The sequence below is a fragment of the Vipera berus genome, assembly GCF_964194415.1.
Source record: "Vipera berus genome assembly, chromosome: 7".
Taxonomy (NCBI): domain Eukaryota; kingdom Metazoa; phylum Chordata; class Lepidosauria; order Squamata; family Viperidae; genus Vipera; species Vipera berus.
Window position 1 is genome coordinate 61,500,480 of NC_138209.1, and position 58,290 is coordinate 61,558,769.

A 58,290-nucleotide genomic window follows, 5' to 3' on the forward strand; every position below is an offset into this window, starting at 1 on the left:
GCAAATGTTCTGTTAATGATTAGATGAAATTGAGTAACAATGTGCAATAAGTACAACTAGGATTTGGAAAACTAATGAAAAATTCAAAATCTCTTGAAGAATATTGGGACATGTTTCACTCAGAAAGAATTAACAAATGTTCAAAATGTTTTATTAAATTTGGAAGTGTGAACATTTGATTGTTTGAAAATATTCTGTTTTCAAAACTGTCTTTATGTTTTGAACCTAGGATTTATAAATAATTTATAATTTGTACACATTTAAGTATACCTGACTTTTATGCAGAGTTTGTATCACTTATATGTTATTTCCTTCATCTCTCTAGATGTCTGAAAATGTGAAATTTGCAATAATTGAAGACTTTGAAATTTTATTAAAAGTGCTCCTGTTATGCTTGTGAGCATTTTTTTAAAGTTTGTGTTTGGATTGAATGAGGGAATTGTTCAGTCAACAAGACAAATATTTCATGAAGTTATTTTCTAGATATCCACTGAATCTGAATGGTAGCAAGGGTGGGCATTTCAAAAGGGGGGTGGCCTAAATTATTGATCAGATTACATAAAAGAATGCACTAGGAAATGTAATTTATTTTATCTCAGGATATTGGAACAGGTAATATTTAATACTAGAGTCATGACTGGATGTCCCTTTTGGAAGAACAAATACCAGTAAGTACATTTCTCTTTTTTTGTTAATAAGAGAAATCAAAAGAGATATTTTGATAAACAAAATGAATGCAATGGATATATAAGTAACTATAATAATAATTTTAAATAACCCTAGAAGTAGCTGGTTTTTGGAACCCTACTTTTATTTTTATTTTTTGGTAGTGCCTTTATCTGAAAAAAAACCAGAATCAGTCTTGTTGTCTTATTACAAATTCAAATTATCAGTATATTGATGTAGCCTGTTATATAGTTCTCTTCTGTTGGCAATACTTAGCTCTGTTATCATTTCTTTATTCATAGATTTAATTTTGCTAAATTAGCTTTGGAAGACGAGACAGATGACAAATCACAGGAAGGCTTAAACAAGGCTAGCAAAAGTGGTCTTATCTATGGAGACTATCTGCACGTAAGTATGAGATGGGGGTACTGTTTAAAAACTGACTAATCTACAACTGAATATTTCAGCAGTAGCTCTTTAAGTATGTTTTATGATTGTGAAATTCTTGATTATTGTAATGAATCTTCAAAAGACATTCATGTTTTAGCTACAGATACTTAATCTGTCTCAGTAAACCCAATAGGAAATAAGCACTTGTTCCCCCCGCCCCCCCTTGCAACCCCAAAGTGGTTCACCCAAGCAGCTGTGTGGTTATGGGTCCTACTTTATAAAGGCCAGTGTTCCATTTGAAGACTTGTTTCCAATTAACTGCAGGGTTTTGATTTTTTGATGATTCTCCATTCTAAGTCTAGTGTATAATAGCACCTAGATTGCAGCATGTATAGTTCCAGTAAGTTATGATGAGATATATTGTATATGATTTGTGATAATGTATTTTTTTTCTTAAAATGGTGCAAAAGCTAATTTATCTACTGGAAGCATATTGTTCACAAAATTTTTAAAAATCAGGAATAATCAGTCTTTGTAACTACCAATTTTTTTCTTTTCCCCCCAGCAAAATATCTTCTGAATATTAGCATATTGGATTTGTAACAGAAGAATATGTTAGGCTCTGCCAGTTGTACTATAGATAAGTCATGGATTATTATTTTTTTTAAAAAAGTAAGATGGCAGTGAAGTCTTCATGGGGCAGGAGAAAAACACCATGTTATGCTTTTATTTTTAAATTGTTCATCTTTTCCAGCAGGGTTTCCCTGCCAGACAAAGTCAATAGTAAAATTATTGAAAAAGCTCTACCGGTAGAAATGCAGCTTGAACAAACATGTTCTTATCCAAATCCATAGTCCCCTACATTACTTTTAGGCTGAGAGTCACTTTTATTGGCTTTTGGGTTCTCCTCTCTCTCCAATCCCCCAAATTATTCTTGTACTGCTGCTGCTGTGGTGGCGGCGGTATTTTTCAGCAGAAAATGAGGTCTATTTGATACCTAATTACATTAACGAGGGGGGGGGCCTGCAATAATTTTGCCACGTTAAACATTAGTGCTGGCTCAAAAATACATGGTATTCCTAGGCCACATTGACTATGGCACCATCTTCTTCCAATGTGATCATTTGCATTTTTAGAATGATTCAGAGAAAGGATTGGTGCTTCCCAAACTTTGCTGTCCTTGTCACCCTTAATCTAAGGGCAGACCTATTAAATATACATGTTTAAAAAACTTTAAAGCCGTTGTTTTCAAAATATAAAAGACTGATTATCAAAACTGAAATGTGAATATTTAATAAAGCTATTCATTATGTGGTTCAGAATTAAATGACATTATCTGTAGAATTATTGCAAGGTCACCTTAATCTTCTTTCTTATAAAGCTGGATAAAATATTGAATGCACAGGAACTTCAGAGTGAAAACAAGGGAAACAAAATCCATGATGAACATCTTTTTATTGTGACCCATCAAGGTAAAATCCTAAATAATCCAGTTCATCTTATTATCTGGTGATTACAAATACATGTTTGCCTGTTAATAAAAATGATTTGTTCTACATACTATTTAGGATAAGTAAAAGCATGTATAAAAACAGCTAATGTAACTCTTTAATTTCCATAACTATATCCTCGCTGAAAATGCTGATGAATAGTATTTGAATTGTCTTCAGACTTTCAACAATTCCTAGATTTCTTAAAACCAAAAAGGTTAAGATGTGTACTATAGGCAATATTTCTAACTTATGCCAAAACTGCTAGGTTTGCAGAATGCAGAATATCTATGCAATACAAAAAATGCAAATAAACTGAAGTTCACTAATTAATTACCATTATTAATTCAGTTGACCACTGACCTCGAGCCAGACATCCTAGAATGTGAAGTGAAGTGGGCCTTAGAAAAGCTGAGCAACAACAAAGCTAGTGGAGGTGACAGTATTTCAGCTGAGCTATTCAAAATCTTAAAAGACGATGCAGTAAAAGTGCTACACTCAATTTGCCAGCAAATTTGGAAAACTCAACAGTGGCCACAGGATTGGAAAAGATCAGTTTACATTCCAATTCCAAAGAAAGGCAGTGCCAAAGAATGTTCAAACTATCGCACCATTGCACTCATTTCTCATGCTAGTAAAGTTATGCTTAAAATTCTACAAGCTAGACTCCAGCAGTATGTGGATCGAGAACTACCAGAAGTACAAGCAGGATTTCGAAGAGGCAGAGGAACTAGAGATCAAATTGCTAACATACACTGGATCATCGAGAAAGCTAGAGAGTTCCAGAAAAACATCTACTTCTGCTTCATTGACTATGCTAAAGGCTTTGATTGTGTGGATCATAACAAACTGTGGCAAGTCCTTAAAGAGATGGGCATACCAGACCATCTTATTTGTCTCTTGAGAAACCTATATGCAGGCCAAGAAGCAACAGTGAGAACTGGACACAGAACCACTGATTGGTTCAAAATTGGGAAAGGAGTCCGGCAAGGCTGTATACTGTCGCCTTGCCTATTTAACTTATATGCAGAGCACATCATGAGAAAGGCAGGGCTAGATGAATCAAAAGTTGGAATTAAGATTGCCGGAAGAAACATCAACAACCTAAGATATGCAGATGATACCACTCTAATGGCAGAAAGTGAAGAGGAACTAAAGAGCCTCTTGTTGCGAGTGAAGAAGGAGAGTGCAAAACTTGGGTTGAGACTAAACATTAAGAAAACCAAGATCATGGCATCTGGCCCTCTCAATTCCTGGCAAATAGATGGGGAAGAAATGGAGGTAGTGACAGATTTTATTTTCCTGGGCTCCAAGATCACTGCAGATGTGGACTGTAGCCAAGAAATTAAAAGACGCTTGCTCCTTGGGAGGAAAGCCATGGCAAATCTAGACAGCACACTAAAAAGCAGAGACATCACCCTGTCAACAAAAGTGCGTATAGTCAAGGCTATGGTCTTCCCAGTTGCAATGTATGGCAGTGAAAGCTGGACCATAAGAAAGACTGAGCACCAAAGAATTGAAACCTTTGAACTATGGTGCTGGAGAAGACTCCTGCGAGTCCCTTGGACTGCAAGGAGATCAAACCGGTCAGTCCTAGAGGAGATCAACCCTGACTGCTCTTTAGAAGGCCAGATCCTGAAGCTAAAACTCAAATACTTTGGCCACCTAATGAGAAGGAAGGACTCACTGGAGAAGAGCCTAATGCTGGGAAAGATTGAGGGCAATAGAAGAAGGGGACAACAGAGAATGAGGTGTCTGGATGGAGTCACTGGAGCAGTAGGTGTGAGCTTAAATGGACTCCAGAAGATGGTAGAGGACAGGAAGGCCTGGTGCTGGAGAAGACTCCTGCGAGTCCCTTGGACTGCAAGGCGATCAAACCGGTCAGTCCTAGAGGAGATCAACCCTGACTGCTCTTTAGAAGGCCAGATCCTGAAGCTAAAACTCAAATACTTTGGCCACCTAATGAGAAGGAAGGACTCACTGGAGAAGAGCCTAATGCTGGGAAAGATTGAGGGCAATAGAAGAAGGGGACAACAGAGAATGAGGTGTCTGGATGGAGTCACTGGAGCAGTAGGTGTGAGCTTAAATGGACTCCAGAAGATGGTAGAGGACAGGAAGGCCTGGAGGAACATTGTCCATAGGGTTGCGATGGGTCAGACACGACTTCGCAACTAACAACAACAACAATTAATTCAGTTATTAAATTGTAGTTCAGGTATTTATTGTGCTTATTCTATTTTATGATTTTAAAGCAAGTACATGGACACATATCTGATTCTGTTACATGTAAAATTATTTTGTATTTATGTTCTATACATGCTTTCAGATTTCATTTTGTTTCATTCCTAAATTTCCCTGGCTAGGTTTACACTGGAACGTAGGTGTTCCTAGTTTTGTTTTGCTAGTAAAACCCAATATATGTATTTTGCATTATGGTATCATGATGCAAAGTTTGTACTTTTTATATTTGTGTTGTGATGTCACATGCAAGTACGTAAGGGGAGGAGCTTTCATTGTGAATCACAAAATACGTTGCAAAATTTTGATGAAAACATTGTTGCTGATGCTCCTGCCTTAATATTCTAAATGTCATTCTGGAATGGAGATGTTACTTGCAGAACCTGTAAACTCTAAAAGAAAACAATTGGGTTTTTTTTTTTACAAATGCAACAGTACTAGAAAGTCTAGGGTTCAAATCCTCAGTCATCTACAAAACCATCAGAAAAATCTTCAATTAAGCTATTTCACTGAGCCATTGTTGAGTAAAAGAAGGCTGAGGGGAAACATTGTGCACACTGATTTGGTATAATGGTGACATAAAGATAACCATTGATCCTTTTTCTATTAATGTTTATAATTAATAAAGAAAGAAAGGACATCTGTGAGAGCACCTTAGGCATTAAATAGTCTCCAGATTTTGGAGACTGGAATATCTGGCCAAAATTATAGTCATGAAATGCATTATTTGACTAGTAACAGCAATCATATAAAATTAGTCATTTATATACAAAGTGGCAGCATCTTGAATTATCCGTCTGTTGTCATCTTTCTTGTGCTAAATTATTTTTTTAATAAGGGAGCAGGCAACTTTCACAAACTTTAAATGACAGATACATTATTTATAACTAGGGGCAAATTTCTCAGCTATATGCTTCTCGTAGTGACAAACTTTTTCATACTATAATTTTCCTAAATAGAAATATTATCTGTATAGGGGACTGCAATTCAAATTATGGGTGGTGATTACAGAATGTAAACCTGCTGGAGAGCTGATGATTGCAAGTTTATGTACTGTTTAAATATTCAGATATGATTATTATGTTGTTTTCTCTGGCGTGGTTGATTTGCTCTTTATTATTATTGCAAAAGTGCAACCTGGGACCATTTTCTGCACTGTGAGAGTAGATTCTTCAGATGTACATCTAAATGCCACTTCAGGGACAAATGGGGTTGTGTTTCTTTATAACATCATGCTTTACTATAACGATTGTGCCCACATACTGTAATTTTTATGTAGTTAGACTTTTTCAAAGAAGACGTTTATTTGGCATAAACATTAAGATTAGGATTTTTGAGAAATGATGTGATTCTGATTTAAACCTTTGTAGTCAGAGTGATGAATGTATGAAGAATAGTAGAGTGGACATCTACAGAACTTTTGCTCTCTATACTGAAACCATCAAATCTCTGAATTGGGCAGGAAAAGCAATTGGGGAAAAAATCAGGACAGAAAAGTATATCTACTTACAGCATTTTTGGCTTATTAAATATATTATAAATATAGAGATGAGTCTGTTCATTCACTTTTATTTATTGCTTGAAAACTGAACTAATGTTCCTTTCAATTCAGCTTATGAATTATGGTTCAAGCAGATCCTATGGGAACTGGATTCTGTGCGAGTGATATTTCAGAATGGTCATGTAAGTAGAATAGAACTGTTTTATTTAAATTCCTCTTTGGATTCTTATTCTTATAAAATACAAATTAGATGTTTGAAATTTGGATATTCTGAACATCTATAATAATCACTATTTTTGGATATCAGTTAGATTAAATCTCTAACTCTCTTATGACTGAAGAGCACAATTAAAATCCTTCTGACTGCAGTCCTATACACTCTTACCAGAAAAAAGTCTTATTACTTGGAGGGAAATCCCACCATACTCACTGATGTATTCTGAAAAAGAAAGAAGGACATGTCCTCATCAGGGAACAATAGATGAAAATATAGAAATATCAAAATTGTGCCTGGAGGCAGTGAGGGACTAAAGGATGGTGGATAGGGCAAAACAAGCCTAGATTAAACCCTAGTAAGGTGGAATATTTGTAAATGTTATTAAATGACTGTTCTAATTCAAGCCGTCTATTATGGGTTGTGATTTTGTTGTTATTGTTCTGCCTTATCAGCCAAGTCATAATATTTATATATATACATTCAAACTAAGGTGAGAGATGAAAGGAATATGCTGAAGATGGTTACTCGAATGCAGAGAATTTCAATAATTCTTAAATTGCTTGTGGAACAATTTACTGTCCTAGAAACAATGACAGCTCTGGATTTCTTTGACTTCAGGTACAAGCATTCCAGGTCTTTGATTCATTTATATGTACAGTTACTGTATTTGCAAAGATCTTAAAATGAATTTATAAGAAACAAAATATGATAAAGAATTATTTCAATCCTGGCTCATTGAAATGAGGAATGCTTGGTGCTCTCTGAGCTTGGTTGTTTTCTTGCAGACATTTTATTACCCAAACTAGGTAACATCATTAGTGCTAATGAAGAGTAGGGTTTGCTCTCAGTTTATATTATAGCGACTTACCCTGTCAGTGTTGGTGGGGGTGGTCTTGGAAGTTCTTTGCTTGGGCTGGTTACTGTTAGCTTGTTTGGCAGTTCCTTGATTGGGGTATTGTATATTTCTTGATTGTTAATCTTGCAGTTAATCTATACTCATCTGGATGTTGATTGCTAGTGGGGAGGTGTTTTGGTCTTTTTGTTCCCCTTTTCACTTGTTGATTGTTTTTTTTGCACAGTATATATTGTTTATGTGTCTATTTGTGGCTAATTTGTCAGAGTGCCAGGCTTCTAGAAATGAACTCCAAACAAGCTAACAATAAACAGTACAGCCCTAAATTACTTGGGTCCAGGATATCTGAGGGAACACCTGCTGCCGGCATCAAGCTCCCTTCGTCCTGTGCGCTCCCACAGGGAGGGCCTTCTCAGGGTGCCGCCGGCAAAAGATTGCCAGCGGGTAACACCCAGGGGGAGGGCCTTCTCTGTGGGTGCGCCTGCCCTCTGGAACCAGCTGCCCGTAGAGCTCAGAACTGCCCCTGACCTTCGTTCATTCCGCCGGGACCTGAAGACCTGGCTCTTTGAGCTTTCCGGCCAGGATTGAGAATTTTAATTTTAATTTTATTTTAATTGGGTTTTAATTGGAGTTTAACAGGGGTTTTATACTTTATTCAAGGACTAAATTTAATTATTTAATTGTTCTTAACTTTTGTAATTTGTATTGTTATTTTAAATACCTTGTGAACTACGGGAGAAGGGCGGTATATAAGTCCAATAAACATAAACATAAACATACAACCAAAGTAGCTCTAAGACCACTCCCATCAACGATGACAGGGCAACCAGTAGACCAGGGGTCTTCAAACTTGGCCCTTTTATGACTTGTGGACTTCAACTCCCAGAATTATTCAGCCAGGCACGCTGGCTGAGGAATTCTGGAAGTTGAAAGTCCACAAGTCATAAAAGGGCCAAGTTTGAAGACCCCTGCAATAGACTATAAAACAAGAGCCAACTCCACTCCCTGCTAGAAATGATGATATTACCTAGTTTGGGTAATGAAACATCTGCAAGGGAACTACCAAGCTCAGAGAGCATCAAGGGCCCCTCACAAAATACTCAGTATATTTCTATCAGAATTTGTAGTGATGATAACAGTAATGTATGAGCATTTCACAGAATTGAAGAATAGAGGTCTTTATACTGACAGGATTAGAAATCTAGAATACAAAAAAGGAGAAATTACAAAGGAGAGAACAATGAATACAGGGGGAAACAGGAAAGAAGGTAGGCAAGTTCAAACCACATATAGTTAGGCTTATGCAAGTTTAACTGGCAGGTCTGTGGTAAACAAAATAGATGCAGCATTACTGGATGGCATCTAAGGTACACATCACCATATTTTAAAAATGGCCAAATCTTACATGATCACCAACTCACATGAGATTTTAATGTTCCTGCATGGAATCACTGAAATCTCACAAATTTGCTAATGTAAGATTTCAGAAATCTTAAAAAATGGTGAGCTTTTTTGTGGGGACATTTTTCCTCTTGTACAATTATGTTCAAAACCTTCTGAAGAGAAGTCATTCTGTTGGTTAATTGTTCTCACTGTTAGGAAGTTTCTCCTTAATTCTAGGTTGCTTCTCTCCTTAATTAGTTTATGTTTATGTCTATGGTCAACCTGAAATGGTCAATCTGAAGCGGTCAACTTCTGTAATACATTCTGCTACTTAGGAATTAGGCTAGAAACTTCACATGAAATGTGAATGACTTAACTTTATTCAAATCCTTTAGGAAAAATATGCATGCAGTATGAGTATTTCTATTCATAATCAGATGTTTTGTATTAAACCAAATATAAAGTAGTGAGTTTCAACTTAATTCCAGTTTAACTGGGCAGATATATTTAGAATAAGCCTTACAATGTGTGAGTCACAGCTGATTAAGCATACAAAGTGTCAAGAGACTGGGAGAAAGGCACTAAAATTGACCTGATTAAAATCAATGAGATAAATTATCCAGGATTAACATAAATCTAATTTATTTCCAAGGATATGATTCTATGCCACACTGGAATTCTATCCAGATTGATGATTCAATAATTTCACCATTACCTGATATAATAGAATAAGGCAAGAAAATCAAATGTGCTTTTTTATGTAGAATAATAAGTTACTGCTTTTTCTCCTATCTTTAAAGAGATTATCTGAGTCCAGCTTCAGGATTTCAGAGCTTACAGTTTCGATTATTGGAAAATAAGATTGGTGTTCCTCAGAATTTGAGAGTTCCATATAACAGAAGGCACTACCGAGATATCTTCAAGGGAAAGGAATATGAATTATTGCTTAAATCAGAACAAGAGCCAACACTACTGCAGCTAGTTGAAGTATGAATTTTCTTGTTTACTACTTGGCTGGTCATGCAGTCTTGGGTTATGATTTGTTCAAAACTTTTTCTTTTTAAAAAATCAGGTCAGTTGAATTTAGCCACACTGGAATAGAATAGAATGGAGCTGGAAGGGACCTTGGAGGTCTTCTAGTCCAGCCCCCTGCTTGAGTAGCAGAAGCTATACCATAAGTACCTAATCTGAACTTATGTCTTTGATTTTTCCTGCCTAAATGTAAAAATTTGTTTTTCTCCACATTAAAAATCATTTTGTTGGATAGGGCCTATTGTTCCAGTTTGTCAAGATCTTTTTGAATCCTGGGCTTGTCTTCTTGGATGTTGGCTATTCCTGCCAGTTTAGTGTCATCTGCAAATTTGATGAGTTCCCTTTCTATTCCCTCATCTAAGTCATTGATGAAGATATTGAAGAGTACTGGGCCAAAGATGGAGCATTGTGGTACCCCACTGCTTACTTCTCTCCATGTGGATGTAGTACCATTGAGGACTACTCCTTGAGTATGATTTGTCAGCCAGCTACAAATCCATCTGGTGGTGATGTTGTCTATTCCACCTTTTTCTAGCTTACCAAGCAGTAGTTAATAGGTATTGGTAATGTAAAATATTAAAAACTGGATGGGTGTTTTGGTGGGATAAGGGAAAAAAGTCTGCCTAGTATTCTATCTTGTCTGTCTGTTGATGCTATGCTTTGCTATTGGCTAGTCACTAAGCATTAGCTTGCTAATTCACACATTGCAACTAATGCAGTCAACTGACGTTCACTTCATTTTGTTTTATAAGGCATGGCTGGCAAGAACACCAGGACTTGAACCAGAAGGATTTAATTTCTGGGGAAAATTTGAAGCAAATGTACTTAATGGATTAGAACAAGAATATGCAACAGTACAGGTATATATTCCAATTTATCATGTTGTCTTTAGATTAAAAAGTAACTTTCCAGAGGTGGCCACCATTTGTAGCAAAACATCATGGTTGTAGTTTTAATAAGAGAGCATATTCATATGAATTGTATCTCCATATATGTGTGAATTTCCATATGGGTTAGTTTAAACTTGCTGATGCATTTATTTATGCATTGGCATCAATGGGCTCTGATTATTTTTGTTGAAATACTGAAAGCAGAATTACAGTGAAGTTTTGGCCTTTTAGATATGCATGCAATGTTGCAACATGTATATAAGAAGGATAAGTCTTAAATCATAATTGCACAATCATGGCACTGCTTTTATCATTTTGCCTTGACTATCCTCAGATGCTACTGGGGAGAACATTTATCTTATGGCAACATTGCATAAATGTCTTCTCAAAATAGTTCAGGTCTCAAATGTTGGTGCACTGTTGATAAGGATTTTAACAAGTTCAGACACTGAACCAGATAATCTGACAAAATCTACAATCCTTATTTGGACATTAAATGCTCAAAATAAATTAATTTAGGAATGATTATATAGTTACAAGCAAACTGAGTTTTTAAGTGTGTATAAGGGAATGCATTATTAATGTGATTATCTTCATGTTATAGTATAGACTGGTTATTCATTTCTGTGCCCAAGTTTGTTTTTAGGAAAACAGCTGTGCAGTATCAATAACTTCCATCCATATTTAGGATATTCCATACTCTTCCTAGTTGGTGCCTTCCAGATGTGTTGAAGGCTGCAGTCTTGGCAAAACTAGAGGGCACATTAGAGAAAGCTCGTGAACTATCAAATGATCTATAAGCAGAGGCAGCCAAGTCTGCAATAGTTTCCATCTCAAGCTGACATTTTTGTGTTTTATTTTAATCATACATACACAAAAGAAGAACTGTGATTGTCATGAGTTAAACAGAGTACTTGTGGAAAAAGGTTCTGGATATATGAAATGCAAAGGGAAAATATTCCCCATAAATGCAAGTATAGCTAAGTAAAATGTTTTTTTAAAAAAAAGAATAATTGTCTTTGAAAGGCTAAAGAAAAATCTGAGGAAAAAGAAGATCAATTGGCAGAACTTAAGAAGCAAAAAGAAGTACTTATGTCATTATTTGATGAAAAACTCCATGAACATCTTCTTAGTAAAGGTAAGCATAGTAAAGGTAGACACAGGTAGTCCTTGACTTACAACAATTCATTTAGTGATCATTCAAACTTACAAAGGCACTGAATACAGTGTCTTATGACCATTTTCACCCTTACAACCATTGCAGCAATCTCCATGGCCAATTGATCATCAATTCAGACAGTTGGCAGCTGACTATGACAGTTGCAGTGTCCTGGGGTCACATGCTCACCTTTTATGACCTTCTGACAAGCAAAGTCAATGGGGAAGTCAGATTCACTTATCAACTGTATTACTATAACTGCAGTAATTCATTTAACAACTGTGGCATGAATAGTCATAAAATGGGGCAAATTTCACTTAACAATTATTTCATTTAGCAACAGAAATTTTGGGCTCAATTGTGGTCGTACATTGAGGACTATCTGTATACATATTAGTATGAGCAGAAGTGGATTTTCAGTTCTTGATAGATAACATAAAACTTTCTGCATTAGAATTTCTGTATTATTTTCCACTTTTTAATTTTTGCAGGTGACAGAAGATTGTCCTATAAAGCAATGAAAGGAGCTTTAATGATATACTTCTATAGGTATGCAAAAGGTGTAATTGCCTCTGTAAATGGGTTTCCTAGTGTTGTTTCTTTACTGAAGTTTCATTTTTGTTCTAACTTCCTTAACAAGCAGGATTAGCATTATTGAGAATAAGAAAATGAGTCCTTGCTTACCAACCATTTGTCCAGCAACCATTTGAAGTTACAACACTGAAAAAAATATCTTTCCGGGTCATTTACAACTATTTACAAACTTTGCTGCATCCCTTAGTCACCTGATTTGTAGTTTTTAATCCCCCGCCTGCCTTGCAGAGCAGAGACATTGCAAAGGAAAAGAGAGTAAGCTGTTTGCTGTTCTACACATGAAAAGCAGTGTCATTGTGCCAGCAACCCACAGAATGGGCTGTTTAGGCACTGACCGTTGGCCACGCCCACTTCACCTCCAGCCACCCACCTCAGCTGATACAAAACCAGTTTTACTCCTGTGCTGGCCTTCCCCAGCCACTGTCCACCTCCAGTGGCCCCCTAGCTCTCTGCCCCCACACCCTTCATTCCTGCTCATTCTCCTAGGCACCATTTGACCTGGGCACTTTGTGGCATGGGACAAATAGTCCCCAACCAATCAGGTGGTGGGAAGAAGCAGTGGTGCTTTGGGAGGGCAGTATGTGATTGGCAGTGGATGAAGTGGGGTCTGTGTGGGGGAAGCCTGCAATGCAAGATTTTTGTTTTTGTTGCTCCACAAGATTTTTTTTTAAAGGGGCTAACTTTCGGATCGATTGGGAGCTGTGGTTTTGATAGGTCATCCAAACCTACATCATACTCTATTCACACTTTCACATACAGGTAATGCTATATAAACATACACACACCTCCCATGGACAATTTCCATTCTTCTCTCTATCCAGGATGCTCTTTCTTCTCCCAACTCTGGATGCCTCCCAGGCAGTCTGTACTACAATTCCCATCCTCTCCCACTTCCTTCCACTGATACCTACTTCTCGTCTCCCTGGAATGCAACTGGCCACAACACCCTTCCTCCCTAAAGGCTGCACCGCCTGGCTCCTCCTTCCCCCTTTCATTTCCTGGCCTCATTGCAGCTGGCTGAGTAGCGAGCCAAGCTGTCTGTCAGAACCCACTCCAATCCACATCTTAAGAAAGAAAGATTCTTGGAGACAAAATTATCAAAGCAGGAACTTTTACTAAGACATAGATGATAGAGGGTATAATAGACAGGATCTGAGAAATCCCCTCACAGATCAATATTTTTAAAGTGTCCCCAAGCAAACTCCACCCATCAGTTCATTTGGTCAGTTCCAGATCAGTCGAGTTCCAGGTGGCAAGCCCCTCGTGGGAAAAGGAGAAACATCAGTCCATTTGTAGCAGAATCAATCCCACCCCTTCACATTCCATCCGGAGAAACAAACCAGATTCCCCCCACCCCCGTTCTGATGGGTAACAGGCAGGCTAAATAAACAAAAAGTTACATCTAAGGAAAGGAAGTGGAAGCAATAAACTCCCATGTTATTCCCTTTTCCTCCTTGGGAATGGCAGAATCCAAGGGGGGGTGAGATTTGGGTTTGCACAGAAAAGAGAGTTAGAAATGAAATATAAATAGATTCTGACACTGTCCCTCCCTTCCTGGTCCTCACCCCAACACACTGTCTGCCTTTCCAATGGCCCCGGTTTCTGCTACTCCCACCGCCAGTCCCCCTCCCCTCCAATCCTGGTGACAGATCTATGTGGCCCTGATCCAAACAACTTAGTTCTCTAGAACTCTCTCTCCAGGTGATTTCTATAGGCAATCTCTCCTTTGAGTCACCCTGGATTCCACCTTCTAATTAGTCAAGTCTTTTCCAAAGTGATCTCACACCCCACCCCATGCAGAGCATAGGAAAACAAATGGGGAAAGCTGCACTAAGTATTACTTTGATGCTAAACTTCATTTATCTAGTGCCTGTTTATGTTTATTTCAAAAGAATATAAATAAGAGTAGCAAATTCTGAGAAGCAAACTTGAAGTCTATTTTCTGTTTTCTCCTGGTTATTTTTAGCTATTAAACTGTAGCAAGGTTTGCAATTGCTTTAACAATTATGTTTATTCATTTGGATCTTCTTCTTTTGCCTTAACACAAACTGATAAATGAATTCAATCAACCTTCTTCAACTGTTTAAGAGAGGAACCTCGCTTCCAAGTTCCTTTTCAGCTTCTTACTTCTCTTATGGATATCGATGTGCTAATGACTAAATGGAGATGTAAGTTCTCCTTTAAACATTTCTTTGATGCAAATAACCTTAATTTTCATTTCACATAGCCACTATAGTCAAAATGAAAGATATTTTCAAGGTAGATAGTCTAGGATTTTGTAATTGACTAAATATTTATTGCATCCTGGAGTGCCCTAGATTGTGAAAAGTTATAGGAGATGAATACAATTGGCTTATAACTTCAGGCATCTAATGGTTTAAGTGATAGATACATTTGAAAAACTCAAATATTGCTTCTATCATGAAGTTATTCCCATTTAGCAAATCATTTTATTTTAACCTTACTTCTGCTCATCTAGAATGGGGGATGATATCACAAAACTACCTTAGTTTTTTTTTTAAAATACAGCAAAATACTGTATGTGATAATATGTTGTGTAATAAATATATCCCAAAGTTGTAATCTTATACTCATTTTGGTAAATCTAGGCTGTATTAAATCCTGTAGAACATACTTATTAGACTTTTATAGGTATCCACTTTGAAATAAAATAGGTTTGTGTCTATTTAATTATAAAGAAAGTAGAATATAAAAGTTAAATTTGCGGAACTGATGAAACAATTCTCATTTATAACAGTCTTACATAATCTTTTTCTATCTTAAAATGAAAAATGAACTAAAAGAGTTTCTATATACTTAGATAACCATGTGTGTATGGTGCACAGAATGATTGGCAGCAAGGCTGGGACTGGAGGTTCATCAGGCTACCAGTATCTACGCTCAACTGTGAGGTAAGTTTAGGAAGCCAACTTCACATTTTGTTATCATTTATGAATGGCAAGACACATACCATATGCATATCAAAAATGGATAAAAACATGAAGCAAGAATTATCTGACATCTACATAGAGCAGTGATGGCAAACCTTTTACAGACTGAGTACCCAAACTGCAGCCCCAAACCCACTTATGTATCGTCGGGTGCCGGGGGCATGGCCCATTGGGTGGGTGTGGCCAATTGGCTGGGCGTGGCTGTGATGGTAACGGCAGACTGGGTGGGTCTAAAAAGTTCAGACAATCAATTCCAAATTTGCGAGATCTTTTTTTTCCCCGCAAGAAGTTGAAATTGATTGATTGATTGAACCTTTTTTTTTCACACGGCGGCGGAGACCTAAAGTGAAAAAGTTTTATAAAACCCAGCTGAAGGCCTAGGACTGGGGCAGCGGCGCGTGTGCTCAAAGAGAGGGCTCTGCGTGCCACTTGTGGCACGCGTGCCATAGGTTCACCACCACGGACATAGAGTCTTCTTAGCAATATTTCCAGAGCAGAACTCATAATTTTAAGTTTACAAGGGAGTTCGTATTGATCTTTTTGTAGGAAACCACCATAATATGCTGTGGATAAAGTTTAAACATTTGGCTACGTAATTACTCTTTCTCCTTGTGAATTTAATTTCCTTTTTTTAAATATATACAGGTAGTCCTCAACTTATGATCATTTGTTTAACAATGGTTCAAAGTTCCAAAGTTGAAAAAAGTGACTATGACCTGTGGTTGCACTTACAATTGTCACACCACCCCCACAGTTATGTGATCACAATTTGGACACTTGGCAACCAGCTCACATTTATGAATGTTTGCAGTGTCCAGCAGTCATGGAATGATTATGAACTTTTTTGCCAATTTCCTGCAAAAAAGTCCAGTGGGGAATCTCGGTTCGCTTAATGACTATGTGATTCACTTAATGATTGTCATAAAAATTGTCACAAAATTGCATCCGACTCAACTTAGGACTGCAACAATTTATAACAGAAAGTCTGGTTAAAATTATGGTAATAAGCTGAGGACTACATACAGACATATTCATTTCTCAAATATTTTCTTCATACATCTGATTAGGAAGCGTACCTACAGGGTACATAGGAAGAAAAAAAACCATTTTTAACTTTCTCTTGAACATTAGTAAAATTACTTAAAACACCAACAGGATTAATGAAGGATTTCATAATTAATACAGCAAATGTATTGCCATAACTGCTGATATGGCCATTTCGAACTTATTTTGTTCTCATCAGTCAGTCATACCCTTTATCTGAGATTCGAACCTGGGCTAAGTATATATTAGGCAGTTGTTTTAACCCCTAGGCCACAGGCTCTTTCTCTCTTTATTAGCTAGGAAGCAAGGGAGATATATGTGTTAAGTATTTATCAAGTCTTTTGAATACCTTGCTGGTTAAATCTTCTTTCCTGTTTCAGCCTATATATATCTCAAATGGCTGTCCAGTCTCTTCTTAAAAACTTCCATTGTTGGAGCATTCACAGCTTCTGGAGGCAGGTTGTTCCACTGGTTAATTGTTCTAACTGTCAGGAAGTTTCTCCTTAGTTCTAGGTTGCTTCTCTCCTTGATTAGTTTCCATCCATTGCTTCTTATCCTGCCTTCAGGCGCTTTGGGGAATAGCTTGACTCCTTCTTTGTGGAAGCCCCTGAATGACTGTAAAAGGTCTCTTTTTGCACATAAACTGTATTTCTTATTATGGGAACCAAAAGGAGTCATTTTTGCTTATAGCCTTTGATTATGCAAATCAATTCATAATTGTATGGAGTTGTACAACTGTCCAATATAACTATATTAATTATGCCAAAATTAATACTAATTATACCCAGTCATAATAACAATTAGCCATTTATATAAAATGCCCCTTAATCAAAGAAACAATTTTTGATAAATTATGACTAATAAGAGATCATCATTATCCCCGTAGCACAATTATCATCTGCATGGTGAATAGCTGCTGCAGAGAATGCAAAATGCTTCCCTAGAAAATTCAATCTAATCCAGCAAGTTGATTCCAACTAACATTTTTAATTGTTAATGCTCACCATAAAGGGACAAAAAAAGTTGAAATCTTCTGACAATAGGAGGTTCTTCCCAGAAGAAAAAAATTAAAGATGTCTGCCCTCACAGTGTCCCCTCACTGCAAGCAGTCTCTTTCTGCTCTATTGATATTAGTGAGCATTAGATGAAAGGCTTTCCACACTTGTTTGTACCTAAGGATATAATTTTTATATCCTTTTAAAGCTATTATGGGACGCTGTGGCTCAGTGGGTTAGGACGCTGAGCTTGTCGATCAGAAGGTCAGCAGTTTGGCGGGTCGAATCCCGAGTGCCGTGTAACAGAGTGAGCACCTGTTACTCGTCCCAGCTTCTGCCAACCTAGCAGTTCAAAAGCACATAAAAATGAAAGTAGAAAAATAGGGACCACTACGGTGGGAAGGTAACAGCGTTTCGTGCGCCTTTGGCGTCTAGTCATGCCAGCCACATGACCACGGAGACGTCCTCGGACAAGTGCTGGCTCTTTGGCTTTGAAATCGAGATGAGCACCGGCCCCTAGAGTTGGAAACGACTAGCACGCATGTGCGGGGGAATCTTTACCTTTACCTTTAAAGCTATTATAAGAAACATTGGGATCACTAGAAAGCTCATCATATTTTAGCTGCATTTTTCTTGAAGTGACCTTTTCCAACTCTTAAACATTAGAACTAGATGCTTGGATCGAGTCTAGTGTTATAGGTTCTGCTTACTATTATCTATAAAATACTATGGAAATCCATTTCCATTAATATTTTTCATTTTTTTCAGTGACAGATATAAAGTATTCGTTGATTTGTTCAATCTTCCAACTTACTTGGTGCCAAGAAGCTGGATCCCAAAACTGAATCCAACAGTTCATAAATTCCTTTACACAGCAGAATATTGTGACAGCTCATACTTCAGCAGTGATGATTCAGATTAACAGCTTTCCTTAGACAATATATAATATATTTTTATATATTGAGCTCCACTTTGATAATGATGGCATAAAAACCTGGAAGTTGTGAAGTCAACACACCAAGAGGTGCAGATTTCAAAAAAAGTATATTCTGTAGATTAATAATTTATATATATGTTTATGTATTTATGCACAATATATAGTAACATAGACTTTAATATATAACTATTTCAATTAAGTAATTATAAAATAAAATATAGAGATAACCAGCTCAATTTTAGGCTTCACTTTTATCAGTTTTAGTTGATTTATTAGGCTGACCCAAGATGCTTCTGATTGCTCCATTAAGTTTGTAATAAAGATATGATTTTAGGTTTATTACATTTTACATTATGCCTTCAAATTTCCTTATGAAAACTTGCTCCTGAAAACAAAATGTTTATAAGGAAGTAAAGGAAGAAAATTGTATTATATATTAAAAAAAACCTGAAGAAACTAGAGATTTATATAGAATTGGCAACATTATGCTAGAGTGGATTGCAGGAACATGATGGTATTGAATTGAATATACAAAAAGAGTTTCATATGTACTTTTGAGACATTTATTTAAAACTTACTAAACCATGAAAGGGACGCGGTGGCTCAGTGGGTTAGGACGCTGAGCTTGTCAGTCAGAAGGTCGACAGTTTGGCGGGTCGAATCCCGAGTGCCGCGTAACAGAGTGAGCGCCTGTTACTCGTCCCAGCTTCTGCCAACCTAGCCGTTCTAAAGCATGTAAAAATGCATGTAGAAAAATAGGGACCACTATGGTGGGAAGGTAACAGCGTTCCATGCGCCTTTGGCGTCTAGTCATGCCGACCACATGACCACGGAGATGTCCTTGGACAAGCGCTGGCTCTTCGGCTTTGAAACGGAGATGAGCACCAGCCCCTAGAGTTGGAAACGACTAGCAAGCATGTGCAGGGGAATATTTACCTTTACCTTTAAACCATTAGAAATATTTCAACTGTGATCAATTATTAATTGAAACACTTCAAAATTATATATGTATAAAAGGTTTCCATCCCCTACCATTATCCCAACTGAGAATTCCAATTATTGTAGGCTTATATTCAATTTAAATCAAATTCATAAATGGAGAAGCAAAAACTACACAGAAATATGCTTCTAATCCTCAAATGGTTTTCCAGTAGAATAAAAAAGATTACAAACCAGAGTGGAAATACTGTAAATCTCAGTAGTAGCAGAGTATGAAAGAAAATATGAAGTTGGTTCATACATTCTGCAGCACAGCCAATATTGCAATAGTATTTGACGTATATACCGCTTCATAGTGCTTTACAGCAGTTTACAGAGTCAGCATATTGCCCCAACAGTCTAGATCCTTATTTTACTGACTTTGGAAGAATGGAAGGCCAAGTCAACTTTGAGCCTGGCAGTGGACAGAGTTAACCTGTAATACTGCATTCTAAGCACTGCATGTCATGGTTCCAACAGACAGAGATGAATAAAGCAGAACTCTGAAGCTTGCAAATTCCTCAAAAAACATGTTTATTAGTTACAAAGCATTGGCACGGTCACGAGTGAAACCAAGTCTGGATACACAAGTAACAATTTTCCAATACAAAGTTAAATGTCCCACCCATAAAAGCTATACAAGCAACTACATTCCCCAATATGATTATTTGGTGGGCTTTTTATGCAATGCCCAGTCCCTAGTCTCAGGAGCAGCCAATGACCTTGGTTCCCAAGGGACAAAAGATGAGCTTGGTTCCCAAGGGACAAAAGACAAAAAAACCCTCCCTCTGTTCTATGTGGCAACCTAGAATAAGAAGGAAAATGGCTGCAGCCATTCTCATTTGTAGAGTTGACAGTTGGCCCCTTGTTTCCTGTAGGGGAAACAAAAAGCAGGTTAAGTGTTCTCTCGAGGCTTGTGAGGATATCGTAGAACTTTTTTTTATTAATCTATCTCCTTTCACATTGGTACATTTCATCCATGTAGCTTCTGACAGGGGGTAGCCTTTCCATTGAACGAGGTACGGTAACTTTCCCTCATGCAGCCTAGAATCAAGAATTCATTTTATTTCATAATGTGTCTCCCCCTATACCACTACTGGACATGGCGGCTTCTTTGGGATAGAGCTTAAAGAAGATTCTGACACAGGTTTCAATAGACTACAATGAAACACAGGGTGAACTTTTCCCAACAATCACGGAAGTTTCAATTCCACTGTAACAGAGTTTATGATCTTAAGGTAAAGGTAAAGGTTCCCCCGCACGTGCGTGCTAGTCGTTTCCGACTCTAGGGGCCGGTGCTCATCTCCGTTTCAAAGCCAAAGAGCCAGCGCTTGTCCGAGGACGTCTCCGTGGTCATGTGGCCGGCATGACTAGACGCCAAAGGCGCACGGAACGCTGTTACCTTCCCACCGTAGTGGTCCCTATTTTTCTACTTGCATTTTTACGTGCTTTCGAACTGCTAGGTTGGCAGAAGCTGGGACGAGTAACAGGCGCTCACTCTGTTACGCGGCACTCGGGATTCGACCCGTCAAACTGCCGACCTTCTGATCGACAAGCTCAGCGTCCTAACCCACTGAGCCACCGCGTCCCTCGTTTATGATCTTAGTGATGGGAAAAGGACCAAGGAACTTTGGCCCCAATTTTCTGCTGGGTAACTTTAACCTTAAATATTTTGTTGAAAGATAAACCAATTGCTTAACACGAAAAACTTTCTGAGGGGAGCGTCATTTATGTGCTTGCTCCTTGAAAACCTTGGTGGCCTTGGTCAAAGCTTTCTTCACATTCACCCAACCCCCCTGGAAGGATGTCACCCATTGATCCAAAGTCTGGGAAGTAGGAGGCTCCTGGGGGTACTCAAGGATAGGCACAAAATCTTGCCCTGTTACTTTTTTATATGGGGTGAGTCCAGTGCTACTGTGCACAGTGTTGTTGTAGGCTACCTCTGTGAAAGGCAGGAGGTCAGGCCAATTAGCCTGCTGGTAATTTACATAGCATCTGAGGTACTGTTCCACCATTGCGATTTTTTCCCCCAACAACTCCATTAGTACTCGGATGAAAAGCTGATAAAAGGCCCTGGGTGTACCCATTCAGTTTAACAAACTCCCTCCAGAACTTTGCAGTAAACTGGACCCCTCTGTCAGAAATAATCTGCTTCAGGGCACCATGGAGTCGATATACATGTTTCAAAAACATCTTGGTTAGCTTCTTGGCAGAAGGAAGTCCTGAGCAAGTGATGAAATGCACTTGTTTGGAAAATAGATCAACCACAGTCCATAATATAGTGTTTCCCTTGCTTTCAGGCAACTCCACTATAAAATCCATGGCTATTTCCTCTGCAGCAATCCTGAGGTTTTGTCAGGATGTCTCTTCATGGCAGCAGAGGTGGCACAACTCTTAACATAACTCTCAATGTCTTTTTTCATTCCTGGCCACCAGAATTGCCTCCGCACCAGATGCAATGTCTTCAAAAATCCAAAGTGACCCACCTGCTTAGTATCATGACTCCGCTGAAGTGCTTGGAGTCTGAGGCCATCTGGGAGGTATAATTTAGAGTCCTTCTAGTCCTCAGAGTTAAAATAGATTTGTTATCTTTGAACCAGGCATCAGTCTCTAACTTCTCCTTTAGTTCCTTGAGGACTGGCAGGTGGTCTCTGTATTTACGATCTGGTTGTTATTTGAGAAGCAGATTGTGGCAGAGGAATAATGGAGTTAATTACTTCCTCTCGGTGGCTCTTGAACTGGGGCATTCTGGCATCAGCCAAAAAATTCTTACCTCCTGGAAAATATTTTAAGATGAAATTAAAACTGTAGAAGTACTGAGCCCACCAAAATTGTTTCAGGGATAATTTGTGGGGGAGTTTCAAAGCTTCCAAATTTTTATGATCAGTCCATACCTCAAAAGGTATTTCCCCCCCTTCCAAGAAATGATGCCGTTAGCGATGGCCAACAAACTGCAAAAGCCTCTTTCTCCCAAACAGCCCACCTCCTCTCGGTGTCAGTTAATTTTCAGGAAGTATAAGCACAGGGTTGTAATTCCCCCCTGGGGTTTTTCTGTAAGAGAATGGCACCCACAGCCACATCACTCACATCGGCTTGAATGATGAATTATTGTTCAGGGTCAGGGTGCTTAAGGACTGCTTCAGCTGCAAAGAGTCTCTTTAGTTTCTCAAATGCAGCTTGGCATTCTAACGACCATCACAAAGATTGACAAGGTCAGGGTTCGCTCCCTTTTCCCATTTTGAGTAAATCAGTGATTGGCATGGCTATCTTTGCAAAAGAGGGAATAAATTGATGGTAAAAGTTGGTAAAACTCAGAAAGCTTTGAAGATGCTTACAGGTGCATGGGGGTTGCCATTGTAGCACTGCTTTTACTTTGATGGGGTCCATCTCTATCCCCTCATCTGAAATCCAATACCCCAGATAATTAAGATGTGTCTGGTGAAATTCACACTTTGACAGTTTGCATACAGTTTGGCTTTTAACAGTCTCTTTAGCACCTCACGGACCAATTTGACGTGTTCTTCCTTGGTTTTGGTGTAAATAAGGATGTCATCAAGATAAACCCAAACCCCTTTGTATAAGTGATCACAGAGCACATGATTTATCAATTGCATAAACACATCCGGAGGCCCCTGCAGTCCAAAAGGCATCACTTTAAGTTGGAAGCTCCCCAAAGGGTAAGTGAAGGCGGTTTTCCACTGATCCCCCTCCTTAATCCGGATCTGGTAATAAGCCTCTCTTAAATCCAGCTTTTAGGGGTCCCCATCAAAGGTGGGCTTGATGGGAGGTGGCTCGAACCTTGGCGGAGCTGCCTGCACCTGGGCTTGGGTGGCTTGCTGGTCCTGGGGATATGGTTGATCCAAACTTCCCTTGGCTGGGCTCTGGGACTGGCATCCTGAGGCTGCGGCAGTGGGCTTGGCTGGGATACAGGACGTGACATCACAGCTGGCTGGGGGATGGGTGAAGCAGCATGGGTTCCAGCAGTCAGGCTGGGACTCCGGCAGGGGGGAAAGAAATGGGTAGTTCTTGGCATTTCCCCCCCACACACGTCACCCACTTCCTGGGCAACAGGAATTATATCTTTTACCTCCAGCCTGCCGAAGTTCTCCTTCAGTTGTTCGAGCAAGGGGCTGTGGGTTGCAGACTGAAACCTCCACTCTCTGGAGCCATCCCATCCCACCAACCCCTTTCCTTTCTTGCTATCCACAGGTGAAAAACCCTGGGACGGCAAAAATAGGAGCTCCTGTCCAGCAGTTATAGGAGTGCTCCTGCGCTGAGGGGCAGTCTTGGCTTGATAGAGGTCTGCCAGGATTGTAGCTCCTTCCTGTGGTACCAGTTTCCCACATTGGATTAACCTGGCCTTTAGCTGAATCCCTGCCAATGATGCCTCCTCAGTGGTTGGAGCACCAGCCTGCACTGCAACAGCTGGAGTTCCATTGTGGCTAGCAGCAGTTTCACTCTTCTCCTCCATTTTGAATCTTCACCGGGTCTTTACCCCTCTCCCAAAAATGAGTGGGTAGGCGATTGGGGCCCAGTACCCCAAGAAATGAAGTTTTATGAGACTTGGTTTAATCTCATGGCTCCGACAGACAGAGATGAATAAAGCAGAACTCCAAGGCTTGCAAATTCCTCAAAGAACATGTTTATTATTACAAAGAATCGGCATAGTCAAGAGTGAAACCAAGTCTGGATACACAAGTAACAATTTTCCAATACAAAGTTAAATGTCCCACCCATAAAAGCTATACAAGTAACTATGTTCCCCAATATGATTATTTGGCGGGCTTTTTATGCAACGCCCAGTCCCTAGTCTAGTGAACAGCCGATGACCTTGGTTCCCATGGGACAAAAGATTATTTTGACTAATGAGGCACCTGGGCAACCCCCCCTCCCTCCATTTTATGGGGCAATGACGTTGACTTTTTCCTTGCATTGGAGTGCGTGAATGAACGTGTCTGCATTTGTTACTCGTACCACGGCTGACCGAGTGTGCTTTTGTCGAGGATGGGCTTGACACTAGAATGAGAAGGAAAATGGCTGCAGCCATGCTCATTTGTAGAGTTGACAGTACCACCATGGCTCTAATATGCTAGTAGATCAAACAATAATTAAAAAGAGATAAACAGATAGAAATAGTATAGCTGTGTAATCAGCAGTTAGTTTTGAGAGGCTGGTTGGAAGATTGCTCCCAGATCCAAGGACTACTACTGTCTGAAGATTGGCAACATCCTTTCTTGGTAATAAAATTCTTCATTATAAACTAGCGTCTGCAATATTTGCCAAAAATTCTTAGCAGTTAATTCATACAGATACAGCAGAAACTAAATCAGCAATACCTAGAAAGCAAGAAACAAAGTTATCATTTAATCTTTAGAGATTAAAAAGTGTTTGACATTTCTCTTATTCTTAACCTAAGTAGCTAATGGAATAACAATAAACATCCATAAAATATAGCACAAAACACAAACACCTACATCAAAGTAAAGACAATAAAACATTCAGATTAAAACACCTTCAAATAACCAATACAACAATTAAAATCAACAGTAATACTCTGATGCAGGCATTAACTAACAACATCAAGTCACTGTACAAGGGTTCTTCCTTGATACTTATATTAGCACTCTGACAACTCTGGGCCTCCAGAGCAGTTGATCTGTTATCATTTTCTCCAAAGCCAACCCAGTCATACTAATCTCATGTCTAAGACTATCCCATGGTAATACAGCCATAATAGAACTGCCTCCTGGCTTTTGTCTTAAATTATAGAAATAAGGGATTGTTAAGAGCTTTTGCTGTGATATCTCTTCAGCTCTGTCCCTGGAATTTTCAGTAGCTTTAAATGTAGATGTTTTCAGGGGAACAGACTTAAATAACAAGAATTACTTTCAAGTAATTGAATGTATACTAATAATAAGACCAATGTGTAAATAAAAGGGCTTAAAATTGATTGTCTGCAATATTGTCTCAATTTATGATATAAGGTTTAAGAAGCAGAATTTATAGCTATCTTAATCAAGTGTAATTAAGGGTCTTGGTAGAGGACAGGAAGGCCTGGAGGAATGTTGTCCATAGGGTCGCGATGGGTCGGACACGACTTTGCAGCTAACAACAACAATTAAGGGTCTAAGCTATATTCAGGAAGGCATTTGAATGGTCTTCAATGTCAGATATTAAACAATTTAGTTTTCCAGTGTATAAGATACTACCTGAAAATTCAAACAGTTACAGTAGGTGTTGTGTAGGAAATAATTCACATCTAAATCCAATACAAATAAAAACTTACCGCAAATATTAGAACCCATTTTAACATGAGCATAGCCATTTATTCCCCATGTATGTCCCCAGGAGTTCCGTACAATCCAATAGGGAACGCTACCTGTAAAATGATTTTGTTAAGTATCTAAGTATTTCCCTTTAAAAATAAAAAAAGAGAATCTGGTTTATTAGGAAGCCAAATTGCCAATTCATGACAATCCAAAAAACCATTTGCAACCATTGTAAAACATTGTGCCAATCTTCCTGGTTACATGACCTCATTTTGGGTGCTTGACAACCATTACATATTTACAACTGATTGCCGAATGTCCTGCAATCACGTGATGGCCATTTGTAATTTTCTCTGTTGGCTTCCCAGAAAGTCAATGGGGAAGCCAGAAGGGAAAGTTGAAAGTAGAGAGAACCTCGGATTGAGGCCCATTTCCTTAGTCTGTCAAGGGATTTCCCTTCCTTTCCACTCAGGAAGTGGAAATCCTCCTGCATTAACTAGAGAAACGCATCACAAATCTGGTAAAAATACTAGTAAATATAAGCATTTGAAGCTTTTCCCAACACTGGTGTTTGCTAGCATTATTTTTTCCCTCTGGAGACTTTCTGGGCTTTCCAGAGAGGAAAATTCTAGCAAATGGCAACATTCTGAAAGGTTTTTCTAGGCTGGTATTCACTAGCATTTTCACCAGTTTCTCCTACAATCTTGGAGGAATGGACCTCAAACCTGACAAAAAACACTAATGATCATTCTCCTTGATGGAGTAGGGAAAAGGCACAGCCCTATGCACTTAATGACCACAATTGGGAGAGCAAGGTTTGTGTCATTGTGCAGTCACATGGCATTTCACTTAACAACCACTTTGCTAAAGACTGCTCTTTCAGGTCCAATTGCAGTTGTAAATGGAGGATTGCCTGTATGAACAAATGCAATGTAGGTGTCTATATCAAAGTACAGACTTTATAATTATAAAAACTGGAGTAATGGAATTAATCTGAGAAATTAAGCTTATAATATCATCTCAAGAATAATAACAGCAATTTGTTATATGGATTATACATATATATTGATACAGCCAAGAAACATATGTAAGTCCTTCTCATAAATAATTAAATAGCAAACATAAACTATTCTGCATTGAAATAAATAACAAAATAAACAAATGCAAGTTTACCTGTTCTATCAAAACCAGTTATAACCACAGCATGATTTTGTTCCCCACTAGAACAATGATATTGTATGATACCACCAAGATAATCTTGCCAGCTAAGTGCATCTACAACTACTGACAAAGGACCCCAGTTAATCAGCATCTTCATCATTTCATCTTCATGTTTGCTGCAAGACACAGACATAATAATATACACTTAGAATGCAATAATCAAAACATCACTCTGCAATAAAACAGTTCTTGTCTACCCGTATCAAGAAGCTGGCCATTCCTGTGTCTATTCAGAAACTGGAGTAACTTCTGCCAGTGAAATTATATTAGGAAATATTTACTATCACTGCACCAATAATTAAATAAAATGTTATTCAAATGAAGCAACAAACATGGAAACCGGGCCATGCAAACAAGCGAAGCCCCGTCCTCAGGATGCAGGCAGCGCATGAAATTATGCCCCCCTCTGGTCCAGGGAAAAATCTCTCTCCATGGAACCAGTCCCTGGTGCCCAAAAGGTTGGGGGCCTGCTGGTTTACTGCATTCAAAGTCTGCTGAATTGGGTGGGAGAGGAGCAAGGGGGCATTTTGTTAAATCAAGGCATTTTGTAAACACATACTTAATAGAGTTTAGTTCCCAGTGCCAGTACCAATCCCAATCTATCTGTGGCTTTACCTGTCAATTGAATCATTTGTTGAAAAGATGCATAGAATATTCTACATTATATCTATCTAGCAGCTGCAACTAAATTTTCATATACAGTAGTCCTCAATTTACGACAATTGAGCCCAAAATTTGTTGCTAAGTGAGACAATTGATAAATGGGTTTTGCTCATTTTATGACCTTTCTTGCCACAGTTGTTAAGTAAATCACTGATGTTGTTAAATTACTAACATGGTTAAGTGAGCCTGGCTTCCCCATTGACTTTGCTTGTCTGAAGGTTGCAAGGTGATCACATGACTCCAGAACACTGCAACTGTCATAAATACATGTCACTTGCCAAGCATCTGAATTCTGATCATGTAACTATGGTCGTAAATGTGAAAAACTGTCATGAATCATTTTTTCATTTCTGTTGTAACTTTTAACGATTACTAACCAAACTGTTGTAAGTTGAAGACTACCTGTAGTTACAAAAAAGAGGAACCAAATGTTTAGATTTGGGTTTTTTATTGTTCTTGGGGAATATCTTTCCTTGCCTGAACAGGTTTGCTTGCTCCTACATGTATCTAGAACTATTTAGTCTCTAAAGAGAACATTATTTGATATACAATTTCTCACACAATTAGGAATTGTACCAAAACCTGTTATTTTACATATTACAATATTCCAAATACTGTAATTCTTGTGTGATTGCATTATTCTTTTTTAAAACTGTCAAACATATATTAACTGTAGAATAAAGGCAATGATTTTTTAAATACATTTATCAATTTGTGTTACAATAGGCATAATTTTTCAAAGTTATAATGATGTTAGCCACTAAAATGGTCAGTTCTAGTAATGAACTCTTTTACTTAACATTTAAATGTGAATTGAAAATATGCATTTGAAATATTTTAAAATACACTGGTTTGAACAAGCAAAAGATAAATGGATACTTTTCATTTAAGTACTGGCATTAGTGAATATTACTTAATTATTTATACAGATTTATGAATAAATAAATATTGGTTTTCAACTATTTGCAAACATTTGAGATTTTTTTTTATTCTGGTTGGTCTTGTGGAGGTATATAACCCCAAATAGCTTTGTTATTTTCAGTATCACTAATTATTCTGGCAACATGGGAAAAGAATCAATAGGCTGCAAACAGGACCTCCTCCGTTTTATGGATAATTGGGTAAATGTATAACATGTATCTGTCTCCTCACAAATTGACCTGATTTCAAAAAAGACAGCATTTATCACATATTTTCCTGTATTAAAAACCGTTCTGCTTTGTCATCAGTAATTTCCTACATTAAAAGCAGGAAAGTATTATGTTTTTTCTCCCAAGTATGATGGATAGAATTTATTGTGTCTGGAGGATCAAGGAATTTATTTAAAATTCTAAAAATGGATAGAATGGGACAGAATCCAAGCTACTATTAAATTTATTGAGAATTGGGAAGTAGCTTTTTATCATTTCAAGAATATCTGTTAAGTTTTTACTGTGTTGATGACAACCACTCATTGTTAAGCTGATTGTGCCTTTTACAATGGTCATAGAGTGAATCACTATGGTCATTAAAGAAACCAAACGGCTATTATATTTATTTTTTAAATATATAAGCTGACCATCTCAACATCCAAAGTGACTTTGCAGCTTTGCAGCTAATACAACATATTCATGAGTGGTTTTTTTGCCATTTTCTAAAACAGCAAAGAAGTTGCAAAACGTGATTGCATGACTGTGAGACACTGCAACTAATGATAAATATGAGCAGGCTGCCAAGCATCATTGTGATGTGACTGCAGGGGGTAGATGCGGCAGTCATAACTTCAAGGATAGGTCTTTTTGAAGGCCTGAAGTCTGACATAACTTCAGCTGCTTGTTAAGCAGCTAATCATTAAGCTAGAACTACCTGTATTTATACTGTTCAATATACCAATTTCCTATTGCTAGAGAACCAATTTTTGAACATGACTCCAACTGTCCCTCATCATACAGATCAGGTGAAACTGTAACATCTGGAAGGCCAATACTTCTCTATCTTAAGCCAGTCAAGAAAAAAAGAACATAAAAATATTCATTAAGTATTACCTTAGATCATATGCAACATAATCTGTTATGGAGATTCCAAAATCAGAACGTTTGAAGTAATGGCACAATCCTGTTTGAGGTTTAAACAGATACTCTGAATCTCTCACCAGTTTCACATGTGTCTTCGGGGAAAAATATCAATAATTCATGATTAAATATCAATATATTTATGATTCTCAAAGCAAGGGGGGCAAGACAATATTGCAGTCAAACAAGCATGAAATTCCTTTTTTGTTTGTATTGCATTCTATGAAGAGAAAGAGATCAGGAATCCAGAACTGTTCTTAATTCCTATTTCTAGAGGGTTTGGCGGAAAATATTTAAAGAATTTATGTAATGCCCGAGGAACATGGTCAATATAGCCATTTCAAGCCAATCCACTAGTTTGAAAAATCAATGTAGCAGTGGAGGGAATTTTTGGATTAGTATGACATCGAGTTCAACCAAAGCTATTTTTTTAAATAATTCTAAGATTTGTGTTCTCTTCACAAACACTGTTCACTTACCAATAGAGATTTTAAAGAAGTACCTGATTTAGCCAACTCAGTGCCCTAATGGTTGAACCACCATTGCAACCATAATTACTGTATGAACAATCAATGACCTGCTGTACACTGAGTTCTTCCAGAGTGTTTCTTTTAATTGCATAAGCAGATTCTATTCCACTGACAATGCTGAAAGCCCAGCAGGCACCACACTGAAAAAAAAGCATGGGTATTATTCTTTGAGTAACAGTTTAAGAAAGCATGTTTACTATACATATTATGTCACCCCACAGCACTATTTATGGTTTTTCTGATAACATATAGTATTCAATCTATTTTGAAGAAAACCCCTTTTGATTCCTTTCAGAGAAGTGGACAGATATCGGTTGTTGCTTTTTAAGTTGCAGACATTTTTTCTATGCACTTTCAGACTCTTACAATATAATAAAAAACCTAGTCTCTAGTTAGGCATAGTTTACTCAAGTCACTTAGAGTTAATCATGATCTCTCAGAGGTGTCCAATGCAATTTCATTGAGGGCCACATCAGCATTATGGTTGCCCTCAAAGGGCCAGTAGTGGCTGACTTAGCACAGCTTGGTCGGCATTGAACAAATCACACCGGCTAACTTGACGTGGAGACAATTCGATGCCCCACAAGCTCCTTGCCTGCCTAAACTGCTGGCAGCCAAGTGGATGTGTGCATGTGCATGCATGCACGCACACGTACACACATTCACACATTGCATTCCAAGTTTGGAGACTTTGATTTACAGTGGAAGGAGAGGGCCTTCTCCCCAAGCACAGGCATGATTAGCAGTTTGTAAGCTCAGATGTGGATAAAAGTCTCCAAGCTTGGAATGGTGTGTGTGTGCACGTGTGCACAGCATGCCAAAGGAGACATTTTTCTCCCAATCCCAGATATCATTGGTGTTTCCCTGTCTAGTGTCCTTCCCAGCAAAGCAGGAGGCAGAGGACGACACTGTGTGGGAAGCATGGAGGAGAACGTTTTCAGGAAGCCGTTTCCTCCAAGTCCAATTTCTGCCTTGACAAATCTCTGAAGAGCAAGAAGAGGAGGCAGAGGAGCAACGCTCCCTGGTCCTGCACAATGGAGGCTGGCCCTTCTCAATTGTGTGTGGTAAGGATGCTGGCTTGTTGGGGCAGCCTTCCCTCACACAGCTCCCCCGCCACCCCCTCCTCTTCTCCAGAGACCTGTCAAGGCAGAAGTTGGACTTGGAGGAAACTGTTTCCTGCAAACTTTTTTCTCTATGCTTCCACACTCAGCAGTGTCGTCGTCCGTCTCTTATGGAAGGGCCAAGCAGTGGCTGGAAGGGGGAATCCGGAGGAAGGCAAGACCAGGACGAGCGACAAAGCCTACTCCACCAGAGGAGCCTTGCCATCCCTCTCAGGTCACATAGAGCAGGGCTTTTCAACCAGTGGTATGGCTACCACTTGTGGTATATTGGCACCTGGCAGGTGATATGTGACCATCCTAGAAAAGTGGTACTGGGGGAGGGGAATGAGCTGAACCGGTGGTAGCACTGCACAAGCCTGAGTGAGAGGCAGGGATGGGGATGGTCCCGGTGAAAGGGAAGCCTTCGCAACAACTTCGTGCCAGCCATCAGGGCCGGAATGCAGTCAACCTTAGATATGGACCCTGAAGCTGTCCTGGAGACAGCGAGGGGCCACCCTGCCACTTCGGCCCCACCTCCCTGGTGCACACAGAGGCGGCGAGTATGTGGGGACTCGTGTCCCCGGTGGCTGTTTTGCCTCACAGGCTGACTGCATTCTGAGCACTTACATTTCACCTGGGATTCCAGCCCCAGCACGCTCGCCACTTCATGTGCACGCACACAAGGGGAGGGGCCAAGGCAGTGGAGACAGCCCCTTGCTATCTCCAGGATGGCCCCACAGATCTAAGGCTGACTGCGTTCCGGCCTGGATGCCTGCCATGAAGTTGTAGATCAGTGTTGGGCTGGGCTGGGGCCAAGGAAGTGGGAGCCAGTCCTGCGCTATCCCCAGGGCCGCCTTGCCGGTCAGATCTAACCACATCGTGGGTCGGATCTGGCCCGCGGGCATTGTGTTTGACATGTCTGATCTCTCATCTCTCTTATATCACAGAATGAAGGAAATATATTGCCTTTAGCTGCCAAGTAATAAACATGAATTAAGTAAAAGCTGCACCATGCAAATCTAAGACAGAATGTATTACAACACTAACACGAAAAGAATGCAGAAATATCTTTGCCTATAAATAGTAGCACCTCTAATTACAGTATAAGGCTGCCATAGAATTAAAATATGTATGTCCAAAACTAGAACACAGAGATTAAATAAAAAAGTAATAGAGGGTTTACCTCTCTTTGATCTCTCACTTCTGTAACAACATTCTTGTCCCTCCAGTCAAACTTTGCTGGCAAGAGTGAGTCTGTTCCTTGTAATGTAACTTGTTGAACATATCTGGGAACTTTAGAAGGTCTACTTTGTAGGTAAATAGCTTTAAAATAAAAACAATTTATTTTGGCTTTATCACAGCTACATCAGCACAGATATCTTGCTTTGAAAGTAAACACTTATATATTTTAATTAATACTAATATCTTTTTTGTAGCAATAATAATCCAGCATATATGGAATAGTGTACAATGCACTCTGTCTTTTTGAAGCTTCTTAAGGATAATATCAAATCCTCAGAATACATTCATCCAGGTTAAGGTGGTACCACTGGCAAAAAGTACACTTGGTAATATGTTCTGTACCTTTAAATTCTTCAGGAGATAAGTGAGAAAACTGATTTACTCCGTACAAAGCAGTAATATTGTCACTGAATGATAATGAATTCCAGTGTTTAATTCTCTTAATACTTTCCTGAAAAAATAGACCACATATATAATTATAACCAAACAATTTTCAAATAAGTACACGGAAGCCATTCAACACACACCTGCTTTCTGCCAAAAATAGACTTAAGTCAAGGGTAGGAAAACTTGGCTCTTTTAATACTAATGGACTTCAACTCCCAGGATTCCTGAGCCAGCAGAGCTGGCTAGGGAATTCTGGGAGTTGAAATCCACGAGTCATAAAAGAGCCATGGTTGCCTACCCCTGACTTAAGCGAACAAGGATTTCAGCACTTGTGAAAATGGTTGATTTTTCACTATGTAACCTGTTTTGAGAATGAATATACTTTGCATTTCAAATCAACCTACTTTCTTCAGTTCTTCATAATGCAGCTCTCCTGCATAGTTTTTCCAGTCTTTCATTAATCAATTAAAAAATTAACTGATTAATTTTTAAAAAAATAAAAAATCGGAAAAACTATGCAAGAGAGGTTGTATTGTGATCCGTCCAGAGAGCTTCTACTAAATTAATAGCTCTATGGGCTATTCACAATAAAACCTGCTGGCTCAAGCAGACATCTATTTAACATCAAGTAAAGAGGAAAAAAATAGCCATTTCGTACTAATTCCTATTTTAATATAACTACTGTTCTTCCTTCCTAATCCCCGTTATTTGAATGGCAAACTCTGGAAACATGATCGCTGGTTTTGCAGTCATGTATAAAAGAGATCTTCAATCTAAGTGAACCGGGCAAAGGGAAGAGGACGTTCGCCCCCGAGGCTTAAAGAGTAACACTGCAAATTGGGGACAGGTAGGTCGGAGTAATACAGCATAAAGCGGGCGAAAAAACAGACGAGGAAGCCGAAAACGGAGCCTGCCAACTGAGCCTGCGCACGAAAAAGGGATGGTGGGTAGGTTTCTCGCAACGGGGATTCGAGGAGCCTTTGCGTCCTTCGGTACCTACCCGCAAGGCGGTTTCTTTCTTCCACTCTCTGCTTCTGGTATTGCGAAAGAGGAGGGAGAGATTTGCCGGTGTAAATTCGGAGCTGGAGCCATCCCCAAGAAAGGGAAGCAGGATTAAGAGGGCGCACGGCCGCAGGGTCATGAGAGCGAGCAGCGGCCTTAAACCGCCCTCGGCGTCGGATTTCCCTTTCGCTTTACTGGCCCCTCCTCCTCTCCCTTAGCGTTGGGTGAAGGTCCGGGGAGGTCTTGTCCGGTTTGGCACCCCTTTGTAATTAATCGCTTTTCTCGCTTGAATATTTGCAAAGAGTACAAAGGTGCCAAAAGTTAACGAACAAATAAAAGGGACAGATGCATCCTACAGTACACACATACATGTATATAAACAAACCATTAAACCTTTACCACGTATTGATCATCTTTCCTTTTAAAAAGCATGCTTAATGATGTGGGAAGAAAGCCCTCCCCCCAGAAAGAAATATTTTTGGGAATTTTAAAAGGCAGAATATTATATTTCCCCAAAGGATTTTAAAGGCAGAAACCCCCCACCCCCAAAAAGTGTCTCTGCCCAAACAGAAAGCTAGGTCTGCAGAAATGCAGATGTGATAATCTTGTCAAAAAGATTGGAATCGGGAAGCTGGGATTAGAAAGAAAGAAATCCCTAGAATCAACAATCCCTCATACCAAAAAAACCAGTAGTCATCAGCCCCAGCCCCAGAGAAGTAGGATATGACCACCACCATCAGAATACCAGAAAGGAACACTCAGACTCAGGTCAAAGTTCATGCCACAGGAACAACTCCAAACAAAAGCCCAAGAAGGTATAAAAATCTACTCCCTACCCACCACAGCCATCTCTCCTCTTCAATAAGCTACAAGAAGAAAAAGCTAAGAAGAAGAATCCAGACCCTGTCTGCCCCCCCCCCCCGCCCCCGGACAAAGATGCAGAGAAAGAAGAACCCAAACCGGGATCTATGGAAGCTGTAATGGAGTATGTGAATGTTATATATTAGGCTTAAAGAGCACCTTTAAGTAGTTACTGAACAGATACCACCAGGTGGCGCTGAACTGAACTGTTGTAACCTCTGTCAGTTTTCGGTGGGGAAATGAGGTTCAAACTGATTGGTTGGGAATGTACCCGGCAAGGTATATAAAGGGTACAGGCACCCCTATTCCCCCAGTACAGTTACTCCCCACAATAAAGATCTGTCTTGCTGTACTCATCGTTCCGGCGTCCTTCCTGCTTCCCAGAACCCAATACTCAATAGTGGCGACGAAGGTGGGATCCTGCTTTACTACAAGAGCTGAAAGTCACTAGGGGACGGCAACGCTTGCTGGAGGAAAGAGGCATCTTCCCCCCCTCCCACGATGACCGACTAGCCACTATGCTAGCGGCCATATCGGTGGAGCAGGATTCACAGAACCGGATGCAGAGATGACACAGATTGGTCAGCTCCAAGAATTCGACATCCATCACCCCGAATGGTGGGACTCTCACCTGGGACAGGTCGAAATTTTTCTCCGGGAGAACCGGATCATAGAAGATGGCCTGAAAGCGGTGACCCTGCTCTGCATAAGTGTGCCCACCATTTACGACTTGGCCGTAAGCCTGTGCTCGCCGACGCTGATCGGAACTGTCTCATTCCAAGACCTCACTGAGAAGCTGGATGGACATTTCAAACCACAAATGTCTGAGCTGGCCTGGCGGTTCCAGTTCGTCCAGAGGGTCCAACAGCCAGGCGAATCGGTGTCAGAGTTCATCACGGCCTTGTGACAGGCCTCTGCAAGTTCACCAATCTGGACGAGAGGCTACGCGACCGGTTTGTGTTTGGCCTACGCGACAAATGCCTGCAACAGAAGTTGTTCGCTAGGCCCAACTTGACCCTCCAAGATGCTCAGGATGAGATCTTGGCCCACGAGGCGTCTGGCGGTGCAGTACAAGGGGTCTAGACCCCCCGACCCAGCAGCCCAGGAGGATCCATCCACCTCGAAAATGCTGCGTACGGCGGAAGCGGAAGAAGGAACCAGCATTTATCAGGTTCGCCGGAGACTGGAGCAACGTGAGAGGCGACACGGAAGCCAAGAGAAACAGCCCCCTTTCCAAAGTGCGCAGGCTGCGGTGGAGACCACACGAGGGCCATCTGCAAGTTCCGGTCTGCCAGGTGTCGGGCCTGCGGCAAAACAGGCCACATCGCAGTGGTCTGTCATAGCCGTTCCTGAGACGGCCTCCACGAGCTACAGCCAGAGGACGCGTTGTGGAAAGGTTCTGGGGCCCAGAAACCTAACCACATAGATTTTTTGAAAGCCAGAGGGCCATCTGTAAAACCAGGGCCTGCCAGCCACTTAAACCCAAGCTTAAATTGGACATCCACCTTCAGGGCATTCCCTGCAAGATGGAGCTTGACTCCGGCTCTGCAGTCTCAGTAATATCTTATGAGACCTTTAAACTTGTGTGCGGCCAGAGCAAGCGGTGGGTCAAATTGAGGCCCTCCAACATTATCCTAACCGACTTCCAAAATGCCCCAGTAAAGATTATGGGGGAGGCCACCCTTTCAGTGAGGTTTAAGAGTTTCCATGGGCACTTGGACATCATTGTGGTCGAGGGCCGGAGAACCAGACTAGTCGGGTTAGACTGGTTTGAGGCCCTAGGCATAGTGGTATCGGGCATCCACAGAACCCAGGGAAGCAGCATCGAATCCATCTGCAACACGTTTGCAGACGTATTCGATAACAAACTAGGCAGGTACACCGGGGCCCCCATTTCCTTTAAACCGAACCCCAGCATCCTACCTGTTAGAATCAAACCCTGGAGAGTCCCCTTTGCTCTCAAACACAAGACAGAGAGCTAGACAAATTAGTCGAGCAGGGCGTCCTACAGCCAGTAGAGTGGGGAGAGTGGGAGACCCCCATAGTCACCCCCCTTAAGTCTAACGGGGAAGTAAGAATCTGCACCGACTACAAATGCATGCTGAATCAGGCCCTTAACCAGCACGCTTACCTGGTTCCAATGATCGGCCACGTTCTCGCTTCCCTCCAAGGCGGCGCCATCTTTGCGAAGCTGGATCTCGCGCAGGCGTACCAGCAGCTGCTGGTTACCAGGGAGACGGCAGACGCTCAAACAATAGTCACATACAAGGGAGCCTTCAGAGTTAACCGCCTGCAATTCGGTGTCAGTGTGGTTCCAGGAATTTTCCAGGAGGTAATGGAGAGGACTCTTAAGGGCATTCAAGGGGTATGCCCTTATTTCGATGATGTCCTCATTGCAGGGGACACAGAAGAGGTGCTGGTAGACAGACTGAGGGCAGTTTTAGGTAGGTTTCGCTCTGCAGGTCTCAAACTAAAAAGAGACAAATGCAGCATTGGGGTTACAGCCACAGAATTCTTGGGTTTTAAAATAGATGCCAGTGGAATTCACCCTGCAGAATCCAAGGTAAGGGGAATCAAGATGGCCCCCACTCCCAAAAACAAGGCTGAATTGCAAGCCTTCCTGGGGCTGCTAAATTTTTACCATTCCTTCCTTCCCCACAAAGCAGCAATAGCTGAGCCCTTGCACAGGCTCCTAGATAAGAAGGCTGTATGGAGCTGGACCAGTGCCCACAAAAAAAGTTTTCAAACCCTAAAAAGCCTACTGTCCAATAAGTCCATGGTCACCCACTTCATTGAACAAAAGCCCATCTGCATTGCTTGTGATGTTTCACCTTATGGAGTGGGCACAGTACTGAGCCATCTAGAAGGGAACGGGGAACAGGTGCCCATCTCATACTACTCCATAACATTGTCAGGGGCAGAAAGGGATTACACCCAGATAGACAAGGAAGCCCTGGCAATAGTGGCAGGGGTAAAAAAATTCCATGACTATCTCTATGGGAGGGAATTCACAATATTCACCGACCATAAACCCTTATTAGGATTGTTCACCACGGACAAACAAACCCCTCAAATTCTCTCCCCAAGGATGCTCAGGTGGTCCATATTCCTATCGGCATATAACTTCAAACTGGTGCACAAACCAGGGAAAGAAATGGGCCATGCAGATGGGTTAAGTAGGCTACCCCTGGCAAACACTGAACCTGACCCGGCACCGGCAGCGCAGATACTGGCCATCCAAGAGCTACCCGAATGCCCCCTCCATGCAAGGGATATAGTGACTGAGACAGCGTCAGATAGAAACCTGAGCAGAGTCCAGTCTTGGGTATTTACAAAGTGGCAGGATAAGAGCCCAAGCCAGGAATTCCAGGCTTACTTCATAAGGAGACAGGACTTGTCTGCCCATAAAGGATGCCTGTTGTGGGGTAGTAGGGTCATCATTCCAGAGACACTGAGAGATAGAGTTCTAAAATCTCTACACGAGGGGCACCCAGGCATAGTCCGAATGAAGGTGTTAGCTAGGAGTTACCTGTGGTGGCCAGGGTTTGACAAGGCAATAGAAGAACAGGTGCAAGGCTGCTACGCCTGTCAGAGGTCCAGGCCGGAAATGCCCCAAGCACCAGTCCACAAATGGGAGGCGACTCACACACCCTGGTCCAGGGTTCACATAGATTACGCTGGTCCTTTCCAAGGACAGCTTTTCTTAGTAGTGGTAGATAGCTATTCCAAATGGTTGGAGGTAGTGCCAGTCCCCAATATGACCACAGCCAAAAAATCCAAGTGCTCAGGAGGCTTTTTGCCACACATGGCCTACCTGACGTCTTGGTATCGGATAATGGGGCTCAATTTACCACTGCTGAATTCCAGGCATTCACAAAAGCGAACTTGATTAGACACGTCACATCTGCGCCCTTCCACCCGTCGTCAAATGGTCAAGCAGAGCGCATGGTGCGAATGACCAAGGACGCTCTCAAGCGCATCATCATCGGTGACTGGCATCACAGGTTGGCACAATTCTTACTATCTCAACACACGACACCTTGCTCAGCCACGGGGAAGAGTCTGGCGGAACTTCGTTGGGGCAGATGCCTCATCACTAAACTGGACAGACTGCACCCTGACAGAGTGGATGCTGACACAGACCAACCAAAGACCCCTAGGGAACTACACCCTGGTGACTTGGTTTGGGCCAGGAACTATGGTCCAGGACACTTGTGGATTCAGGGGGTGGTGGTTGACAAAACTGGGCCCCTATCCTACATAGTAGGGGTGGAGGAGGGTCGTCAGATCAGACGGCACATAGATCAGGTCAGGAAACGGGTTCCTGAACGGTCACAGAACAACCAACTGGTGGATTGCCCATCACCAACCTCAAATCCTCCCTACCAACAAATAGTAGGACCAGAGCCCGAGGTGGACCTCACCGACCCAGAACTGTTTCCAGAGAGTCCTGTCCGGCCGGGATAACAACAGGCCCAGGACCACCGCAACAAACCTGCCACAGGGTCTGACTCTGGGATGGTTCAACCTGAAATGCCCAGCAGGGACTCAACCACTGACCCAGCTGCCCAGGACAGGGAAGAACCCCTAAGACGCTCTTCACGAATTCATAGGCCACCTGCGTATCTCGCCAACTCTGTGCGTAAATGAGGGGAGGCTGAAGGACATGGTATACTGACGTGTCGTCACGTTATTAAGCGTTGTTGTATATATTGTATGGTAACTATTGTTCGTTCTTAAAGGGGGAAGGGGTGTTATATATTAGGCTTAAAGAGCACCTTTAAGCAGTTACTGAACAGATACCACCAGGTGGCACTGAACTGAACTGTTGTAACTGCCGTCATTTTTCGGTGGGGAAATGAGGTTCAAACTGATTGGGTGGGAATGTACCCGGCAAGGTATATAAAGGATACAGGCACCCCTATTCCCCCAGTACAGTTACTCCCCACAATAAAGATCTGTCTTGCTGTACTCATCGTTCCGGCATCCTTCCTGCTTCCCAGAACCCAATACTCAATAGTGAAGAAAACCCTCGATGAGTTTAAAATGAAAATGAAATTGGGGCACGAATCTGAAGAAGAGTCAAGAGGAGGAAGAATCTGAAGAGGGGGAATCGGGAGACCCAAGAGGCAGCAGCCGTCGGAACCCAAGGTGAAGCCAATCCCAATCGGGGTGAAGTTTGATGGAGACCCCCAAAAGGCTGGGGTATTTTCTGGCGCAGGTGTTCACCTACATGCAGATCTATGGGGCAACCCTGCCCATGGATGTTGAGAAGGTATGCGTGGTCACCTTAGTGCTGGAAGGGGTGGCAGCAGATTGGATGATGACTCTTTACAACTGCAATGCTCCTGAGCTGAGAAATTTCAACTGTTTTATGGCTGCACTCTGAAGGCATTTTGAGGACCGGGAGCGCATAAAGGCTGTGAATCAAGGGAGAAGACATGTCATTGAATACACTGAAGAATTCAGAGAACTGGCCAGCTGCCTTCATTGGCCAGAGGAGATCCTGGTGAGCTGTTTCCAGGATGGGCTGAATGAGTAGCTGTATAATGGTTGTGTAGCTTGGGGAGCCCCAGGGCGACTTTACAACTGGTGCCTGCTAGCCTATGAAGTGGAAATTGACCAGCGTAAGCACCTGCACCGCCCGGTGAGGCAAAGCTTTAAGCCACAACCAGAGAAGCGAGGAGACTCTGCACAAGCCACTCCCCACTTCTGCCTTGTAGCATAGCATGTTTCAAGTGTGGAAAGAAGGGGTATTGCACTGCTCACTGCTGCAGCAAGGCGCCTGCTAAGAGAGGGGACCACTTGCCAGCTGGAAAACCTCCCCCATGACCCAGAGAAACTGCCATGAAGTCCGCAGAGGCCGTGGAGCTCTCTTGGGACTGCAGTCTGGTAGGTCAAGCTCCGGCCCTAACAGCTAGTGACCCGGGAAAAATGGAGAACGACGAAGATGACCTGTTAGTGAGTGGGCCAATTGACCCCATAACAGTGCCCCTAGAACTGTCCATTCCTGGTGCTGGAAAGACAGTAAAACTAGCCACCCTTTTGGACTCGGGGTGTACCTGATGCAAGGTGAGCCCAGAACTGGTGGGGAAGATGGGAATACCCCTCAGGAGATTAAGATTCCCATTATGTTTTGCCAGCTGGATGGATCCATTGTGGGAGGGGTGCCTGCTAGTTTTGCCACCAGACTCTTATGCATTGACCTGGGGAACCACATAGAGACTTTGGCTTTCATTGTGGCTCCTGGAATGGAGTGATTGTTAGTCCCGGGGTTGGCGTGGTTAAAGAAATGGAATCCTGACTTCCGGTTTGCCATCATGGTGTTATGGATGCTGAAGATGAGCTCTGTCTTTTGCATCTGGTTTTGTCCTGCTGGGGGACCCTGGAAAGGGTCAAAAGTCACCCTGTAGGGGCGATGAGCAAGGAGGGTACCCCTGTTTGATCACAGGAGGGCAGCGGCCCTTCTGTTGGATCTGGGGAAGCCCTCCAAACTGGCAGGGGAAAGATCAGCCATAGCAATATGGCTCGTCACTAAGCTGCTGACGGCCAAAGTCAAAATCATTATCAAGCACCTTTAAAGCAACACGGATGAAACTTGGTGAGATCTGATCTTCTCTTTAAGACTTTCAGTATTTTTCTCTTATAAAAGCTGCCCAAAGTATCTTTCCCCCTGTGAGGAGAGAGGGAAGGGAACTTTTACCCCACCCTCTAACAAAAGTGGCGACTAACTACCCAGGGGAATCAGAGCAACTATAAGAACAATTTTAATCTAATTGGATGTATATGCTTTTGAAACTTGGGGACTAAAAGTGTTCCTATTCTTACTGGAGATGTTTGTTTTTATCTAAAAAAAAAGAAATAAGACTTGAAAAACTATCATAAAAACTTTGGACTTAAAAAACTTTAAATGGCATCTTGACATCTTGTGGCAAAGTATGGTATTACAACTTGTTATTGTTTAAAAGAAGCCCAGACTCCAGAAAAAAACTTCTCTGACCTTGACAGCTACCAGCTGTGAAAAACTCAGCTGCAAAGAAGGAACCTTTGGGTGGCCTGTACCATTTCATATAAGTGGCTGTCCAGTCAGTCTTTTCTTAAAAACCTCCAGTGATGAAGCACCCACAACTTCCAAAGGCAAGCTGTTCCACTGGTTAATTGTTCTCACTTGTAAAAAGTTTCTCCTTACTTCCAGGTTGCTTCTCTCCTTGATTAGTTTGCACTCATTGTTTCTTGTCTTACCTTCTGCTGCTTTGGAAAATAAGTTTACCCCCTCATTTTGTGGCATCCCCTCAAATACTGGAATACTGCTATCATGTCACCCCGAGTCCTTCTTTTCTCTGGACTAGCCATACCAAATTCCTGCAACCATTCTTTGGATCCTGAGCTTGTCTTCTGGGATGTGGGCTATTCCTGCCAGCTTAGTGTCATCTGCAAATTTGATGAGTTCTCCTATTCATTCATCATTCTATGACATTTATGAAGATATTGAAGAGTACTGGGCCTAAGAAAGAACTTTCTGGTACTCCATTGCTTACTTCTCTCCATGTAGATGTAGTACCATTAAGGACTACTCGTTGAGTATGGTTTGGCAGCCAGTTACAAATCCATCTGGTGGTGATGTCTGGAGCCCAGATCGGACCATGTGGGATGCGCAGAAGGGTTCCCCGACCTCAAATCCTGGTGGTAGCAGGAACCACAGCAGAAAGGAGATGGAACTTTTCCAGGTGAGTCCGGTGTGGCAGGAAGGGAGGGGGAAGCATGTGGTATCTTAGTGGGTTGGGGAAGCCTTAGGGGCCTGTTCTACCATTAGGCCCTCCATGGCCTTCCCCATCCTGAGATACCTCATGTTCACTTAACGAGCCACATGCATTTTAACAAGAAAGGGAGTGATCTCATACCTCGAATGAAATTTACTCTATGAGTTTTCGATTTATGAGTGGAATGGGCAGGCTCCATTACACTTGTAACTTGAGGACTACTTGTATAGGGTCTTCTGTATGAGCAGGGCATTGGACTAGAAGACCTCCAAGATCCCTTCCAGCTTTATTCTGATTGATTCATTGATTGATTGAACCAAGTTGTTAAGGAAACATAGGAAAAAATGTCACCTGAATCAACAAAAGAAATTGGTCCTGAGCACATGAAAAACATTCCAAGTCCAAGTCCCACCAACAGCTATCAGACTTGAGAATCAACGAAGCAAGGACTTTGGGTAATAAAAGATCTCTTGAAAACCACCCAAAAGTCATCTTTCATCCCTGTAGCTCAGACATGTCAAACTTGCAACGTCACATGATGTTATGTGATGTATTGGAACTTTTTCCCCATTGCCGGCAATGGGGTGGGCGCGGTTTCCTTGTGACATGTCCGGCCCACAGGCTGTCAGTTTGACACCCCTGCTCTAGCTAGTGTCTGCCAACCTAGTTAAGAATAATGTGAGTAAGTGTGTATGAGTTTGTGTGTGCAAGTGAGAAAGACCAAATATATATGTTGTAACTAGTAAAGTTTTGCTGTTATTTTAAATTCACTGGGTCTTGTATAGTCTAAAGAAGCAGTTGTACCTCAGTGTTCAGTTGAAAGTGATTTGAAGGTGGCTGTTTTCTAGGGCTGTGAGTGTGTGAGACAATAAGTCTTGGAGCGTGTGTAATGAACAAAGGAAGAAAAGGAGTAATTTGAAGGTGAATCAAATGAAAGAGAAGGTCTATATTTCCAATTTAATGTCAGGACCCACCCCAAACCACGTCTTAGGAAGACAAAATTCTTGGAGTCAAATCTATTCCAAAAAGAATCTTTACTATGACATGCTTGGTTGTAGGAATACGAGACAGGACTTAATATTATTCCACGAACTAAACCCTTATAAAGAGTTCCCGGTTTAACCCCCCTTAGCCCCATTTGGTCAGTCCCCCATCATTTATCTCGTATCATCCCTCTCGTGGGGAAAAGTAACTTAGGACCTTTCATGTTTATTGCTCTCTTCCATGACACAAGCCAGATGCTAGCCCCCCCTTTTGTTTCCCCAGTTCAAAAGGCTTCTCCTTTCCTTTGAAATGCCTAATACCAGTTCAATACACATCCATTCTCTTCTCTTCGGGAGATGGCAGAATCCATGGAATAATGTTTGAAACATTCCATTTATGAATATGATATAAATGGATTCTGACATTTACTGTATCTGCAAAATTAGGTTTAAACATACGTATATAGCTAAGAATCGGAGAAGATGTCATGATTGGCAGACTTGAATGGAATCTGATACTCACTTTATCCTTAGAACTGTATTTCTCTTCCCATGTTCATCAGAGTCTTTTTTAGCCCCTACATTTAACAATTTGCCTCCTTTAACCCAGAATGTTTTTTTTAATGTTGAGAATTATTGAGCTGTGGGGTCAGGAAGCTTCTATTTGTGCTAAAGACTATAATATGTTTCTACATAACTAAAAATACATCTAGTTGTTATGGCAACTGGAACCTGGAATGTCCACAAAGGTTTTTTTTTAATGTTTCCATTTTAAAAATTGGTCAAACATTTTCCTCAAATAACCCATTGCTGCTAGCTACAATTTTTCTTTGTCTAATGTTAGCCTTCTAATTCTTGCTATAAAATGGAAAGAGAAGACAAGACAAGTCAGATAACACTTTAATAACCTGATCATTCGTCATCTCAAAATTTTAGTCAGGAAACAAGATGAAAAGCTCTATCAGTCTCTTCTAGTCTTGTGCCCTCCAGATGTGCTAGATTTGACTTTGCTGGCTTGAGGGCTTCGAAGGTGATATATCTATCACCAACATCGGAAGGGTGGCTGGAAAATGCTGATACCAAGAGTAATAAAGAAAAGCTGACACTTAAGAATTGTTGGTTATATGTTCATTTTGCGATAGAATCCAAGTACTGCAAAATTGTGAAATATTTGCTTCAATACAGTAGTTGGAGAGTCAGTGCAGTTTCAGTTCAAGAAAGGACTTGAGAATTACAATGAGATGTGACAAGTGATTTATAGTTTCCATTCCTAAACAAATAAATAGAACTATTTTTGTATCAAGCTCTCTCATGACATTCTTACTGTGAAACTTCCTGTAAATATGTAGCCTAATATATAAGCTGAGAAGGAAGGATAAATAGAAAGATGAGCGGGATGAACACAGAAAGGGATCTTTTCTCCTCCAAAGGATATAAATACATTTGCCTAGCTCCAAAAGAAGAATATTTTTGGTATTAGGACTTTTAATATTAGCAATTTTATAAATCAGGTGCCACATTCAACAAAACGTTTGCCCTACGGTCACAACCCACTTTTCTATGGATCCCAAGGGCTCCTGGAGGGATGACTTTAAAATTGTCCTCATTCTGCATAGTTAGATTCATATGTTCATGTGTCTATTTCTCTAAACTTTCATGGAAAAGTGCTTTTAAAAATGTATTAACTTTGTTCCAGGAAGCTAAATGTCGCAGATAAATTAGTTTAAAAACTTTCTTTTAGCACATTTTGGTTCACTTTCTTTGCCATATCCATAATTGGAGGTGATGAGGTATTATGTAAAGCATGTTTAATTGCACTGTATAGTTTATATTTCTTTTGAATAATAATAATGAAAAAATAAAGCTATCTAATGGCAAAAAATAATGTATTTTAATGGGCCTATGAGGGACGCAGTGGCTTAGTGGGTTAGGACGCTGAGCTTGTCGATCAGAAGGTCGGCAGTTTGGCGGGTTGAATCCCAAGTGCTGCGTAACAGAGTGAGCGCCTGTTACTCCTCCCAGCTTCTGCCAACCTAGCAGTTCAAAAGCACGTAAAAATGCAAGTAGAAAAATAGGGACCACTATGGTGGGAAGATAACAGTGTTCCGTGCACCTTTGGCATCTAGTCATGCTGGCCACATGACCATGGAGACATCCTCGGACAAGCGCTGGCTCTTCGGCTTTGAAATGGAGATGAGCACCGGCCCCTAGAGTTGGAAACGACTAGCATGCATGTGTGGGGAAAACTTTACCTTTAATGGGCCTATGAGGTAGTGGGTGCACCTGGAGTCTATCAGAGCACTTAGTGCCACTTTCTCTGGCATCCCTGGGCTAAACAGTTCTAAGGTTCTGGTGAGAGGCTCAATGGGTCCACTTACCAGGGATTCATCTGAGCTGTCGTCTGAGGATTCTGGGGGCTCTCCGGTCTGGGTTGGAGTTCCTTCTCCTGCTTTGATGGAGTTGGGACCTTGACAACCTCCACACTTTTCATGGCCATTTCCTTTGGCTTCGGCAGGGTTTTGCCAGGTTTCCCACCTGTGACTCGGTCGGGCTTTCAGACTGGAGTTTTTGAGTGACATTCAGTGGTGCTGTGACCATCCTTCCCACATTTGAAACAGCCTGTTGATCTTGGAGTGGTAGGAGTCTGTTTCGTCGGTTCCTGGGGTGCCTCTACCAGAGATCTTCCCCAGGATCTCCTCAGGCATTGTTGCCTCCTGGTTCGATTGATTTCAGCTGCCTCAGCTAGGATGTACCAGTTGTGGAGCAGGTCAGGGTCTCCCCGGGGAATGCAGGCAAAATACAGTTCATTTAGCCCGTCTTTGAAATGGATCACCAGAATGTCTGGCCAATTAAGTCAGCTGGCTAGGCCTCGGAATTCCTCCGTGTATTCTGCCATGGGCTGTCGGTCCTGCCTAATGTCTTTATGTGCTCTCTGGCCTTCCAATCAGCCAAAGGATCCTCAAATCATCTCCTGATGGCTGCCATGAAATGGTTAAAATTCTGCAATTCTGGAGCATCTGCATTGTGGAGGTTCACCATCCACTCAGCCGCTGCCCCTTCTAGTGCTATGGTTACGATTCTCACCTGCCCATGGTCACTGGGGATGTCTCAACCATATTCTTCCATGTAGCTCAGGACCTGAGCTAAGAAGAACCCCATTTTTTGTGGTTTTCCACTGTACTTTACCACCAGCTGGGAAACTTCCGGCTGGCTCGGTGACCTCTCCTTCTCCTGGGTCAGTGTCTGTCTCCATCAGCTGGTGCAGCTCAGGTGGTGGTGGCTGCAGTTTCTGAAGCATTAGTGGAAGGATCTGGGTTCACCGCCTTGACTCCCACACTGCCTGCTCCCTCAGTTGGACCTGGGTTCGCGATGCCATGACATGGATCAGCCTTTTCTTTCTTAAGGGAGTCGAAGGTAACTCTCAGCATGATGAGGGCTTGCTCTAACAACTGGCTGGAACAGGTTGGTGACTGCCATGTTTGAGGGTCACTTTCTTCACTTTTCACTGCCAGTCCTCCTTCTTCCCAATGCCCATCGACCACCTTTGTTTATCTTGGTGCTCGGCGACCACAACTTCATCGGAGGAGCTGGAGGAATGTTAGCTGCATCCACTTTGGCCAGCCTAGAGGGAAATCCCCCCATGGTGGCTTCCTCCTCCTCCGTATCTAATTCTGACATTATTTGTGCAGTCCCCATGGTAATTGTCTTCCTTCTGGGCTAAACAACTTCTGCAGATCCTGCCTAATGTAGGACCCACTTCCAAACCTCTTCCCAAGAAAGCAGAACTCTTGGAATGAATTCATCCCCAAAGCAACTTTCATTAGGAGAAGTTGACAGCAGGCATAGAAGGCAGGATCTGAGGGTTTCCCACCCAAATCAATAGGTTAAAGGAGTAAGAAGCAAACCCCACAGCAAAAGTTCATCCGGTCAGTTCAAATGTGCCAAAGCCCAGGTGTTAAGTCTGCTGTGGGAATGAGCTTGATAACATGCCATTCCCAAGGCTGTGAAAATGTTGTTGAGTCTTCGCACCTTTCCTCCTCAGCGAGAGATAAGCACATTCCTTTCTCACCCCAGGCTGGTATAAAGGGGGAAGCAGTTCAAAGAGCAATCAGATAGAGGAAGTGGAGAGAATACTTTGCAGTGGCTAAATAAAAGGAGGAAAATACATTGCAATTCCCCAACAGGTTCTCCCCTCCCCCCAGGAGTATGGCAGAACCCGCAGAAGGGAAAAAGAAAAGATCTAACCAGCAAAGGTTTCCCCCCCCCCAGCAAAGAAATGGGTTCTGACACTCTCCTCTCTTTAGGTGACTTTTGTTATGATATTACATAGGATGGTGTATATGATTCTCTATTTTTAAAAAATCTTATGAGATACGTTTTGGATTTAAAATATTAATTAAGGACTCCTGGGTATTTTAATGAAACAAGTAAGGGTTTTGCAATACTTTAATGAGTTGCGCTGTTTGTTGTATTTGTTATATTTGTATTACTTTCTCTCTTATACTATTTCTTTTATATTTTCTATGTTACATGCCATAGCACATCTTCACCTGGCTTTTGCAGTAGGTGTAGCTCCTGTACCATTGTGCATATTTTTCTCAGACTGTATTTCTTATAAATAAAGGCACTATGTGCTACTTTGAGCTTATACCATGACAAAGCCAGTTTAATATATTATAAATCTTACATGTTAAAAATCACATGAGAAATCTCAAAGATGAATAATAGAAAATATGAAAAAACATTCAAAGCCTATGAGTACTTTTACATGTACGTTTGTTGTTGCTTTACAGTGCAATCCTATTGATGTTTCTCAGTAATATGTCTTACTGAATACAGCTGGATTTATTCCCATATAAATGTAATAAACAAACCTTAAAAATACATCAGAGCAATCATTGCACATTTTTAAGTCTTCAGATTTCCTCTCAGTGAATTTCATTTGACTTAAGGTTATTATCCTAACAGAACATGCAGTGTTGCTATGGAAATAAGAATATATACCACCAGGATATTATTGAAACCCACAATAAGCCCACTATCTTTCCTACTCTGTTTTTTAAAGTGTTTCAATAGAAGATGTTAAAATTGTTACTTAAATATCTAATTTTATTGTTGCAGTTTAAAGTGAATTTATCTGTATTCACATCATGGCCCTAGCATGGATGCATGCATGTATTCATTATTACATTTATACCCTTCCACAGTGCTAAAGGACACTTGGCCATATAACAACTTTATTTATTGATTAGCCCTTGGGCCATATCAAAGTGCAAAGTTCCAGCAACAAACCGTCACCAAAACTTGATAAAAGCAATCCAAAATGGAATTTGATAAAATACAATTGAAAATGGAATTAAATAAGATACAATTTAAGATGAAATAGTAATAAAATACAAATTTAAGATATAGATAAAATATAACATTATATTTCGGAGTCGCCCTTACAATCTACCCCAATCAGTCCCACATATGCAGATCTTAACCGGATCATTTTGTTTAAATACTGTGCTACATTAAATGTTATTTTCAAGTTCTGACCGGACATAAGATAGGTTATTTTGATATGGGGATCCCAATGGGTCATTCGTTTGGTATATAGACCAAGATACCTGTCTCTCACCCTCTTATACAGACAACAGTCAAATAGGATGTGAGCCAGGTCCTCTACCTCTGCCGCTCCGCAAATGCAGAGACGCTCATTGTACGGTATAGCATGAAATCTCCCATATCTGACCATTGTGTCAAGCTGTTCGAATCTTGCTCTCGTAAATATCTCCCTAAGATGTTTTGGGAGTTGTGACTTCAAATAACTGTCCACTTGAAAAGTATATTTGTATTTACTCAGCCATTTCAAGTTACCCACCTTACTAAGGATAGCTATATCTGTGCTTCTATATCCTTAATTCTTTGGGCAAATCTTTTTTTAGATTGTTCTCCTGTTACGCAAGAAACAGGAAGGCCACAGCTTCTTACAAAATTTGTTAGTTTGGTGATCCAGGATGTAAAGTCGCGTGCTTCACATAGAGACGGACACAGAGCTGGGGTAAAGATGAGTTTATTCTGAACAGAACGAACTGGGGAAACAGGGAAGCCTGGCGTCTATTTGTACCTGCCCAGGTGGATGGCATCCAATCAGTTCAAACCTGGGCTTCCTGCCAGTGCAGGTGACAATGGGTGTAGATCCTGGCTTCCCACCAGGCTGACCATGCCTGGGGCTGTCAACAGCTTAACTCATTAGGCTTATTCTGAGTGAGCAGTTATCGCCCGGAGCTGTCCAACCCCTCTGCTGATCTGCACCATCAGCCTCCTGCTGTGCTGTCCTTTGTGTATTATTTATTTATTTATTTTATTTGTTTGTTTTTATATACCGCCCTTCTCCCGAAGGACTCGGGGCGGTGTACAGAGCAAGGTAAGTATACAGTATAAACAATAGTAAAATAAATGAAACCCCAAAATCTATCAGGCCAGGCCGGCTTGCTGGAATAGGTAGGTTTTTAAGTCACGTCGGAAGGTGCGAAGGTCAGGGGCCATTCGGATTTCGGCAGGCAAGCAATTCCAAAGGGTTGGCGCACCCACTGAGAATGCTCTCCCCCTGGGGGCCACCAGCCGGCATTCTGCTGGGAGGCATACACTGCACCCCTTCCCCCATAGTGAGGAGGATCCTCTGTCGTTCCTTCTTAACTATATACAGCTTATTTACAATTTTCACATTTAACCCTCCAGATTCCTCCTCCCCCCAGGCTTAAGAGCGAACATAATCACTGAGGTAGCTGGGGGCTCTGTGTGCCCTGTTTGATCTTCTCAGGCTTCGCACTGTAGTGGTTTCGGTTCTGCTTCCTGTTCCTTGGTCTGGTTGTGTTGGTCTGATTTGTGTGTGTGCATGTGTTTCTGTGTTGGCTCTTTGTGACCTGCTGCCCTCAGGCTCTTGCCTACTTTCCCTGTCAGCTCCCTGCCAGGCAGATGGATGCCCCAAAACCCTTCCTGCTGTTCTTCTGGGTGACTGTGACTGTGGCTGTGTGTGTGTTTGTGTTTGCTCTGCCTCCTCCCTTGCTGTTTCCATTGATTCTCCACCCGTCCTCTCAGGGGCTCTCTTCCTTAGTTGATCTAAGTGTCTCCTCCACAGGAGTCCCCCCTCCACCCTTACTCTGTAGTAGAGGGGGCCTGTCTGTTCCACCACTTCACCTGGCACCCATGGATGGCCTGTGCTGTAATTTCTGGCCCAGATCTGCTCCCCTATGTTGAAATTGGTTTTGAGGGTTGGGGGTTCTGTGTCTGCTGATACCCTGTCTGGGTGGAGTCTGTCTAACGTAGTTATGAGGCGTCTGCCCCACCTGAGCTCTGCTGGGCTCTTTCCTGTGGCTGTGCAGGGTGTTGTGTGTTGATGGAGTAGGAATGTGGCCAGTCTCTGTTTCCAGTCCCCTTGTACTATTCGTTTGAGTGCATCCTTGGTAGTCTGCACGAACCTCTCTGCCAACCCGTTACTGGCAGGGTGAAAGGGCGCTGAAGTGGCATGCCTAATCCCCAAGGTCCTCAGGAACACCTGGAAATCCGCGGAGGTAAATTGCGCTCCGTTATCAGATACTACTACATCTGGTAGCCCATGTGTGGCAAACACTCCCCTTAGTGCCTGTATTGTGCCCGCTGATGTCATGTTGGACACAGGTACCACCTCTAACCACTTGGAGTGACTATCCATGATGACTAAGAAGGTGTGTCCCTGAAATGGCCCCGCATAATCTATATGGACCCTGGACCAGGGGGTGTGAGTTTGTTCCCACTTGTGGACTGGAGCGTGTGCCTGCTCTGGGCGAGACCTGTGGCATGTGTAACATCCTGCTACCAACCCCTCTATCTCTTTATCCAACCCAGGCCACCACAGGTAACTCCTGGCCAGAGCCTTCATCCTTACCACTCCCGGGTGACCCTCGTGAAGGGACTGAAGGACTTTCTCCCTAAGTTTTGTGGGGATGATGACCCTGCTCCCCCACAGCAGGCAGCCTTTATGGGTTGAGAGCTCGTGCCGCCGCGTAAAAAATGCTGTGAACTCAGGTCCCGGTGACTTGTCCTGCCACCCGCTGCTAACCCAGGACTGAATTCTGCTAAGAATCTTATCCCTGGGAGTTTCGGCTGCTATGTCGCTAGCGTCTAATGGGCACTCAGCCAGCTCCTGTATTGCTAATATCTGATTAGCAGGAGCGGGATCCGGTCCAGCCTCCCTTAGGGGAAGTCTGCTGAGTCCGTCTGCGTGTCCCATTTCCTTTCCTGGTCTATGGATTAGCTTACAGGAGTATGCTGAAAGAAAAATGGACCAACGGAGCATCCTTGGTGAAAGGATCTGTGGCGTTTGCTTCTCCGTGGTGAATAATCCCAGCAGGGGCTTGTGATCCGTGTAAATGAGGAACTCCCTCCCGTACAGGGAGTCGTGGAACTTTTTTACCCCCGCGACCACTGCCAGCACCTCCTTATCTATCTGCGCGTAGTTTCTCTCTGCCGCTGACAGGGTCCGGGAATAGTATGCTATGGGAGCCTGCGAGCCGTCCTCCCTTAAGTGGCTGAGGACTGCCCCTATCCCATAAGGGGATGCATCGCACGCTAGGCAGATGGGCTGGTCCTCCCTGAAGTGAGTGACCGTTGCGTCCCCGGCTAGCATGTTCTTAAGGGTCCTGAACGCGCTTGTGTGTGTGGCAGTCCAGTCCCAGGGTGTTTGTTTGTCCAGGAGCCTGTGCAAGGGCTCCGCGATGGTCGCCTTGTGCGGCAGGAATGTATGATAAAAATTTAAGAGACCAAGGAACGCTTGCAGCTCCGCTTTGTTTTGGGGAATTGGGGCTTCCTTGATAGCCCTCACCTTGGAGGCTGACGGGTGGATGCCCTGCGCATCTATCCTGAATCCCAGAAACTCCGTCTCCGTAACCCCAATTTTACACTTGTCCCTTTTCAGCCTTAGACCCACATCCCTAAAACGACCGAGTACCACTCTTAGCCGTGATGCCAGGACGTCCTCCGAGCTGGCCGCTATAAGGACGTGGTCAAAATATGGGCAAACCCCGGGGATCCCCTTTAGCGTTTTTTCCATGACTTCCTGGAAAATCCCCGGAGCTACGCTCACCCCGAATTGCAGTCGGTTTACCCGGAACGCCCCTTTGTAGGTGATGATGGTCTGGGCCCTTGCTGCCTCGGGGTCTACCGGCAGCTGCTGATAAGCCTGGGCAAGATCTAATTTCGCGAATACCGCCCCACCTTGCAGGGATGCCAGGATGCTGCTTACGGCGGGAACCGGGTACGAATGTGCACTTAATGCCCGGTTAATTGTCCCCTTATAATCTGCGCAGATTCTAATGTCCCCATTTGCCTTTAACGGGGTAACTATGGGGGTCTCCCAGTCCGCCCCATCTACCGGCTTCAGCACCCCCTGTTCCACTAACTTATCCAATTCCTGCTCAATCTTATGCTTGAGCGCAAAGGGAACTCTCCTCGCCTTCATCCTGACCGGTGGGACTAGGGGGTTTAATTTAAAAGAATCGGGGGCCTGGTGTACTTCCCCAACCGTTCGTGGAAGACATCCGCGAACTCCCTGCAGATGCCCTCCAGGGAGGTGTGGCTCTGCGTTTGGTGGATCCCGGTGATCCCAATGCCCAACGCCCTGAACCATCCTAGCCCCACAAGGCTGGTCTGTTGCCCTTCGACGACCAGCACGCTCAACTTCCCCTTAAACCCTTTGTAGTGAACCGTCACCGACGCCTCCCCCCTGACTTTAATCGGAGAGTTCTGGAAGTCTGAGAGGGTCAGTTTGGATGGCCTCAGGGGAACCCGCTGGCCGCTCCGCTTGCAGATCTCGCTGAAAGTCCACGCGGAGATAATGGATACGGCTGACCCAGAGTCAAGTTCCATTACGCAGGGGACCCCTTGAATTTTAACCCTCAGTTTGATTTTTGGAATAAGGGCTAACCGTAAACCTCGGCGGCCGCTCCCCTGTACCTGTGGCCAACTGGAAGTCCGCCTCCACCTCATGCAGACTGTCCCTCGGCCGGCTCCGACAGACCGCCGCGATGTGGCCGGTCTTCCCGCACGCTCTGCACTTCGCCGACTTGAACCGGCAGGTAGACCGGGGGTGCTGTCCTCCGCAGCTGGCGCAATGGGTAGATCGGTTGGAGTTTCCTGACCCGCAGACGATGCACGGGGTAGACCGGTGTTGTCCAAGTGAGCCGGGCTGGGTAGACCTGGGGCCGCCGCCGCACTGCTGGGTAGACCGGGAGTGATGGGTGCTGCAGCCGGCGAACTGGGTAGACCAGGGGCCGCTCGTTCCGCATCCGCACTCCTGGTACCGCTGCTCGGCTGTCGCTGGGCACTGCTCCTTCACGTGGTCCCGGGAGTAGGTGGTCGATCGCTGCTGGCGGTGGATGGCGTCCACCTCGAAGTCTCCCCCTTCTGCGTCATCGTGGCCGGACAGCTGATGGATGGCCCCGTTCTCCCTTGCGTCGGACTCCTCCGCTATGTCCCAGGCTAAGAACTCCTCCTGGATGTCCCAAAGGGTCAGCTTCTGCTTGGCAAACATCTTCTGCCGCAGCTTCCGGTCCCTTAGCCCGCAGACGATCCGATCCCGCAGACGGACTTCGAGGTTGTCGAAGTTGCAGAGTCTCGCCGCTTGTCGCAGGGCAGCCATGTACTGCTTCGCGGTCTCGCCTGGACGTTGGTCCCGTTTCTCGAAATGGTACCGCCAAGCTATCTCTGATGTTTCGGGCTTAAAGTGTTCCGTTAGCTTGGATATCAGCTCGCTGTACCCGACGGCGTGAATGTCGTCGGGCGTGCACAGACCGACCACCAGCTGATACGTCTCCGTGCCACAGCTGCAGAGTAGCGCCGCCGCTCTCTGTCGGTCGTCCTTGACCCCATTCGCCCATAGGTAGCACTCGAGCTGACCTACGAACGCCTCCCACTCCTCAGGGCGGTTGCTGTTGAAGATGGGGTATTGTCCCAGTTGTGCCATTACCTCGGTCCGGGTCGTCCTGCGTCGGTTCCTGAGCTGCCGATGGGAGTTCGTTCGCGGCTAGCGTTTTCCGGAGCAGGATCCCATCCTCGTCGCCAGTGTAAAGTCGTGTGCTTCACATAGAGACGGACACAGAGCTGGGGTAAAGATGAGTTTATTCTGAACAGAACGAACTGGGGAAACAGGGAACCCTGGCATCTATTTGTACCTGCCCAGGTGGATGGCATCCAATCAGTTCAAACCTGGGCTTCCTGCCAGTGCAGGTGACAATGGGTGTAGATCCTGGCTTCCCACCAGGCTGACCATGCCTGGGGCTGTCAACAGCTTAACTCATTAGGCTTATCCTGAGTGAGCAGTTATCGCCCGGAGCTGTCCAACCCCTCTGCTGATCTGCACCATCAGCCTCCTGCTGTGCTGTCCTTTGTGTATGCTGGGAGGCATACACTGCACAGGAGATTTGTGATTGTAGTTTTATTTGCTCTAGTAGGCATAATTTGGGGAGTCTATCAGTCTCCATTTCATTAACTTTGCACCAGTAGTTATAAGCTCTAATTTTAGATAATGCCTGAATTGTATGAATTCCCAATTCAGCTCTAACTGCTGCAGCAGATGTTCTTGGATCTACACCCAAAATACATCTCAGGTGCTGGGACTGTGTTTGTTCTAAAACTGTGGTTGAGTAAAGACCCCAAATTTCTGCTCCATACAAGAGCATTGTCGTAACCTTAGCCTTATAAACCTTGAGTAATGGAGCTAGGGACCCTGGGTAACTATGGTTCTTTAGTTTGAGCAATAAATTCAAACGGGCTTTTGCTCTAAATGTACTCCGTTGATGATGGCAGGCCCAAGATCCAGTCTTGGAAAAAGTTACTCCCAAATATACAAAGGTATTAACCTGCTCAATTGGTTCACCATCTAATTGCCACTTATGTCTCTGATGGTTTCTTCCAAACACCATTATTTTCAATTTAGATTTGCTAATGATTAGGGAATTACCCTGGCAATAAGAGCTGAATCTTCTTAACAGCCTAGGACACTTGGCAATCCACAATAACAATTCAAAGATTCACGATTAACATGTAAATATATATCATATTTTCCAGCGTATAAGACGACTGGGCGTATAAGACGACCCCCTACATTTCCTGTTAAATTATAGGCTTTGGGCTATACTCGCCATATAAGACTACCCCTCTTCCAACGCACACCAAATAAAAATTAAAAAAACATCAGATTTGATTTTAATAGGGTAATTTTAATTCAAATGCTTATGACATGTAGGTGCTTAGTAGGAAAACTGTCACTTATAAACATAAGGCTGTTTGTCATCAAACATGTAAACATAAAACAGTGCAAGTGGATTAAAATAATAATAATAATAATAATAATAATAATAATAATAATAAATAATAATAATAATAATAATAATAATAATAATAATAATAATAATAATAATAAGAAGAAGAAGAAGAAGAAGAAGAAGAAGAAGAAGAAGAAGAAGAAGAAGAAGAAGAAGAAGAAGAAGAAGAAGAAGAAGAAGAAGAAGAAGAAGTTGTTGTTGGAGGGGACCTTGGAGGTCATCTAGTCCAACCCCCTGCTAAGGCAGGAAACCCTATACCATTTCAGACAAATGGCTGTCCAGTCTCTTCTTAAAAACTTCCAGTGTTGGAGCATTCACCACTTCTGGAGGCAGGTTGTTCCACTGGTTAATTGTTCTAACTGTCAGGAAGTTTCTCCTTAGTTCTAGGTTGCTTCTCTCCTTGAATAGTTTCCATCCATTACTTCTTGTCCTGCTTTCAGGTGCTTTGGAGAATAGCTTGACTCCCTCTTCTTTGTGGCAGCCCCTGATTCCAGCAACCATTCCCTATTTTCCTAATTCACTTTTTCACTTTTCCTAATTCACTCTAAAGCTTTCCCTGCGCAGAGCCTTAAGTAACACAAGCTGCCTGCAATTAGTGCAGGTTCGCATCCCACCAGGCTCAAGGTTGACTCAGCTTTCCATCCTTCCAAGGTAGGTAAAATGAGGACCCAGATTGTTGGGGGCAATAAGCTGACTTTGTAATAATGCTGCTTGGGGGGGGTGAAAGCCCTAATAAACAGGCATATACACAGAATGAAGGCTATTGCTAAGCACATTGATTTGTGCTTTAAATTGTAAGCCACCCTGAGTCTTCGGAGAAGGGCAGGATATAAATGGGATTTTTTAAAAAAAAAAGACCAAATGGGAGATCCGCTCCAGGTTTTCCAGCCCGCCCGCCCAGTTCCTGAGTCAGATGTGTCCTTAGAGCTAAGCCGCTGCTCTGGCTGCTGCCTTCCCCACCTGCCTTTCAAGTTGGGATATACTACAGCTGCTCTTCAACTTTAGAAGAAAAGACGCCCAGACCCCAGCTTGTAAAAAATCACAGACTGCAGCTTCTTCTCCAATTGGTCCCGCTTTCCCTGCGCAGACTAAATGGGAGATCCGCTCCAGGTTTTCCAGCCAGCCCTGTCCCTAAATTTTCAGCACCCGGCGTATAAGACGACCCCTGACCTTTGAGAAGATTTTCATGGGTTAAAAAGTAGTCTTATACGCCGGAAACTACGGTAAAACATCAGAAATCCAGCAATTTATAAACTCATTAACTTCAAAGCACCCTCTAGGAAATCTTGTTTTTAGCTCCTTTTGCAAGGCAGTCACAAAAAGTATCAATCTAATTTCGAATGGGAGGCCAATCCAAAGTGCCAGTGTTACTAGTGGGAAGTAGGTTCTCGGAATGTTTTTCCCCCTCACCTCCTGAAGATGGGAAGCACCAGCAGTTTGTCCTGGCATATCAAACTAGTATAGTGAGAGAATGAGGATTTGAATTACTTTATAGGTAGAGATCAGCACTTTAAATTGTTGTCAGAAGTCTATTGGTAATAAGAGCAGTGCCGTCAATGCAGATATAATGCCTACAGGGCATTATATCTGACTAATACAGGGGCCACTTTGAACCAACTACAGATTCTAAATGGTCTTTAAGGACAACTATTTAGAGCACATTGCCGTATTCTAGAAGAGAAGTGAGAAGGCCTTGAGTCACTATAGTAAAGTTGTTTTGTCTTAGATAGTGCTATAGTTGGTATACCAACCAGAGCTGAGCAAAGGCCATGGCTTTCATCTGCTGTTCCAGTGGGAACTATACATCCAGCAGGATTCCCAACTCATAGAACTGTTCCTTCTCCATCAAAAGCAAAACAAAACAAAATACCAGAAAGAAAATCTGCCAAGCTTCTGCCAACCAAGCAGTTCGAAAGCACGTAAAAATGCAAATAGAAAAATAGGGACCACTACGGTGGGAAGGTAACAGCATTTCGTGCACCTTTGGCGTCTAGTCATGCCGGCCACATGACCACGGAGACATCCTCGGACAAACTCTGGCTCTTCGGCTTTGAAACGGAGATGAGCACCGGCCCCTAGAGTCGGAAACAACTAGCACGCATGTGCGGGGGAACCTTTACCTTTACCTTACACTTATTTTGCTTCATTCCTTCCCTTATTCCATCACTGCATAACCCAGGATTTCCCTTATACCAAACTCCACAATTCATTTTTATATCTTTTTATAATCTTTGTGAGTTTTGAATTTTCTTGAGACAGCCCTTTGGTTATTGTTAGAGATCCCAAATTTTAATTTCCTTCATTGATTCCAGGCTATCTAACAGGAGAACCATTATTCTTTTCTGAAAACCAATCTATCTGCTGCCTCCCAAAATCTGTGGTCTACCATGATTTTAACTTTCAGATATTGATCCTTGGCCCCCAGAATTTATCTTCCTTATTACTCCTGGAAAACCTGTACCAGTTATGGTTTTTGTTGCATCCTATTTTGTTTATTTTGTATCTGAATGTATCTTTCCTTATAAAGTTGGACATCATTTGGAACAGTGTTGCATA

The 58,290-nt window shown here is 42.2% G+C and overlaps 2 protein-coding genes across 3 annotated transcripts; one reads left to right on the forward strand and one right to left on the reverse strand.

The window, feature by feature from the left end:
• The first annotated feature begins 828 nt into the window (after positions 1 to 828).
• TDO2 (tryptophan 2,3-dioxygenase) lies at positions 829 to 21,667 on the forward strand. Of its 2 annotated transcripts, XR_014027040.1 has the most exons (12): positions 829 to 1,074; positions 2,438 to 2,528; positions 6,397 to 6,467; positions 6,993 to 7,120; positions 9,539 to 9,725; positions 10,523 to 10,630; positions 11,687 to 11,798; positions 12,311 to 12,368; positions 14,502 to 14,581; positions 15,235 to 15,325; positions 18,172 to 18,427; positions 21,619 to 21,667. XR_014027040.1 is itself a non-coding variant. In XM_081332161.1 (11 exons), exons 4-11 carry the CDS (start codon positions 7,011 to 7,013, stop codon positions 18,323 to 18,325), a joined length of 900 nt encoding a protein of 299 aa, XP_081188287.1. In that variant the 5' UTR covers positions 829 to 1,074; positions 2,438 to 2,528; positions 6,397 to 6,467; positions 6,993 to 7,010; the 3' UTR covers positions 18,326 to 18,689. The 2 variants fall into 2 exon arrangements, 1 of the variants encoding a protein (XP_081188287.1); XM_081332161.1 differs by lacking the exon at positions 21,619 to 21,667 and having other exon boundaries at positions 18,172 to 18,689.
• Positions 21,668 to 23,942: 2,275 nt separating this feature from the next.
• On the reverse strand, positions 23,943 to 36,832 carry CTSO (cathepsin O). The gene is made up of 9 exons (XM_081332971.1): positions 36,776 to 36,832; positions 33,782 to 34,068; positions 32,737 to 32,845; positions 32,336 to 32,475; positions 30,025 to 30,192; positions 29,496 to 29,617; positions 26,761 to 26,924; positions 25,605 to 25,697; positions 23,943 to 24,654 (listed from the first exon to the last, which is right to left on the reverse strand). Exons 2-9 carry the CDS (start codon positions 33,920 to 33,922, stop codon positions 24,620 to 24,622), a joined length of 972 nt encoding a protein of 323 aa, XP_081189097.1. The 5' UTR covers positions 33,923 to 34,068; positions 36,776 to 36,832; the 3' UTR covers positions 23,943 to 24,619.
• Positions 36,833 to 58,290: the final 21,458 nt, after the last annotated feature.

Bases quoted from the DNA above. Each gene is read 5' to 3' on its own strand.
- TDO2 (XM_081332161.1), top strand. From the start codon at position 7,011: ATGCTGAAGATGGTTACTCGAATGCAGAGAATTTCAATAATTCTTAAA. The intron at 10,631-11,686 runs GTATATATTCCA...TGTCTTTGAAAG, and splicing joins AAGAATATGCAACAGTACAG to GCTAAAGAAAAATCTGAGGA. The intron at 11,799-12,310 runs GTAAGCATAGTA...TAATTTTTGCAG, and splicing joins TGAACATCTTCTTAGTAAAG to GTGACAGAAGATTGTCCTAT.
- CTSO (XM_081332971.1), bottom strand. From the start codon at position 33,922: ATGACCCTGCGGCCGTGCGCCCTCTTAATCCTGCTTCCCTTTCTTGGG. The intron at 32,476-32,736 runs GTACAGAACATA...TTTATTTTAAAG, and splicing joins ATCTCCTGAAGAATTTAAAG to CTATTTACCTACAAAGTAGA. The intron at 26,925-29,495 runs GTAATACTTAAT...TGTGTCTTGCAG, and splicing joins TATGTTGCATATGATCTAAG to CAAACATGAAGATGAAATGA.